The following is a 72089-nucleotide window of genomic DNA, read 5'->3' as shown; positions in this document are numbered from 1 at the left end:
ACAAACAAATGGAAGAACATTCCATGCTCATGGGTAGGAAGAATCAATATCATGAAAATGGCCATACTGCCCAAGGTAATTTATAGATTCAATGCCATCCCCATCAAGCTACCAATGACTTTCTTCACAGAATTGGAAAAAACTAATTTAAGGTTCATATGGAACCAAAAAAGAGCCCACATTGCCAAGTTGATCCTAAGCCAAAAGAACAAAGCTGGAGGCATCACACTACCTGACTTCAAACTATACTACAAGGCTACAGTAACCAAAACAGCATGGTACTGGTACCACAACAGAGACTAGATCAATGGAACAGAACAGAGCCCTCAGAAATAATGCTGCATATCTACAACCATCTGATCTTTGACAAACCTGACAAAAACAGGCAATGGGAAAAGGATTCCCTATTTAATAAATGGTGCTGGGAAAACTGGCTAGCCATATGTAGAAAGCTGAAACTGAATCCCTTCCTTACACCTTATACAAAAATTAATTCAAGATGGATTGAAGACTTAAATGTTAGACCTAAAACCATAAAAACCCTAGAAGAAAACCTAGGCAATGCCATTCAGGACATAGGCATGGGCAAGGACTTCATGTCTAAAACACCAAAAGCAATGGCAACAAAAGCCAAAATTGACAAATGGGATCTAATTAAACTAAAGAGCTTCTGCACAGAAAAAGAAAGTACCATCAGAGTGAGCAGGCAACCTACAGAATGGGAGAAGATTTTTGCAACCTACCCATCTGACAAAGGGCTAATATCCAGAATCTACAATGAACTCAAACAAATTTACAAGAAAAAAACAAACAACCCCATCAAAAAGTGGGCAAAGGACATGAACAGACACTTCTCAAAAGAAGACATTTATGCAGCCAAAAAACACATGAAAAAATGCTCATCGTCACTGGCCATCAGAGAATTGCAAATCAAAACCACAATGAAATACCATCTCACACCAGTTAGAATGGCCATCATTAAAAAGTCAGGAAACAACAGGTGCTGGAGAGGATGTGGAGAAATAGGAACACTTTTACACTGTTGGTGGTACTGTAAACTAGTTCAACCATTGTGGAAGTCAGTGTGGCGATTCCTCAGGGATCTTGCACTAGAAATACCATTTGACCCAGCCATCCCATTACTGGGTATTTACCCAAAGGACTATAAATCATGCTGCTATAAAGACACATGCACATGTATGTTTATTACGGCACTATTCACAATAAGAAAGACTTGGAACCAACCCAAATGTCCATCAATGATAGACTGGATTAAGAAAATGTGGCACATATACACCATGGAATACTATGCAGCCATAACAAATGATGAGTTCATGTCCTTTGTAGGGACATGGATGAAACTGAAAACCATCATTCTCAGCAAACTATCACAGGGACAACAAACCAAACACTGCATGTTCTCACTCATAGGTGGGAATTGAACAATGAGAACACATGGACACAGGAAGGGGAACATCACACTCTGGGGACTGTTGTGTGGTGAGGGGAGGGTGGAGGGACAGCATTAGGAGATATACCTAATGCTAAATGACGAGTTAATGGGTGTAGCACACCAACATGGCACATGGATACATATGTAACAAACCTGCACATTGTGTACATGTACCCTAAAACTTAAAGTATAATAATAAAGAAAAATTTCTAAAATGGCATTGGAATCTGTGTTCCCTAGTTGATTCTAACCCTTATTATGCAAAATGCACTGAAAAATGTAATGCAGAACATAATGATTTGATTATGTAACAAAACTAGTTAAATGTTTTCATTAGCTGCACAATATTTTTGCACAATAAAGATAATTGAGTGTTGAAAATGTACTAATTCATTTAATCCCCTGAGGCAAAAAATAATAGTGATGGAAATAACAATATTTTGAGGGACTCTTATTAGTAAAAAATAAGGAAAAATTCAGCTAATAGGCATAGTGTAAATTTAAAGAACAATATGGAAAAAATTAATACTTTTACTCATTGGATTATTTAAAGTTAATAAAATGATTAGACTTTGCCTTCTTATGAAGTTCAGACAATTTCACCAACTGGTTGAGCAACAGGAAGCATTATTCTTTGCCCAATGGAGAAGTACTACATAAGTTATATGTGAGCACATATATAAAGGTTATGTCAGCCCTATATAAAGAAAAGGGATGGAATAGTGGATTGCCTGGGGTAAAAACTGCATGTAAACAACATAATTCAATAAACTACCACATGGCCTTTTGTCAAGATAGAGTTAGTATATTGTCCAACTTCATAAAAAAGAAAGAAAGATATTAAAAATCTTAAGAATATCACATAAAAATGTCTTTTTCATTTTGTTAGTAAGTATTAAAATGTAAACTTTTGGGCAACATTATCATATAATGGTACTTTTGTTGAATAAAATATTTACATATTCCTCATACTACTGCAAGAACCATATGTTTTATGCTGCTAGCTTTGTTAGTATTCCACCGTGTATTAGTCCATTTTCACGCTGCTGATGAAGACATACCTGAGACTGGGCAATTTACAAAAGAAAGAGGTTTAATTGGACTCACAGTTCCACATGGCTGGGGAGGCCTCACAATCATGGCAGAAGGCAAGAAGGAGCAAGTCACATCTTACATGGATGGTGGCAGGTAAAAAGAGCTTGTACAGAGAAACTCCCATTTTTAAAACCATCAGATCTCATAAGACTCAATCACTAACAGGAGAATAGTGCAGGAAAGACACCCCCTCACGATTCAATCACTTCCCACTGGGGCTGTCTCACAATACATAGGATTTCAAGATGAGATTTAGGTGGGGACACAGCCAAACCATGTCACACAGTATCATACAGTGTGGCAAAATCCTAGTGAAAAGGAAGATTTCTTATTTTTAATATTTTCTCCAGATATATCTGAATACTTATTTTCATCAAAATTCAAATTAAAAGGCCAAAGAGATATTTTAAGGGGAATTCACAAGATAATTCTGAAATTAATCTTGAGGAAGCAATGCCTGGACCATTACTAGGTCTGCTTTTATTGACTGATTTTGTTCTTCATGATGGGTAACATTTTCTTGCTTCATGTATCTCTTTATTTTGATTGCATGCTTAATGTTGTATGCAGAACAATAGTAACAAGTAAATTAATTTTTGTCCTGAAAAAGGCATACTCTTTCATCTGTAAGCTGCTAGCCATCAATTCATTCTAACCTGTAGCTTAGCTGGTTTTGATGTTCCTTTCGTTATATTCAGTTTATCATTGACTTTAAAGATTTGAATATGGGATCAACACCTTCCCTTGTCTTGGTATTAGAACACCAGAAAGACTCAGCAACTTTGTGATTGACATTGCAGCCACCAATTTCCAAACTGCTTATGATGTCATTCTTGATTTATATATGTCCTAGCTTTCCAGGTTTTTTGTTTGGTGTTTCAATTTGCTGGGGATTTCTCTTTGTTCTCCAGTCTTGTCCCTCGCTTTTGGTCCCATAGGAGCTATTTCTTATCTTGCTTTTTTTTGCAGACAGTCTTGCAAGACTTTTGCAGTGTGTACGTACAGTGAAGGTAGAGAGCAGTTATGGAGGGTTGATCTCAAGACCCCAGTCCTTCTCTTAATGGGTAATGGCAGCTGCTGCCTATTTCTTAGTTCTGTTCTATCTTCTGACTTTGTTCTATCAACTGACCTTGTATGATATACCTTTGGGGTCATCTCTCCCATCTCTTACTCCCTGCTCCAAATCCATCATGTGAACATTCAATGATGACCTATGAGAAAGCTAGTGGGCAGGTGCAGAATCTCTTTGTGATTGGGACTGCTCAGTTTTCTAAAGTATTTTACCAGTCAAGTCATGGCCAAAAAATTTGTTAAAAATTTAGCCACTCTCCTTTTACCTCTACCAATAGTTGTTTTCTCATCCTCTTGCTTATCTATCAGAAATAAAAACCACTGTAAGTCTCTTTTCTCCCAAGAGGACTTGTCATTTTCTATATTGTAATTTGTTTTAATTTCCTTTTGTTCTCAAATTTCTAATGGGTTTAAAACAAAAACAAAAATAAATTTTACTTTTATAAATTATCCGTCTTTCCTGTTGCCAAAGTAGTAATGACATTACTACTTTATACACCTCATTTCTGTTATTCATTAAGATGCTCCCTTGTGCAATGGTAATTATAAAATTTAACTAAAGTAACACATATGAAATTTACATTATAATTCAAAATGTTACACAAATACTGTACTACTACCTAAAATGTTACTTTCTTCATCTTTAGCAGAGCACGAAGCAGAAATTCTGTAATTATTTTGATAAAAGAAGATAACCAACAATACAGGATTACAGAAATTATGATGTCATACATTGTTCAGGCTCCTATAAAAAATTACCATAGACTGGGTGGCTTACAAATAATAGAAATTTATTTGTCACATTTCTGGAGACCAGGAAATCCTAGATCAAGGCACCCACAGATTTGGTGTCTGGTGACAGCCCATTTCCTGGTTCATAGGTGACCATCTTTTCACTTTAACCTCACATGGTGGAAAGGGGCAAGAGATCTTTCTGGGTTCTCATTCATACTAATCTCATTCTTGGGAGTTCCACCCTCACAATATAATCACCTCTCAAAAACACAATAATATTTTGGTTTAATTATGCTTCAACAGATGAATTTTAGAAGAATGCAAATGTCCAGCCTATAGCATATGATATTTCCATAGATTAGAGCATTATTTGAACATGAAAATAATAGATTATTTATTGCCATACAAGCTTTATATTATTTTTCTAATGACAAACGCAAATTATGAAATTTTAAAATAAATTTTAAAATTATGGGTATCTCTGGTGGGATATTCACTTCTTAGTTAGGGATCATTTAGTTGCATAGGATAGAATCTCTCTCTTTCTAGCCTAAGTAAAGGTATTTTTCTTTTACTGTCCCATTAGAGTATGCTAACAGAAATGAATAGCCAATGGCAGGAAATACAGTAGATTTCAGAGGTAACTGCTCTTTGTATTTCTCTTAGATTAAATAGTCTCTCATATTTGCTTCTCTCTGCATAGAAGTGGCCTATTGTAACTACGAGAATTCTCTGAGTCCCACTAGCAAACATTTAGGAGGGTTTATATGGAAGGTTCAACTTAACTTTCAACCAAGTGTAACAGCAGGACAAGTCATGATGTACTAACATAGAGGTTGGTAACCTTTATTTTAGAGTGTTATGGCTTTTGTTGCTATTTTAAACTTACTATTTTTCTCCCCATATTAGGATACAATTCTCTTGAGATCAGGAACCTAACTGGCTTACTCTGTTACATTCCCAATATAGAAGGAACTGTCCTACTCATGTTTTACGCATGTTTTATGTTTAATTAAACTTTTACTATAACAATCTCAAGCCTTTTGTCTGTCATGTAAATGTTATTTTTTATACACTTCATTTCTGTTATTCATTAAGATGCTAACTTGTGCAACGGTAATTATAAAATTTAACTAAAATAACACATGAAATTTACATTATAATTCAAAATGTTACACAAATACTGTACTACTACCTAAAATTATATTAAATATGCATAGTAGTTAGACCTGCTGAATTGCAACAATTAAAAGTGGAACTGGGATTTTTTAAATAATGTGACTGCGTAAAGATGAGAACAGATTTGAAATAAATGGTTACTAATTCACTGATAATGTATCAGAATAAATAATTAACACAGTGTAGAGTAAAAGTGAAAGAGTTTATGAAATTACTGGTGACGCAGATGTCTTCTGGAGTGAGTGTTTATTGTTGAATATGTTTCGCTAGGCAAACAATGGAAAGAGTAGAGAACAATTGAAATTTTTGTTAGAGAGTGTGTGATGGTTGTTTTTGTGTGTTAACTTGTCTGAGCCAACGGATCCCCAAATACCTGTTTAATCATTATTTCTGGGTGTGTCAGTGAGGTTGTTTCCAGAAGACGTTTAACCCAGTGAAGTACACGGTCCTCCCCAGTGTGGGTGGGCCATCCCATTCATTAAGGGCCTGAATAAAACAGAAAGGGTGAGGAAGGGAGAATTCTCTCTCTCTGCCTAAATGTTTTAGCTGGATAATCAGTCTTCTCCTGCCCTAAGATTAGGACTTTCACTTTTGGCCCTCCAGTTATGAGGCCTTTGGATTTAAGCTAGAATTCACATAATTGGCTCTCCTGGTTCTCAGGCCTCTGGATTCAGACTGAATATGTGCCACTGGCTTTCCTGAGTCTCCAGCTTACTGAAAGCAGATTGTGGGACTTCTCAGCCTCCGCAAGTGCATGAGCCAATTTCTTATAGTAAATCTTTTTATATAGAGAGTACATATATGTAAATGTATATGATATATGGCATATATCTCCTATGTATCCTATTGGTTCTATTTCTCTGGAGAACCCTGTGCCACTAGCAAGTTCTGCCTTCTCCTTTTCTTTCCTTATTTTATTTGTTCTTTCCTTCTATCCTTCCTTCCTTCATTCATTCATTCTTTTCCTTCACAAAATTATATTGGGTGCCTACTAAATACTGGGCTAGGCACACTTTTTCAGAGCTATGGAGACAGGAATGAATGAAACAAATCTCATTCCCTCATAAAGCTTGCGTTTTATAAGAGAGACAGACAATGAACAAATATGTGAGTATGCACATATATTTACATATGTTCTATATATATTTACATATAGGCATAGCTAGGTGGTGATAGGTGCAATGAAGAGTTAATGACAGGGAGTAACAGTAGCTGCTGTTTTAGAAACACTGTTCTCTGATCAAAGGCTACCTCGTACTTGAATGAAGAGAGAGAAAGAACCATACAGATGTGAGAAAATTGGACCAGGCAAAATATGCATCAGGTGCTTACACTTGGAGATGAGAGCTTATTCATCATCTTCATCTAAGTTCAAGGACTCAGAAAATCTAGAATGGAGTGAAGAGGGGAGTGCATGGTAAAAGATAAATTGGAAATGGTAACTGGGAGTCAGATTCTGTGCCACAGACCATAAAAAGGACTTGGAATTTTATTCTAATAAGGGAAGAGTTTATTGGAGAGTTTAGAGCAGGAAAAAAAAAAATGGTCCTACCATAAATCTTAAAAGGATTACTCTGGCTGCTGTGTGAAAAATAACTATGGAGGAACAATAGGGCGTGCTATTGTTCCGAAGGTTGTTCAGATTAAGGATAATTTTTAACATTGATTTTCGAGAGTGTTGGGGACTCATATTTCTGTTGTTGCTTTACATGTCATTAGAGTATTATACATAGAATGAGTTTTTAAGACTTCTACCATCAGTCAACAAAAATGCATTTCTTTTACTTATGACACTAAGATATCAGATAAAAAGATAGAAGAAAAATAAAAATATTGTGTTTTTTCAATTCTCTAGGTAGTTGAATGCATTATTAGACTGCACCATTTTCAATCTTATGAAAGCACATAACATTAATAATAAATAGTTTAATGTCAAATTATAATTTTAAAGCACAATTCAAAATATCAAAAATATAAAATATAATAAATATAAAATCATTTATATAATATATATATATAATTATGATTATATATTACGATTACATAAAATCATATAATCAAGTGGATATAAATGTACAAGAAAATATTAGTTTGCTATTTTTGGTTTTTAAAATAAAGAATTTGTCAGAAACTGTTACCAAAAGAGATCTACAAATACATCTATGAGATATCTTTTTTAAAGTATCCTTAATGATAACATAAAATGAAGAGAGTTCCAATGGCTAGACTGGAAAATATGGGGATGTATCTGATGCTGTTGATGAACTTAAGGGCAAGGAGTCTTTTCATTTCAAATCAAATGTGATATAATGATTACCATTTCTGGATTTTCTACTTTCTGCCAGCCACTGATCTAAACACATTGTATGCATAAATTCTTTTAATATTCTGCCAATTCACTGCTAAGGAGAATAAATTATGGGCAACCACTGCTGACAAATAAGGTCATTTGTTGCATATCTATTTTAGGTAAGTAGGCAATTCTTAATTGGAAAAGTGAAAATATGATTTCACCAGTTTAGTTTTGAGATCATGAGGAAATAATAGAATCTCATGTCTACCTATTATCCTGGAGAGAAAGACCTGGAAAATATTTAGCTACAATGGTAAAGAAGGAACTAATACACCACAGCTTTATATTTCATTGTTTATTTCCTGCAGCTGCCTTGCAGGAAATGTGTGTATCATCTAATTGGGAAGGTGTCCACCAGCAATTACATCAGATGGAATCCATGGGATCCAGCAATTATAGCAGATTGGATTAAGAGCAATTGGATGTTCAGTAAGTACTTCTTAATGATGATGATGATGATGACCATAGTAAGAATATTGGTGTGACATTTGTGGTGAATAAAAGATTATTTTCACTCTTTTTAAAATACATTTGTAATATGCCTACTTGAATTCCAATTTCGCAGTGAGAAAGCATCTTTTTCAAGGTCTCTTATATTACAATATGCCAGGTATTGATAAGTGAACTAAACAATTTATAGTAGCATGATTTAGTTAGATGTCATACAAAGGGCAGTTAACAGTAATCATAATTTTCTTCTATGTAATACATTTATACAACCTAAAATTAAATTATAAACATTAAAATCTTCACATCTGTCTTAGAATACTTTGTGCTATAACAGAATATCACAGACTGGGTAATTTATAAACAACAGAATTTTATTTGGCTTATAGTTCTGGAGGCTGGGAAGTGGGAAATCAAGAGGTCATGTTTGGTGAGGACTTTCTTCCTGTGTCTTCCCATGGTAGAAGGGAAAAAAGATTACCTAATCACTTCCAAAGCCCATATCTCCTAGTACCATGCTCTTGGGGGTGAGAATTTCAACAACATATAAATTTTAGGGGGGCATAAATACCAGGTACTCTCTGTGAAACTTCTTTTTGTGCAATTAATAACAATTTATTTATTTCCTAATTCTGCTTTCGAAATTATTATTGCTATATAAGATAACTTTGTAATTATAATATTATGGAGAGAAGGATTCTAGCACTGATGTCCATTTTTTAAGTTCATTTCTGTAATATCTCATAGGAGTTGCTGGCCCTGCATATGCATGTAGTCTTCCCTAACATTCCTACTGTAAACATAACCTTTACAGTTTATAACATTTATTTTGCTTTAATAACTGAAGTAAATCCTAGGGATAGAGGTCTCATACATTATCACTTTGATTAAATTTCTACTCCTGATTGTGGTAGCAGGGCATTTACTGCAGCCTGTCTTAGGGCATCTATATACAACTCCTTCCTTTTGTGCCATCATGACACCTAGTTAGTTTTGGCATGGATTTGAAGAGTGTAAAATTTTCAACAATAAATCCATACTCTGAACCAATCTTTTCTTCTTGTCTTTTGGGAAGTTGTGCATTTGCATAACTGATTTTTTTCATCCAATGAGAGAGAAACAAGTGAAAAAGTAAAACGAGTGAAGCAAGACTAGAGAATGTCTGTGTACTTTGAAAAGGCACATTCCAATTGTAAAATTTCCATGCATATAACATGATAACATAAGAAAATAATTGTTCCATAATACAATCTATAGAAAGTAAAGCTCAACTAAATCTTCTGGCTTGATAGGGATAAAAATTAAGAAAAATTCAACATTCTATGGTTTAGTATTTCTCAGAAGGGAGAACTACATCAGCATTTGGACCTTGGCCCCAGTTTTTGTTATTATCAACAAGATGTAATAGATTACAGATTACCGATGGAATTAGCCCTGGGCTGTGGCAGAGAAGATTGACTAATGCCTGGTATATGACTATTTTAAAAAGTCACTACATTTATTTATGCTTCCAATTTATAGATCATATACACTCATTTGGGAGCACCTCAGATAATGTCTTTCTCCCCTGATTTTACCACCTCTGAATACATTTCCCATCCAACTACTGCAAAGCATCTAGTTTTGGGAAATGCACTGCCTATCAAGGCAGCGCATTCTATATTTGAAATTGCTGCAACTCTTTTCTCTATGGAGCTAAATTTGCTTCCCTGCAACTCCTCCAACTAGTCCAAGATCTACCCTTTGAATCTGAACAAAATTATCTAATTCTTCTTTTCTGTGACAACCCTTGACATAGCTGAAAACAGCTATCATGTCTCCCTAATATTTTATTTTCCAGGCTATTTGCCCATCACCAAAACAAGATTAACTATCCCTGACCTGCCTCATCTCAGAATGGTGATGAGAATGAGGTGAGATAATAGATGTGAAAGTGTGTCAAGAATACAAACAAAAATACATGAAACTTATTGTTGTTATATTTTAAAACTAATAGATATGAAATTCTAATTTTTCAGTGAAAATATCTTTCACCATAGTATTTAAAAAATTCATTTGTTTACATTTCTGCATTCTTAAGATTGAACTAAATTAGTCATTGGTTAAAAGATTCAAGAGATTTTAGGAAATTAGAATATGTAGTAATTAGGGCAGCTGAACAATGTCCAGGCAATCTCCAGGAAGGATAGAATATGTGCTGAGGAGAAGTTTCAAACCTCTCAAACCTAAAGACTTCAAGAAACAGAGCTGAGGGGGCCTCACTGTTGTTGTTTTTGTTGTTGTTGTTGTTTGCTTTTGTTTGTTTGTTTGTTTTGAGCATAGTTTCATTCTTGTTGCCTAGGCTGGAGTGCAACGGCACGATCTCGGCTCATCGCAACCCCCACCTCCCTAGTTCAAGCTATTCTCCTGCCTCAGCCTCCCAAGTAGCTGGGAATACAGGCATGTGCCACCATGCCTGACTAATTTTGTATTTTTAGTAGATATGGGGTTTCTCCATGTTGGTCAGCCTGGTCTTGAACTCCCGACTTCAGTTGATCCACCTGCCTCAGCCTCCCAAAGTGTTGGGATTACAGGTGTGAGCCATCATGCCCAGCCGGCCTCACTGTTTAAGACAGCATTCCTCTCAATATGAAAACTCTAACCATTGATGCATTCACCCTGATACATATCCTACAGATCCCTCAGGTCCTATCACTGTTGGGCTTAAAGCTACCTCTGGTAGCTCTATAGTGATTCAGACCTTACAGCATCAGGTTATGGTAAGACTTCATAAATTAAAATACAGCAAAATGTATAGAACAGTCCCTATCTCATAGCTCAGTAAGTTACAGCTGTGATGATGATGATGAATTACTCAGAGCTGAGGCTAGAAGGAGTATCTTCAACTATATACTTTTATAAATTTGTACATAAAGTTATGAATTGTGGCTACATATATGAGCCAATGGGCACAAAGTTGGCTTTCCCATTTCTCCTCCTCTCCTCAGTGTCGTGGAGAGAGATCTGAAATATTATGTACTGTAATTGACTTAGTCATTGGAAAACGATGGTCAATAATGAACGTAAAGGACTGAGTTGTAAATAATATTGACCACGTTACCCTCTCATTACTCAATCTGAGAAGGCCCATTCTTCCTATACCTCCCCAGAAAGTAGGAAAATCACTGTTGAAATTGCTCCACTCAAAGCCAAATATCAAGAATCAGTCATGTCACAGTTGAAAGAACATTCCAGTTAGTGATGCCAATGAATTGAAAAAGAAGAGAAAAAATATCAGGATGCAACTATCAGATTATTATACTCACTAATGCTATTCAAAGTCTTAGGGAAAGACAAGTGTTCTATGTGTGCAAATTGTCTTAACTGCACAGGCTCAAGTTAGCACTTTGATTAGTAATTCATTTTGTTTCCTCTTGACTTCACCTTTTGCTGTCTAAATCCCTTCCAAACTTCTATCCAAAGTAGAAGCATACCAGGTCACCGGAAGCTGTCTCTCTAATTACTGTTGTTTTCCTGTGGCTTTCTCATTCCAGTACAATCAGAAGGAATAAGGGACCCTCTTTTTGGGCCACACTAGAGTGGCCCTAGCTCTTTCTGACAAAATGACTAGCTACTTAGCTCAGTTGCCCTGCATGATTGGCTCACATCTCCTTGATAGTCACCCACAGATGACCACATGAATTCCATTCCTTCATTTTCATTCTGTCTTGTTTTTCACAGGATCTTGCCAGCTGATAAAATTGCTTCTGAATTTTCAGTTTAAATCATTCTATTTTACCTATTTTTTTCACTGCTTTCCCGATTCCCTCACTGATCTCCTTTTTCTAATGAATACTAATCCACTCAAAGTATAATAGACTCTGAGAAGCGCATTCTTGAATTTTTATGGCTTAGTTTTATGTTCTCTTTTTCTAATATGAAACATCTCTTTTTCTCATGGTTCTAAATTTCTGGTTTCCATATGATGCAGAGTTCACTATGATGTTGCTTTATTATGTGACCCAGAATCCATCTGCACTCTATAATTAGGCTCACTGAGTTTGTTAGCTCAGAAACTCCAGAAGCTGGAAGTCTCCCTTCAGAGGCTTGGAGATAACAGAATCTTTTTGCCCCTTTATCCTAGAGGTCAGACCAAGGAGCTCTCACTGGGCCCCCACAGGCTACAGTCATCTTTTACCCTTAAAATTATCCTATTTTGTTTTTCCATGGTTGTGATCAAGATGTTGCCAAGGAATACCCATTTTTTTTCTGAATACTCCTTTTGTATCTCAAATATATAATCTATATTTAGTGGATTTCTGCATCCTCTCTTCATTGATGGTCTATGTGGGCAAGAAATGTCATCAGCAGATAAAATACCAATAAATGGTAAATAGATCCTCTATCAAACAGGAAAGCATGAATTTAATGAGTTATATTTTAAGGATATCAAATTACATATATATTCATATATAAATTATTATGCCTGGAAGATCTATTGACTTAAATCAGATATAGATTTGACATACCACTGTCAGGCTTTCAAAGATTATGTGAATTCAAATGAATAAGAATATACAGATTCCCATGAATATACCTAATAAAACTGGTATCTTACAAAAAGTTATTCTAAAAATCAAAACTGATAGGAAATTTTAAAACAAACCTCAAAATAATGTTAGGGCCAAAGAAGGAATCAAAATTGCATTTACAAGCTTTTTGTAATGTGATGAAAACAAGAAACTAGTATATAAAACCTATGGAATGCTTTAAGGAAAGCACTCAGGAAAATATTCTTAACGTGAAACATAGATTTCTAAGCACCAAGCCATTTTAAAAACTTAGAAAATAATAACAAATATAAGGTCATTATTAATAAGGGCATGAAAAAGGATTAATTGAAAAATAGAGAAATGGTAAAATTGATTAACAAAATCAAAAGCGGTTTGCTTGAAAACACAATAAAATAAATAATAGATTAATGAATTAAAAATTAAGATAAATTCATGAGTTAGCAAGCAGGTAAAATGGCAGTTAGAGAGAAAATGATTTTAAGAGGCTACTTTGTAAACCACTTTACAAATATATATGACATGTGGACAGCAGATTGATTTGTTCTGGAGGAATATTATATAATGCTTAAGAAGTCAACAAAGAGTTTTAATCTTGTGTCCATTACTCGCTAGCTGGGTAAGCTTGGGAAATGTATTTATTTTACCTGTACTTCAGTTACGTCATGTATAAAATGAGGGTGATATATTTTATATGGATTTACCTCATCACATTGTTCTAAGGACTTAATTAAATACACGTAGACTGAGGTAACTATGCAAATTCCTGGCACCTACCTTGTGATTAGTAAAAGTTAGTGTATTAGTCTGTTTCATGTTGCTAATAAAGACATACCTGATAATTTATAAAGGAAAGAGGTTTAATTGAGTCACAGTTCAGCATGGCTGGGGAGGCCTCAGCAAACTTACAATTGTGGTGGAAGGGGAAGAAAATACGTCTTTCATCAAATGGCAACAGCAAGAAGTGCAGAGCAAAGGGGTAAAAAGCTCCTTTGAAACCATCAGATCTTGTGAGAACTCACTATCATGAGAACAAGAAAGCATGGGAGTACCCACCCCCATGATTAAATTACTTCCCACTGGGTCCTTCCCACAACACTTAGGGATCATGGGAACTACAAGTCAAGATGAGATTTGGGTGAGGACACAGCCAAACCATATCAGTTAGGCATTAGCAGTAGTGGCAATAGTTGGGTTTTATAGATTTAATACTTTAGCAGCCACTGAATTGGATGTTCTTAATATATAACTTTATTTTTAGAATTGCTTTAATATTAACTCTTAGAATTCAGACCAGCAATTAGAGGACAAATTTATGAAGGTTTTTTAAGTAAATAAAACCCAAATCAATGATCAGTCAATTATGTTCAAGGTGCATAACTCGGCCGCCTTTTGAAGCCCTACAGGCTCCATTTCAAAGACTCATCATCAAGCTTTAGTTCGTCTTCCCACTTGGTTGGCTATCATATCATGGATATCATATCGTGGAGAATTTATATAAAGAGCTGGACACTGGTGGATGAGAGAACTCATCTACTTTCTTGAACTTATCTGTATCTAGACCCCATGATGTCACTCTCACCAACTGTTTTTACCTTGTCATTTATTTCCATGGCACATAAAATATTTACATCTCTGGCAGGTACACTTCTATTTTCTGTTTAACAATCTGGCATTGATGATTCCCCAAAGAGGTTATTCTGGCCATCCTGCTCACCTGAACATTTAGAGGTGCCATGCTCCCATTTCAACTTAGCTACAAACTTTTGAAAATCTAGACCACAGAACAGAACTACACCTTCATTTCCCAACTAATTCAAGGCAGAATTCAAGGGAACACACATTAACCCCTGCCAGCTCTCCCCCTTCAGATTCTACTAATTGAAAGACAATTTCTTAATACCCCTCCTTTTCCATTTCCTTCATTTGGTATCTTTATTTTCAGGCTAGAGAAGTTCCACTAATGTTGTGTGAGAGAGCACAGTGGTGGTGATGAATATGCAGATTTTGTTTTATTTCAAATCTATGAGCTGTCAATTCAAATTAAACTTTGATTATTTATCATTATTATATTTTTAGTTGATACATTAATTGTACCTATTTTGGGGGTACAAAGTGATATTTTCATTCATGTGTATGATGTGTAATGATGAAATCTAGGCAATTAGCATATAAGTCACCTCAAGTACTTTTTTTTCATGCTGGGAACATTCAAAATCCTCATTTATTGTACATTTTCAAATACGCAATAAATTATTAGCTATAGTCAACCTACAGTGCTATATAACAATAGAATATATTCTTCCTATCTAGCTGTAATTTTATTTTCATCTACCAACATTTTCCTATCCTGTTCCAATCCCCAGCCTCTAGTAAGCTTTGTTCTTCTCTTTACTTCTGGGAGATCACCTTTGTTGTCTTCCACATGACTGAGAACATGCAATATTTATCTTTCTGTTCCTTGAACATTTCATTTAACTTAAGGTCCTCTGGGCTCATCCACCTTGCCACGGATCAGAGGGTGGTGTTTCTTTATGTCTAGAGGAGAAAGAGGCTGTCCTGAAGGGACAGGAAGTTTAGTGTGAGTGGCAAGTAGTCCAGAGATGACAGAGTGAAAGTAATGAAATCAGAGAAGTGGGCAGGAGCCAGAATATTTAGTCTTAGATACCATAAAAAGTAATTTGGATTTTATTCTGATTGCAATAGTAAACAATAAAAAAGTCTTAAGCTTGGGGAAGGCACAGTCTGATTTATGCTGATAAAAAATGTGGACTCTAAAGGCAAGAGAAAAGAAAGAGATACCTCTTAGGAGAATGCTGAACAAATTCAGGTGAGAAATGGGATGATGGTTGAGTCTAATGTTATTATAGTAGAAGAGATGGTGAATTAGATGTGGAATGGAAAGAAAGTGGGAAGAATCAAGGATGAGTTCTATGTGATACACCTGAGAAACTAAGTAATTCGTAGAGTCATTTAATGAAGCGAGGCATTTATCCTGCTTCAGGCTTTGACATATATGGAGTAAGGGAGAAAACATCGTTTTCATTTGAGAATGATATTTTCAGGGAGGTGAAGGTAACCTTCAGATATGACAGTGAAGATTCAGGGAAGTTGCTTATCATAGAATATTCATTGCCTCTGGTGGGGGCAGGATTTGACTGAAGAAGGGCATGAGGGAAATTTCTATGGTAATGGAAATGTTCTACAACTTGGTACACACAGCTATATGCATTTGTCAAAACTCATGGAACTATAAACTTAAGATCTGTGCATTTCAGTGTGTGTAAATTATACCTCAAAACTAGAAACTTATGAGCTCGAAAAACAAAAGTGGTGTTGTTTGCATATAGAGAAGATGGTGAGAATAAAAAGCAATTCAACCAAGGCAGCTGTCCACTGAGATAAGAGTGAAAAGCAGCTTTAATTCTCTGAGTAAATGGTTTCTACTTAGCATGTTGTAGACAGAAATTTGACAACTTTGACTATAAAGAATCCATCACAACCACTTGAAAAGGCAAGTTATAAAGAACTCCCCTGTGACAATGATAACTTGGCAGTAAAATTTCCAACTTGTCAGTAAAATTTCCTCATATGATCAAGTATACAAAGGCTCATGACACTACCTGACCCTAAAGTTTCTCAGTGGGAGGGTAGGGATACAATTATTCATGGGTTTCTTGTGTTCCTGTTTGTCCAGGCCTTCTGAGTAATGGGCATGTTTGAATAGCAAACATATTTTTGGGAGCTACAGAAAGTGTGTCTCCCTAAAAAGAGACATTTCAGGATAGTGAAGTGTGATGGTTTAGTTTTATGTATCTACTGAAATCTCTTTCCCCTCCCCGGAAACATTTTTCTTACTTTCCAGGTTAATGAGTAATTTCTCTCTTTCTAGAGAGGAGGGTGAGCAGATTGCTAAAAGCCCATAAAAGCTTAAAGTTTCTTAATTTGGGGTTTCCTCTTCTGGAATACAACCCTGCTGCATGCCGAGGTAAACATCTTGTACTCATAATGTTGCCCTAAGGGGGACTGGGGTGTAGAAATAAGATGCTAAGATATTACTCTGACTACTGCTTTTGCTGTGAGTAACAAACCATCTGTGTCTCTGGCCTAGGGTTTTGTGTTCTTCTATCAGTACATGCATATTAAAAAAACAAAAAGCTAACTTGCTAGCTTGCAAGTGGAGTTTTGTCAGATCCTCCACAATCTCAGAACTAACATGGAGATTTTACTGTAATCATGTTAAAGTTTCCAATGGTGTATATTGGATTCCTATATCAAGACTTTAGTTCTAAGTCAGAGGGCCAACACGGTCCAAAAAAATTTGGACGATATTTCCAGTCAACATAAGTGGGACTTATTAAAATTTAGAGTTATCTACTCTGGGGAGAGAAATATACAACTCTGCAGCAGTCTTTACAATGTCCCCAAACTCCAAATATACCTGTTAGTAACCTGCATTCCTGTCTAAGCCTAGTTATTTTTCATCAGTCATCATTGTGACTTTGCTTTCAAAGATAGACACAGGTAGGATACAATATCTAATTGTGTTTTCCCATAGGAGAAAGAGTTTGAATTTAACTTTGTATTTAAACTGAGGGAGCTGATTTATACTCTAGTCTCTTAAAACCTTCTTTGGATTTTAAACACATACATTCTTGATGCTTTGACAGGGGCCAAGTTTTTACTTTTTCTGAAAGTGCAATATACAGATAATTTAACAATGGACTTTGACCCAGATGTACGGTACATCACTATCTTCTTTTAAGTAAAGCAAAAAAGAAAACATTGAGCATTTCTTCATAGCAATTTGTAGGAAGATCAGAAGATCTGAAGCCTGCTATCTTGCAATTCTCCTACTGATACTACGTCTTCCCAGGATTGTGAGGTCTCTTTTCACAGATTTTTTTCTTGCCTGGCAGTCTTGACTTCAAGGCCCAGCCCTCTTTGAGAAGAACTCCTTTACTAGGTGTACCACCCCTCCTATCATGTACCAAAAAGTTTTCAATTGGTCCCTCACTCTCATTCTTAGCCAGAGAAGCATATAATTCCAGTACATGGTACCATATTGTCCATTTCTGGAACTTAACTCCTCTAGTCTAGGATTCCACAGGCTAAATACAACATGTTAGTTTCATGAATCTGCCTGCAGCAAAAACTTCTCCATAATTTCAGGGGAATAGGTAGATCATAGAGAAATACTTGAAAAATTCTATGAATGTAAGTATATTTTGAAATGTAGGTAAAATTGACTGCAGTTCTGACAATAATGTAACCACATTTATGCTTATATTATTAACAATTGAATAGTGTCCATGGGGTAAACTATTCAATGCTTTATTTATGCCATTACTGTTTTTGTGTGATAGACAACTCTAACAATGTAACTGTTTTAATGCCAACCTGAGAGATAGCATCAGATAGTGTTTCTGCTACACCCTAGTGGGTTATTTTTTCTTAGGTACTAAACACATGCTAAGCAAGATATAGAACTTTGAATTAGATTTTGATCAATGACCTCATGCTAATTTTCGTTCTGTTTGTTTTGCTAGTGGGAAACTAATAAGTGAAGTTTCAGATCTCTTATGCATTTTGAGGGTGTTTAAAAAAATAATAAGATAATTGTTACAGAAAGAATAGCTTCATATCTTGTTTCTTAATGTCAATGCTCTATATGCCTAGGATTATTAGATATCTCCTAGAAAACTCTGATCTTTTGTGAAAGAAGAGCACAATTTATTTCTAAGAACAAAACCATCGAATATCTTTCTTTTCAGAAAAGTAAAATAATCTTGAATTGCCTTAAATTTTAGGCGATATTATCTGGACTAGAACACAAAGATAAAGAATGTCATCGTGTCCTTTATATCATTCATCAACACATAGTTTGAGATTAATTAAATAAAAGATTCATAATAAAGAATAAGATAATAAATATAAATATCATTTTATTTGTCTTAATTGTTATGTTTATACACGTGCCTTAAATGTCTAGAAACATTCAACCTGTCTTCACTAATAAAGGTCAATGAGATTCAATTACTTTTAAGCTATCAAGATTGCCTAATGAAATACGGGGATTATTTTGCTCTTTTTTTTTAACAACTCACTAGAGTGTCTGCAAGTTGGTAAATTGTTCCAAATTTACAGAAGTCGAATATTTTATCAGTACTGCAGAGAACCTAATTACCATGTTTATTAATATGCCTGTAAAAAAAATTAATTCATACTGTTCCAATCCCCCAAGGGAGCCAGGGCATAACTTTCCTTGTCAATAAGACTGTGGATTCCTTTCCTCTCAGTGGCAGGATAGCGGGAAAGGGCCCCTCCCTTCCAGTAACCGGCCTTGGTGTGACAGCCATGGTGTGGAAACAGACACCAGAGACATAGCGGAAAAAGTTAAGTGGGCTGAATATACTGACATGCTAACTCCTAAAAGATGCTTCTCTGTATGGCTGAATGCATGACATCCTTTTGAAGTTTCATTAGGACTCTAGGAACCAACCTTCATGCTTGAATGTTCTCTTGACCCATTTCTTCTGAAGAGTCACAAAGTTCAAGGCAGAATAGAACAGGTTCTTAGTATTTCTTTCATAGCCTCTTTTTTTTTTTTTAAGGAAGCATATAGTAGTTCTAGGATTTTTCTCTACTCACACACATATTTCCCTGATGCCTTCATTCTATAAAAAGGGTAGCACTTTGGGAAGATGTATGTGGTACAGGATTGTCTTCTGACATTTCTCTTCTTTCCTAAACCTCACTTGCTCCTATAACGTGTAGTCTGCAAACTCAGCAGTCTATGTGTGATGATGCAAAGCAAATGCCCTGCTGGTAGTTGCCTGAGGGTGCAGGTTCAGATGGGAAGATACCCTTCTCCTTCAAGTATTATAAAAATTAATTTTATAAAATGTTTCGATTAGCTTCTAAACTGAAACCAAACCAAACCAAATATCTATATATAAGTATAAAATATCTATATATATGTGGGCTAAATAAAGCCCACAGGGCCATCAACTTATGATCTCTGCTAGAGAAAGGGACAAAGGCACACAAAAGATGATACCGCCTGGTTTATGTTTATAACATAAATGAATCCAGAGTCATCTATTTTGTAATGTGTACTGAGAGGTATAAAGATTTCACATATGTTGGGGATATGTTTAGAATCATATTCCTTTATTTCTCTAAATGTAATTTGACTTCCTATTTCTCCATTAGTCAAACTCTTAGTTTATCCTCCCACTCTTAAGAGTTTGTTTACTTCTTTGCAAACTGATCAAGAAATCACAGAATTAATAATAATTTTTAAGGAACTTGACCTAATTTCCATTGCCAAGTGCAAAAAAAAAAAAAAAGTGGCATCTCCCCTCTGCCACTGCTATCAGTACTATTGATCCTCACTGCCATAAGATGCCTGCCAGTAGGATCCAGAACATCCACTCTGAGTTGACCCTTCTAAAACCTACTTTTGCCCCCACATCAGTGGTGCAACTTATGATCCCGTGTGCTGTTTTTTCTTCTGGCTTAGTTTCCACACTATTTGGGAGGAATCTTGGTTGATAAATTTGCTCTGCCCACCTGATTCATAGTAAATTCAATCAACATTGTCATATTAAGTGGAGAGATCTAATGCTGCTCCCTCCTCCTGCCTTCTTTCTTCAAGTTTTCATCCTTCTATTTGAAGTAGGGGGCAGATTAATTGGTCTATTGCTTAAGGAGACATTAAACCAGAAAGGGAAATGGACATTTCACTTTTTCCTGCCCCGTCAGTCTATAAGAATGATTCCCTCAAAAGACTCTTCAAATGGCTCTGCGTGAAAAGAAACATGCCTCTATCCTTCCTTATTCAGGGAGCAAAGGGAAAAGTTACAGCATTCTCAAACAGACTGACAGTTTCCAATTCTATAGATCCCTTCTTCCCAATTCCAATTGTTTGCTTATAGCTTATATAGTCTGGTTTAGAAGTAAATAAACTTCTTCAGTGATGTTTACAGGGGACAAGTTTTGTTTTTTTTTTTTCCCCAATCCTTAATCAACCCCAAAAGGAGTTTTCTAATTACTATTTGCTGTTATTCTCTACTTGCTGTCTTTTTTTTTTTTTTTTAAATAAGCTAAGTTTTGAACAGCAGTTCCTTCCAAGTTCTGGGATATTAGGAAAATTTTTCTCAAATTTGCACATTTGTATGAAGTAGGAAAAATCCCAAAGACAAGAAGGCTATGAGATTTTGGGGAAATTCCAGAAATAATCTGAACACAGAGGGCTCATGAAGTACCCTTATGCTAGCATGACATGCAAAAAACATGGACAGCACACCAAGGCAGGAAGAGTAAAAACAATTTTATCCTGTGTAAATGATTCTTGGAGGAGAGAAATAAAGAAGAACGAGGAGGAGCAGGAAAAAGGGGGAAGGAGAGAGAGAACAAAAAAGGAAGAGGAAGAAGAGGGAAAAAGTTCTTCTGACTTGTAGGATGGAACACAGGAGAAGACAGCCAGGTGTTCTGACATTAAGCAGCAGAGCAAGAGTTCAGGTTCCCAGATGAGAAATAAACTATCACCTCTGGTTGGGTGAGGACATGACTTCTCTGCTTTTTGGGGTAGGGCTCATAACCGCCTAGATTTCCTTAGGCATCAACAGACATCTGCTGATGAAAGCATGCTGTAGGAGAGACATGACTGTCAGCACGTTCTGCTACCTCACACCCTCTCTCTTCCCCTTTGCCATCGTCCTTGGGGCACAGTTTAAGAAAGAGGACAGCAGTGATCAGCCTTTGGAAACTCAGTAGCTCTTGAATGTGACAACTCTTCTCTGTTCTCATTTCTGAGACTGTCTAGGACCCTGCATAAGCAATCTGGAAGGCAACAGAAGTGCTGGCAGCAGCAGTGATGGTGGTGGTGAGGGGTCGGTGTGGGATGCTTAAAGGAGGGAGATTTGAAATGAATAGCATGTGAGAGCCTACTATTGAATTCTACTCACAAAATACACAAGATTTGTAAGGAAAAATTAGCTGAAACTATTTTACGAAGGGACTAGAGCACGTGGAAGCTCAAATAGTACGTTTCTGCAGCAGCGTCAATGTCTGGAGTAAATACCTGGGGTTCGTCGTCTTAGGCCAAGAAAATTTAGGACATTGGACACACACAGGGAGTTTAGGAGTGGAGGCTTAATAGGCAGAAGAAAAATAAAGGAGAATAGCTCTCTCTCTCTCTCTCTCTCTAGTGAGAGAGAGGGGCTTCCAAAAGCAAAAGACCAGCTGGCCGGGAGTTTGCTGGATTTTATAGGCAGGCTCGAGGAGGTGGTGTCTGATTTACGTAGGGCCCACTGATTGGTGCAATGAGCTGTGACTTACATAGCACGCACCAGAGAAGGCTGGCCACCCCAACCTAATCTTATTACGCAGATGGGCTTTCCACTTGACCTGCACCATCTTCTCTGCTCCTTACTCTACACGTGGCTGTCAAAGAGAAGGGAAGGTGGAGCCGTCATTTTGAACATGCCTAGTCCCAGGTAGCTCTGTTCTGCTGGCATTCACCCATGCAAGCTTTCAGCCTGCTTGTGTGTGTCTGCAGCTCGATTCTTCAGTCTGCTCCTTGTTAGAAAATGATTTGGGGGCTGCTTTTCATTAAAAAGAAAACCTTACCAAAGACTCCCGTACCCTCACTATCTGCTTAAGTATTTTCTTCTTAACTCCTATGTCATTTCTGCATCTGTTTGGGCCTCATACTTTAAAGTTCCGATTGTGCAAACACAGTTTCCGATCTGCGACTGTAGTTCATATCTCATGCAGTGAGAATCCTGTGAGAAAAATCTCTCTTCTTTTCTCTCTAGCATATTCACAGACATATTCCCTTCAACCTTGACCCAATCACAATGCCCCTGGATGGAGGAGTCCTGAATTTAAGTAGAGGCAAGTTTTTAGTTATTCCTCATCATAGAGCCATAAGAAAATAGGAAAGATCGTTCCTCTTTCTCCTCCTCCTCCTCTTCCTCCTCCTCCTTCTGCACTTTTCTTTCTTTCTTGTTTTGCATTCTGATTTGTTGCACATTTATCTTAGTTAAGTATTAAGATCCTGTTCAGTTTTCCAACTTCTTGTTCTTTTCACTAGCGCCAGATTTCTACCTTGAAAAGACATTGCAGAAATGGTGGAGCAGATCGGTTAGGAGCAAACCGACCACAGAAGGCCTGTGTGGCATAGGACATGGACAGGGTATACAGCACTGGTTTGAGGTGGAAAGGAGGACTCAGAGAAAGACTGAGGTGTCACTGGCTGTAAAGGCCACTGAGCCATACCTGAGTGATCTCTGAGGTTCAGTCGTAGGTAAAGTTGCACAGTTCAAAGTAAATATAGTGAATCATGGCTGAGGCAGTCATAGAGCAGCAATGATCCCAGCAGAGCAGGAAATATAACCATCCCAGGGGACTACAGCAAGGAGAACGTCAAAGGGTGCCAAGGCTGTGGGGAAGGCTGACTCAAAAGGTTTGCCCGTGTTGTTAACAGATGTGAACTTGTTGATAAAAGATCAGCAAATGCACAGGGAGAAGGGAATTTACTGATATTGTATAACAACCTCTGAATTAATGTTACTTTCTATTATAAAGAAAAAATGTTTTATTTGAAGTAAAAATTTCCTTTCAGGGGAGCCTTACAAAGGAACGTAGTTGAAGGCTATTTTATTTTAGCTGAGAACCTACATAGCTCTTGGATATGCAAAATAAGGCCTTGGAGCTGAGTTTGGGAATAGCAAACAGAAGGAGCTGAAGGCTCTGCTTAGTGGAGCGAGAGGAATTCGAGTTCCTGGAAGCAAAACCAGGGTGAAGAGGGGAGGAGGAACAAACAGTGACTAGCCTACAAGGCCTGAGTGCCTTGGGAGCAGAGAGGCAGACTCGGGGGACAAGAGATTGGGGATAGAAAAATGACCCACGTGGCTCAGCAAATTTAGCAGAAGCTGGAACCAGAGCCGTATACAAAAAAGCTTTGGATTTTCCCTGTGTTGTCTAACAACCTTAGCGTGACCTAACCTCCATCTTGTAGTCAGGAGGCTTCCAGATAACTAAGCATGTCAAAATAATTAAGTGACCAGAATGTCTTTCCCAGATTTCAGGTATTTTCAGGAATGCTGAGTGGCAGGAAGAAAATATATGATTATCTCAAAATAAGGTAGGAAACAAATTATATGAAAGCTTTAAGCAAGAACAAACTAATCAAGGTATTTATCTGGACGGTCATTTAAACTGTGAATCCTCTGAGAGATTGCATTTTATTCAGTTTCATTATTTCAGTGACTGTTATAGTGCACATAATAAATGTTCAATAAATGCTGGTTAAATAAAGAAAATAATAAAAGGAGGGAGAAAGAAAAGCAGCAAATGTAGCAAATCTCAGATTGTCATTGGTTAGGAGTAACCTAAGAACACAGCGAATATGCTTAATGAAACTCAGTGTCTTTGCCATGGCCCTTTCATCTGGAACGTGGTCTTTTCCAACATGGGCTCACACACACAGTCTCACAACCACACAGCCTGGTTCCCTTACCTGCTACAAGTTTATCTGCCATTAACACTTTATTTAAAAGTGTGACTCTCCCCTAAACTCAATTTGGCTTGTCCTGTATCATTTCCTATTTTATCTTGCTGCGTGGCCTGCATACCATCTAGTCCATTATGTATTTTATGCAGATTTATTTTCATCAGCACGCTTTGATATGTAAGCTCCAGGATGTCAGGAACTCCTATCTGTTTTGCCCAAGGATATACCCCCAGCAGTGAAAGAGGGCCTGGTCTGTAGTAGGTACTTTTGTAGGAATGTATATATGAATGAATGAATGAATGAATGAATGAAGGTTTATATAGGAATCATGAAACCTGCCATCTGAGGAACAGAAATAATTTCTTCCAGCTGGACTGAAAGAGGCATGCACACTGAAGAAGTTTTAAAAAAAGAAAAACCCATTACCAGATATGAATTAAAGCCTGTCTGCTTTTATGTATTCAAAACCCCAACCAACACAGAACAGTAGTCAGAAGCTGGACCTAATTTCAAGGAAGGAAATTAGAAACTTATTTTCTGTCTTTGCATTGCTTTTTAGTGTGTCTTCTGATACAAGCCAAATGCTGTCCGTCAGCCTGTTACAGCATGTGCTCTCATGTACTGCCATACTTTTCATTGCTGTCCCCCTGAGTTAAACTGCTCTGTTCTGCTGCCATCCTCTCTAGGGCTTGAGATAAAAATGTTCAGTTGCTGCTGCCATGCTGCCTGTCTCATGTGTTTAAATGTGTCCATATCACGGTGTTTGCATCTGACTACATCTTGGCAGCTTCCAAATAAGACTTAGAGAAACCAAGCCACTGCTGGGATGATGACTAATCATTTTGCAGAACAGCGTGAGTCAAACAAAGGTATAGCTCATATGGTTCTCAGTTTTCCTTCTGAGACATACCACCACAAAACAGAGAGAAGATTGATTACGAGCAAGTACCATCACGGACACAGCTGTAACTGGTCAACAGATGCAGCCTTATTATAATATGCATTCCACAAGCATATGGAATTGGGTGAAATTAAACTAAAAAATAAAGAGATTGAGTCCTTCTTCAAATAAGAGGTGTGTAGAAGCCAAAAAACCTCCCTGTTCTTTGTTTTCTACCTTTCCAAACTGTGGCAGATGTTGTCAATTCTATAAAATTAGAAAAAAATGCAAATGTCCACTAAATCCTGAGTGGGGATTAATGCAAAACTGCAGAAACATTGAAATTCAAAATACCCAGCAAGTTATGTTTATTAATATCATCCACATATGCCTTTTTTTGGTCTTTAGGGTGCTTTTTGATCTACAAAGTGGATCAAAGATCCAAGAGCCAAGTGGATCTACAAAGGATGTGGAGCAGTATGTGTGTTCCTTTTATTCATTGAAAAGGAAAGGGCAGCACGAGGTAAATGGTGGTTGCCATTAGCTTGTAAGCTTTATCCCAGGAAAAGTTTAGGGCAGCATGAATTATCATAGAATGTGCCCTTTTTTGGATTATCTATTGCTACCATTTATCTAAAAAACCCTCCAACCAGTATGGTTACCTTTTTCTTTGTAATATTTTAAAATTCAATTGCATTTAGAATATTTTCTCATCCTTTCTACCATATCTTTTTTTCTGTATGCCTTCCTAAAGCTTATAAAGTTAGAGGACAAAAATATAAAGTTGTCATTTTTCAATATTTGTTGTGAATGGAATTATCTATAATACATTTATAATTATTATTTATAATACAGAAACCATCGTATCTTAAAACATAAACATTAGGGCATGTATCTTGGCTAGAATATTTGAATAATGTTCTGTACTTGACAATGTTCAATAAATATTATCACTCAGAAAATAAAAGCAGCAAAAATTTGGTGGTACAGTTTTAATGTTTAAATTTAGAAGAAAATATCGAAGGCCAGAAATCATCTAATATCTGCTTCCCTATCAGTGAGAACCAATGTAAACTAAATATTGCAATCTTGTTATAAAAATTTGGTTTCCTTTACTGACTATTGAGGGAACACATTATGACAAGCAATCTTAATTTAAAAAGTCAAAATTTGAAAACAGCAGTAATGCCAATTTCACATTGCATTTGAAGGATAAATGTCAAACCCTGTCGATGAATTTGTGCTTAGAAAAAATATTTTTGCAGGTTTTCTTTTCTAAAAGATCTACCCTTATCATTTAAAAATAGGAGTGCAGTCTTATCTTTCAGTCCTGCCTTTCCAGTGCCCTCTGCTGGGCACTATAGTTGATAAATATATGTATCTACTCCTCCAGGTTCGCCTCTGATTTTATTTCTAAATCATAGAATAAAGGGGAGGGCTGAAAGAAATTTGAGAATTCCATCCCTGCTTTCTACTAGGGTCATAACCAAGCCACCTGAGAGATATGAAATCTCTTCTGTTTTTCAAGATTGTTAAAAAAGAAAAGTGACTCAAACCTATTTTGCTTGGTATTTTCACCCAACTGGCCTATACCTTAGCTGCCTTAGTGAGTGTTTAGGATGACTTAAATTACTGCACCTGCCACAAGTGCCTTCTGGGTGCTGTAATATATAACACTGCCTTTTATTCTTTAAACACAAAAGATGTGGCTTTCATTCTTGGCTGATGGAAGTGATCAGTGCAACATAAAAATTGCAAGTGAGTTTATCTCTGTTTCTTTGCTAGCCGTAGTAACGGGTGCATATGCACAATAGAGATGACATTATTTCTATCTATTTTAAATATTTTTTCTTAGTAAATGTCTATAAAAGAATACATTCACAAGCAAATAACCATGGAGGCCTTCTAATGAAATTTATTTTGCTGCATTTTAGTGAAAAGGACAAAATATCCTTCATTATTAGACTGGAATTCAGTATAAAATATCCATTAATAATTAGCATTTGTGCATAATACAGCCTTTGTTAGTTTTGGTGTCTGAAATTAATCTGCAAAATATTTTTAAGCAAGATTTAAAACAAAATAAGGCAAAAGCCCTGGATAAAGAGACTCTACTAGCTTTTCCTCTTATTTTTTCCCTCCTTTGGTTATCAATTTTCTAATTGAAAAATTATAGAGGATGACATTTAGTACATTTAAGAGGTATTTTGACTGAGTTTTTACTCCCTGAATGTTAAACACATTATGAATATTTACAATATATCAGAGCATAGCACACCTATTCTTTCCTTTCTGTTTTGGAAATTTGCTTAGGCTGTTCAGCTGTCCCTTCTCTATGGCCACATAATAGAAACATCATTACCTCCAGCAACCTTCCAGTGGGTTAGTAGCATAACATTCCTGATGGATAGAACATGTTTCTGTTTTTTGAAGTTACTTGAATATTTCTAACAGTTGCAGCTAATCAACTGCTGCATTGATTAATAAAAAAGTGCCCCAGAAGTCATTATAAAATATCAATATACAGTAGCTAAAATAGTCTTAAAGAGGCCATAAGGATTATTCCATATTTCTGTAGTCATATTTTGATTAAAAGTGTGTAGAATGTTTGTATATATTATAAATACTATTGTTCTGTGTATCTGTTTTTGACAAATATTCTATTGCAAAATGAAAATAACCCAAAGGAAAAGTACAAGGACTTTAATTTTAACTTAAAAAAAAATCAAACCTTCTTCAAAGCTAACAGAAGACCGACATGCTGATCATATCTTTCAGAATCTCTTGAAGTGTAAATTTAGTCAGAGTGCCAAACATAGAAAGTTGATCTCAACCAAATCTTCAAATGGACAAAACATTCTCTTGGACTCAGCCAGGACTGAGCCAGCTGCCTGTTGATATGTGGGCAGAGAGAAGTTGAGTGCCTGATTCTGGGGCCATTCAGCTTCTATGCTTCAAGGTAGCATAGTCTCAACATCAGATTCTGCATTAGAGCTTTGAATATATGTTAGGAGAAAACAAAACCTGTTCAATTTCCAAAATTATTCTAGCTTGCAATATTTTTGACCATCTAGTCATGTTCATACATTTTGTGATAATATATGGGAATATGTATTAAGCTAGAACCTTTGCCACCCAACTACTGGGTCCAGAATTGTAATTTTTAACATTTTTGTTGCATGAGGCTACCAACCACTGTTTACTAACTGCATGTGGAACTAAAAATTGCTGATGAAAGCTTTGTAATGTAATGGAAAAGGTGTTGGATTGGAAATCAAGAGAGCTATTTTTTTTTCTATTGCTTTCACTACATGTTACAGCGGCCTTGGAGCAAGGTGTCTTGTTTTACTTTTTAAATAACACTTTTTACAAATACTGACTTCTGCAGGGTGGAGTGGCTCATGCCTGTAATCCTAGCACTTTGGGAGGCTGGGGCGGGTGGATCACTTGATGCCTGGAGTTTGAGACCAGCCTGGCCAACATGGTGAAACCCTGTCTCTACTAAAGATACAAAAATTAGCTGGGTGTGGTGGGGGGCACCTGTAATCCCAGCTACTTGGGAGGCTGTGGCAGAAGAATTGCTTGAATCCGGGAGGTGAAGTTTGCAGTGAGCCCAGATCGCACCATTGCACTCCAGCCTAAGCGAAAAAACAAACAAACAAACAAAACAAAAAAACCTGACTTTTTAAAAATCTATCATAAGTATTGGTTTAACTAAGAAGATTAGGTCTTCTGCAGCTATAAATTTTCATAAGCCAGACTTGTATACCAAAACACTTTATCAACATCTCTGCCTAGAAATCCTAACAGATTTCAATGATAACATGCTAACATATTCAAAAACAAAGTTCTGATTTTCCTCTACACTCTTCTCAGTCTTCTTAATTTCAGAAAATAGTAATTATTTAGGTTCCAAATCCTGAAGTCTTTTTAAGTTCCCTCTATTCTTTATACCCTACACCCAATTTATCAGCAAAATCTGTTGGCTCAACCTTCAAAATGATGCCAATAGTGGCCACTTCTCTTTGTCTCCAGTATTTATGCTCTGGTCCATCCATCATCTTTAGACTTTACTATTTCCATAGTATACCGGTATGGTTGAATTGCATTCTTCCAAAAAGATATATAGAAGCCTCAATCCCTAGTGTCTCAGAATGTGATCTTTTTTAGAAATTTTGTCTTTGCAGCCAAATTAGGATGAGGTCATTTGGGTAGGCTCTAATCCAGTATGACTGGTGTCCTTATAAAAATGGAAAATTTGGACGCAGAGACAGATGAGCACACAGAGAGAATGCCATGAGAAGATGAATATAGAAATCAGAGTGATGCATCTATGCCTAAGATTGTCTGCAAACCACCAGAAAGCTAGGAGAGAGGCATAGAACAGAGTCTCCCTCAGAGCCGTCAGAAGGAACCAACTCTGCCAACACCTTGGTCTCAGACATCTAGCCTCCAGGAGTTTGCAACAACAAATTTCCCTTGTTAAAGCCACTCAGACTGTGGTAAGTTGAAGAAAACTAGTGCATACGTTAAGTGGGCTTTCTGCTTTCCACTCCTCCACTATGGCCTGTTCCCCACACAGCAGTTAGAAACATATATATACATAAAATAAAGGCCTGCATTCTCTCCTCTTTATTCTCCCAGTGGGAAAGAAGAACTGTCATTAATGGCAAGTGGCAGTTGAAACAACACCAAGAACTGGCCTCACATTTAGGAAAGAATGCTGTGCCTTCTTGTCCTTGTCGTGGTTTCTGGTGCTCTGCACATTCAGAGAAACTTCTCTTGTAACAAACTATAAAATGATTCCTGAAAGTATAGCCTTTAGAAACAAGTATTTTTTAAAGTACCAGTAAAATTGTATTGCCTCTTTATTAAAAATCCTCCCATTGTTCCCCATGTGCACCTGATCTACAAATTCTATTCTTTCCACCATTTCTTCTATGACCTGTCCCCTAAAATCAGTCTGCTCCAACCAGAGTTCCTGGCATATAATAAGTGCCTAATTAGTATTTGTGAACTGATAGAATAATTAAATTTTAAATCAGCAAAACTATTGTTGAAGTTTTTTTAAAAAGATTAATAATGGAGAGAATAAGACCAAGTGCATAAGTGTTGATTGAACCAGAATGACCTTGCAAAATTTCATTCATTCATTCAACACACCTCCTTAATACATGCTGTTAGCCAAGTGCTGTTCTAGGCACTTGACTTTCAAATGTGGAGAGGCCGTAGCTCCTGTACATCTGGCATAGGTGAAGGAGCAACTACAATACATGAAGGTAAATCTTACCATAGAGGTGAGAACAAAGTTCTATGGTACCACAAATGAGGGAGCAATTACTTCTGTCCAAAGCAATTATGGGAGGTTTCATAAAAAGGGAGACAGTTAAGCCAGGCAATCTTAGAAGTTTGGTGGTGGTGGTAGGAGTGTTAATGGATAGGTGACATATAGGAAGGTGAACATTTCAAGGTGCTGACATAGCATGTGCAAACACATGGCAGAATCATGCATCTAGAAAAGGTGCCATTTGTTAGGCAAAGCTGTGTGTCCCTGGCTCACTACTTCACTGCTCGGCAGCCAACCAGCTGCAGAATCCTATAGAAACACTGGAATCTCCGATCTTAAAAATAGGAAATCATAGGCCCCTTCTGCATTTAAGAAAATCCCAGACTCTCTTTATTTAAATGTTCCACAAGCCAATAAAACAAGAAGCCAACAAAGTGGGACTGGCCTCTAACTCTGTCTTCAGTTTAGCAGCAGAGCTGTATATCCAGCTGGATCCTGCTGCTAGATGATTCTATGTGACTGAATCCTAGCCCCCGTCCCAGCAGGAGACAACCAGGAATGGAGTCTGGCCTCATCATGAGAGATCTATTTTCATATTTCAGTGTTTTTTCTTCTATTTGTGTAACCCTAAATGTTTTACAACATTAATATTTTGTTGCCCCAATTCTTATGCTGCAAGCACATGAGGCAGAAATGCAAAGAGAACCCATGTCTTTTGATGGTCTGATTACTACCCATTGTGAGGTTTGGGGTTTTAAAATATCAATTTCTTGCCGATATTTCATGTAATGTTAACTGTCACAACTGCTCTGTCTAGCCCAGCATATTTGGCTTTCATATGCTAAAGAAATTAGGGAATTGTATTGCTTCTGGGTTCTAATCCTAGCTCTATAATTAATCATCGTATGTCATAAAGCAAGGCATTTAACCTTTCTCTTAGTACCCACATCTATCTGACAAGCAGCTTGGACTGTAACAGTTGCTAAGATTCATTATTCCCTGATCCTAGGAAGAAAAAAGAAAAGTGAATTGGAAACAGCTTACAATCACCATCAGTAGTTACTTGAAAGACATTGAGATTTATTTTTTGTTTGTTTTGTTAGTTTGTTTTCAATATTGACTTTTCAGATGTGTGAATCCTCATGCTTCCTTGATCCATGTGTCTATAACTTAGCAACCGACCAGTGATGGTTTGAATGCTGAATTTAAAGAATTTATTGTTTTTCATATAGAGTTAATGGTGTGTGTGTGTGTGTGTGTGTGTGTGTGTTGTATTTATCCACCTAATCTTCTCAGGCAGGGGTTATTTAAATTCCTAGAGGCTGCTTTACAAAAACTCAGAGCAGGTTTGCTCTTTCATCATAACTACTACGAGCTATGTGGTGTGAGCGTGACTTAAATGGGTAGTTGGTTTTCATTTCACATCATTGCTACATTTATTTGCTTTTATAGATCTTAGAAAGTATTAATAAAAAATCCGTTGTGGATGAAATGCCATTTTTTTTTCTGTGCCTGAAATGATACGTAATATTGACTAAACAACCTCACTTTTATTTCCTTGATGGAGTCTTGTGCCTGTGGATCCCATTTTGATCCCAAAAATTCTTACATCATAAATGCTGGAGCAAATGTTAGTTCCCTCATAATATACTACTTCTTCACTTCCCTGTGATACATATAGCTACACTCAAGTTTTAGCATAACTTAGGAAATATTTCTATGGGAAGTATGCGCAACAGATCTTCCTAGCAAAATAGAAGCTATTTTAAAAAAGAGATATTAAACAGATCAGGAAAAAGTGAGGTAAAAGAATATGTGTAGAAAGTCAATTTTTAAAAAAATAAAGACTTTTATTTTTATTAATTTTTTTGGTGTTACCATCTGTCATAATGTATATAGTAGTGATATGCAATTTATATTTTAGAATATAAGAAGTAATTTCTTTAAAAAATCAGTGAGTAAAGATTTTAAATGATACTTTTAAAAATCTTGCCTAATTACTAAGCTCACGGTGATATCAAAGAAAAGTATTTGTTCAGTATGTTAAGAAATTAAACTTTAAATAAGCTAATTTGATGATATTTCTGTGTATGTTGTATTTACCTTCACATGATCTGGTAGTTTACATTAAAGCCAGTTTTCATGATTTTAGGCCATTTGTCTGCCTTGTTTCCTTTTAAAAATATCTATACAACTCCATCCTATCCCTCATAATATTAATTTCCCTGGTTTCTGTTCATGTTTCAAACATATTTCCAAAAGAATATGATTCAGATAAGTATTTAAAGGAAATACATCATCACATTGAGCCAGGTATTATAGCTATATGTGAAGGGATTAAGCAGCTTAAAATACGTTGTCACAGATCCTGGATTCTCCCCTCCTTCTTGACAACCAAGGTCATGTTTTCCTGGCTGCAACTATGGGGAATGTTTTTAAGCAGTTTTGCAGACCCAGTCCTGCACACCTCAATTAATGTATCCTTGTGGGGTGGGGGAAGAGGACCACTTTTGTAATGATGTGTATCTTACAACACACTAAATTTTTATAAATCATGCAAAACAGAGCTGCATTTATATGCAGCTGCTGATGACAAAAATACCTCTGAGAGCAAGTTATTTTTATTTCCACTTCGTTGAAAATAAACAGAAACAAATCTTCGCACAATTAGGATGACAGGACACGTTCTGCTCTTCATCTCAAGTTCCTCTTCTGCTGCCACACCCACCTGATGGCTATGCTCTGCCATCTCCTGCTTCAGGGATCTGTGCCTTCTTGTTTCCTATTCCTATTTCACAAAGCGCTGACATCCATTGGGGCACTTTGGCATTAATTGACTTATTGCCTTTTATATGAAAGAATTTCAAGAATTCTTCTAGGCCAGCCTTAGCATCTTCAGCCTTCCATTCCTAATTATGAAATAAATGTTATAAATTCATGAGCAGGTGGCTCACTGAGTTGTTCAAATACCTGAAATCACAAAATACAGTCAGTTCTGCTACAATGCTTGCTTTGGGAACGTGAATTTGTTTCAGTGTAATTGAGATATTGGGGAACAATTGAAGCATAATGCAAATTTCACATTTGCTTCTGTGGGAATTCCTCTGCCAGAAACACTAGGAGAACTCAAAAAACTGCACCCAGCTGAACCCATCTGCATAAGAATATGCAAAATTCAGACGTCACCCATTTCAAACATCCACCAGCTACCTCAGTTCACTATGTGCACTGTGAGCCACCTATGTCCACATCTGGCGTTACAAATTTCATCTGATTTCTGAGAATCCACCTTCTACCATCTCACAAGTTGCTATTCTTATATTGCTTAATTTTGAAATAAGAAAACTTCAAGTCTTTCTTAAATTTGTATTTTATTGTAGAATTTATGCATTAATAAACCATTTAATATATATAAAACTGTGCTACCATATTTATTAAGTTCTTATCTTTTTAATGTATGACTGATGAAGTTTTTGTGTTGCGGGTCTGGTTTTTGCTGCACAGTTTTGCATAGCATGATAACTTTCAGGAGTGTATATGCAGCATTACAGCAAAACTGACAGTATGAAACTGCCCCCACTGCCAAGATTGCTGTAGCGGGGATATCTAAAAATACCTTCTTTGGGCCTATTTTGAGAACTTCTTATCCTTGACTCTTCTTCACGTCAACTCTCAGTCACCACTCAAAGACTAGTTTTCTTTTATACACCTGAGAACAGTTATGAAATATCTGAGCATTGCATCATTCTAGAGGGTTTGGCTTTTATTAGAAAGGCAAGAGGTACTCTTGAAGAATTTTAAGCTGGAGAATGGCTGAGATAATAACAGGAATCAAACCCATGCTGGAGAGGACTTTGCATAAAAGTTTCTATCAGGACCCTCTGATTGTGACTCAAAAGCCTGTGAGCTCCTAGAGGATAGAAATTGTCCAATCATCTCAGAAGCCTCTATGCTGGGCATCCTGCCTGACCTGGAATGGCTCAAACTGTTTACTGAACTGAATTCCAACAGTACAAATGAGGATTAGTCTTCAAAATGGTTACCAAGAGGCACTGAAAAGTCTTAATAATGATGCAGATAATCAAGTTCTCCACTTAGACAAGGAATTCTTCCCTTAGATTTTAGAAAACAATTGTTTAATAGTGAGAATTAAAACAAAAATGATTTTTCATGTACCTTAACTAAATCTTATGCTTTTTGAGCTCCTGCTTTTTGCTTAATAATATTTGGGCACAGTGCCTTTCCCATAAGGATATGATTGATACTCACTCAATTCATCAAAAAACCAGTTAATCAGAACATTTGCTTCCCCATAAGTATTGTATTTAAGTGTCTGTTGTGTATAATTTAATGTTTCACACGGTTTGGCTACTTTAATTTCTTAAAAGACTTTTGGAATTTTTACAGGATCCTCTAGAGATGAAAATATGAAAAATCTTTCATTCTTTTGCAATGCTATTGCATTCTTATGAAATAATAATGCAATATCATTGCCTTCTCATGTCATACTTACACAGTTAAAGCTGAAAAAGATAATGAACATCAGAAGTAAAACAATAGTGACTATGAAACCATGAGTATGGCTTACCCTAAATTTGATCTCTGCTGAGTGACTCTGACTTCCTTTCAATTAAGTGCATATTACAACTCCCCAGGTGGGTAGCCATCTGCTCCTCATGGAAGGTAATGCCACCCAAGCTCTTGGCTCTCTTCCCTGCCAATTAGTCCCCTATATGCATTTTATATGAATGTTGCAGAGCCTTAGATAGGTGTGAAACTTTGAAGCTTCTATACTTTTGAAGAAATCTGATTTAAGCATACACTGTCAAAGGAATGAAAAGAATAAATATCAGTATGGCAATGGAATTTCTATAAACACTACATAATTTTGTTCCTCAAGTGGTTATCTGAATTTAAAATGATATTCTTCCAGGCTTAAAATAGATAAGTCACTTAATAATAGATTTGTTTTTAGTAATAATGTCACTCCCTACTTCTCATTGGAATTCAAATATGACAGTTTTTCCTTACATGATTTAAATACACGTAACTGGCCACAATCCTGTTGTGCACATTGACCTCTCTGTATGTTCTACATGTTTTCCACTTATTTTAAGTGTATTGTTTTTGACCCCAAGCAATTTTTATTGCCTTATAGCACTATTCTGTGTGGAAAAAAATAAAATCAAGCTGGAGTTATTTAGGCCAAATGATACAGTGGGTTTCTAGGAAGCCTGAGGCAGATTGTCCGTTTTGCATTTAGAAGAAGCCACTGGAGAGTGACAGTTCAAAAAAAAACACAAACACACGAAAACCGCTGTTGTGAAATATTTGGCTTGGGAAAGAGAATTTGAGAAAGCTCAGACTAACGCATTAACATACTATTATGCACCCCTGAATAGAGATCCTAGGAATAGGCTGCCACCTACTATATTAACTCTAGTTCCTACCTGAAAGTTCAGTTGTTTCATTGAATAGATAATATAAATTAAAGGTGCAATCCTATTAAATAATCATCTACCCCTTAGTAAATGAGGACTGAAGTGGTAAGCTGTATTTATACTGTGAAAGTTAGGCAAAGTCCCTTATTAGTAACTATTTTTATTTTAATTTCTCATAACAGTTATTTTGGGTTACATTTATAAGTATAGACTAAGCTGGTGTCACAGAGACCCGAAATAGTAGTGGTTCAAGTAAAACAATAAAATGTTATATCTCTTGCATGTGAAAATCCACAGGTAGGCAAGAGGTCCAGGACAAATAAGCAGTTCTACTCCATGAAGTCACCCAAGCATCGGATTCATTTCCCTCCACCATTCCAGAGTAGGTTTTCCTTGTCTGTATGGTTGAAATTGGCCATTATTACAAAATCTCTGTGTTTCTATCATTAAGGAGAAAGTGAGAAGATGGAGCACAATTTCCTTTTTAAGCTATGTGATCCAGGAATCACACCCACAATTTCCCATACCTACTTGCAAGAAAGTTTGAGAAATATAATCTCTAGCTGGACAGATGTTTGTTCAACTAAACTCAAGCATTCTATTATTCAAAGGAAGAAAGGGAGAATGGATATCAATGAAATCTTGCTCCACCTACTAACTAGCTGTTTACTTATTTATTTTTATACTAATTTAATAATAAAATTCTTTCCAGAGGTGTAATAAGGAAGCTTTTTGAATAAATTGTACCAGGTTTCTTCTGCTTCAAATCATTCCATGGTGCACTGTATTGCATCAGTACAAACTCCTAACATCACTTACAAGGCCCTGTAGGCTCTGGCTCTTGACTCTGACCCCAACAACAATTTAAACATGCTTCTCCTGGCTTCCTATTTTCCAACTACACTGATCTACTTTCCGTTTTGTGGACATCCCAGCTATTGACATCTCTCCATTTTTGCTCTTGTTATTTCTTTTATAAATGTTCTTCCCAGAATTCTATGTATAATTAACTGGTTCCTTGTTTCCCTTCAGTGCAGTTCACGTATCATTTCTTAAGATGTCCTTTCACTATACTATCTGGCTTCCCTAAATTTCTTTGCCATTTTTTAATTTATTTCAGAGAATTTATGCTTTCAATTATTTTGTTAATTTATTTTTAATTCATTTACTGCCTGATTTCCCCCCTGGAATATAAGCTCTGGGAAGGCAAAGACCTCATTTGTTTTGTTATCTCAGATAAACTGATTCCTGGAATGTAGTTACTAGAACATAGTAGTTGCTCAAGGAATATTTGGGGAATGAGAAAATGAACATATAATTATTAATATGTAATGTGCATATATATAGTGTTTGCAGTATCTTTCAGAAAACTGTATTGTCAAATTAGTGTTTGCCATTGTCTTAACACTGTATAAAGGATTGAAAAGGTAATGTAAAGAGTTGATGTACAGTTCCTCACTTTCTTCATCTGAGATATAGGCAGCCTCCTGACCATAGTATTATGGATAAGTAGAGTATGACATTCTATCGTCTGTTAAGCTTGTGTTATCAATGTATTTTCATTTGCTTTATATCATAGCCATAGAACTATATTTACTAAATTCTGAAAAAGCATTGTGAAATAGAACTAAATATTTGTTGACCTGCAAACAAAAGACAAATATTATATTGATCAGAATTAAATAGTTACTCTGCACTCGTACTAAATAACATTCACATGATAAAAGCAACAAAACAGTTTAGAAGAGAAATGTAACAACAAAAGGTCTCAAAATCATAGAAGTAAAATAAGTAAAATGTTTTCAATATATATTTACATATATAGTTGTAGTTTATAATACAATTTTATAAAAGGGACTATATTACATTTTGTTCCTCTTCTCCTAAATAGCCATGTGAAACGATGCAATATAGTGAAACTGAACATTTATTTCCTCTGTTGCTTCTCTTTTAAAATAATATAATTGATTTGAGTTCTTTGTACATTTCACCTTGAAGAAAGAGATAATCATATGGTGACACAAATGGTCCCTAGGACTTCTCAGAACCAGTAGACTAAACCACAGAAAAAGTAGCAGACATTTTTCTAACATGTATACAGTTTATCCATTTGATTTGAAAAGTGATAAGCTTCAGAAGATTTCCTTTGATTATTTTCTCAGTTGGCCAAATCATGGTAGAATTGCAGAATCAACATTAAATAGAGCTTTCTGGAACCATCTCCAATGCAGTATATTTTGTATTAAATAGGTTTACAAGTAAAAGCCCTGGGATAAATAAAGAAAGGAATCTCTGTGAATCCTGCAATAATCACAGTGATTCCCCTGAGGCGCAATGGTGATTATATTAAAAACAAGAATTACACATTGTCATTATGTTAATATTAAGCCAATTTCGTAAAAATAACAAAATATTCTTTCTTATATGCTAACAGAAATGGGCAAAAAAGTCTTACTTTATAACTGTCTCAAAGTAGATTCAAATAAGAAAATGCTTTCAACAATTAACTATTACTTTCCTCTATTATAATATGCACCTGAATTCATATGAAGTATTAAAAAATTGTTATACCTATCATTGTCATTAGAGAAACCTCTTTACATATCAAGTGAGTAAATATTGGCCATGTGGAAGAGTCTATTGACTCAGAGTGCCTACCATATCCACAGCCATTTTCTGACAAAAGCAACCACGAGCTATTCTTTGAGCATAAATTAATGTGCTTTTTGTTCTGTCTCCTGAGAAAGAAAAGAAACTTTTTATCTGAGGAATGCAGCCCCTTTAAATTATCAGGCCCAGAGAGGCATAAAAATGAGGTAGGAGTCATATCCCACTAACCCCCTTGAGCTGAGTAATCATCCTCTTGAAACCACCTGCTACATGGACTTTAGACTGAATATTGCCACAATCCTCATAAATTAACCTAATGATGTCACATGCTGGGCACCATAACTTACACGCTGTGGTTCAACAATGTCTAGCCAATTATTATTCAGTGCTATAGATCTTTAAACCAATGAGAATTCCTGAAAAACAACTTTTGTAATCCCCCCCTCCTGATTTGTCCTTTTTTCCTTAAAAGCTCAAGCCTCTCTTTCGTTCTCCAGAGCACTTCTCAAGGTAACTTGGAAGTGTTCTCCAAGCAGCTGTCCTAACGTTACTTGGCTTAAGTAAACTCTTTAAAATCATATTTTGTGCCTCAGCTGCTTCTTTCAGATTTTTACCCCTAAAATCTTGGCTGTAGCTGATTGGCTGTGATCATATATTTTTCCTCACGGAGAGCTTTAGTTGTGAAAACACAAAACCACACAACGGGAAGTTAATATAAAAAAAGTTGTAGCAGACAAATAGAAGCTGAGGAATGGAGGAAGAGTGAGATTCAGTGTGAAAAAAATGAGGCGGAGAATCAAGATGGTGGATTATTACAGAAGCAGCTAGTGTGGGTGGCTGTCACGGAGAGGAAATGAAATAGTAAACATTGACCCTGCCAGCCGACCATCTAAGAAACCATTTCATTTCGAGACCCATCAAGGGAGTGAGGGGACACAGACAACAGGGAAATGCAAGGTTGGGCTGCAGCCCATCCGGGATTGGCCAGCCCCACATAGGGAAATGCTAAGTGAGAGCCCCCAGGGGATCCACACTTCCCAAACGGACCTGTGCATGCCTGGGAACAGGAGAATCTCCCCAGCCCCGGGCCTCTAGATTGACGTAGAGAGCAGTCGGAGTTTTTGCGGAGGCAACACTCAAGACCGCAGGGACCTGCACGGGCCTTGTACACTGTGCAGCCAGGCACCAGCTGCCATAGCCCCAATAGAGGCCACAGTCATGATGTTCAGGAGCAGTAAGATTGCTCCAGTCTGCCTCACCAGCTTTAGCCAGCTTCCAGCACAATGGTCTCACTTCTGCCAGTGCCGGTCCTTGTTCCCCCAGGAAGCACCCGAATGGCAGAGCCAGGCGACTCCACCCATCCTCCGCCGCACATGACCCAGCAGATTACACCTGCTGGGGCTTTCAGCACAGCGGACCTGATTCCGTCGGAACTTTGTGGCAGGAGTGTCTCTAGATTAGGCGACTCCATCCACCTCTGCTGCTCCCAGCCTGTTACAACACACTGGCTTGGGTGGCGCCCAAGCAAGGGGGGAGCCCTCACTCTCAGAACACTGAGAGGGGTGAGGTACCCACGTTCATGGGCCTGCAAGGGAGCGAAGCATTCTTCCCTTTGCAGGGCCAGGCCAGAAGGGTATAAATGTCTGCCAACTGTGGCCCCTGACTGAGGGAGCCCTGCAGACCAGAACAACCAACAAAAGAAACATGGATGTAGAGCCAATGATCAGAGGGAGTTCTTCCAATGCTCAGGAGTGGACCAAGTGAAGGGGTTATTTCTTTCTCCCCACGCCACAGAACACGACTGTGAACTTGCCAAAATACAACAGAGCCATGCAACTAACAGCCTATCTGCAGGCCAATAATCTCAAGCGCCACCAACTGGATCGCAGTGCAAAATACAACACCAAAATATTTTACCAGTATACAGCACCTGTGAAAACTAAGGCAAAATTCCACCCACAAATAAAGATTCCGCAGAGTGCTGGCCCACTGAAAACACCCAGAAAAGAATCCAATTGACTGTATTCAACTTACATCACAGTTAAAGGAATACCAGCCCTCATGTATGGGAAAGAATCAGTGCAAGAACTCTGGCAATTCAAAAAGCCAGTGTGTCTCCGTATCTCCAAACAACACACTAATTCCCCAGAAATAGTTCTTAACCAAATTGAGATGATTGAAATAATAGACATAGACTTCAGAGTCTATAGGGTAAAGAAGCTCATTGAGATCCAGGAGAAAGTTGAAACGCAAACCAAGAAATGCAAAACAGACAAACAAACAAACAAACAAAAAACAGTAAAATGATCCAGGACATGAAAGATGAAATAGCTATTTTGAGAAAGAACCAAACTGAATTTCTGGAACTGAAGAATTTACTTCAAGAATTTCATAGTGCAATTAAAAGCATTAACAGCAGGATAGATCAAGCTAAGGCAAAAAATCTCAAACCTCGAATACCAGTTCTTTAAACCAGCTCAGTAAGATAAAAATAAAAAATTATTTTTTTAAATAAGCAAAACCTTCCAGAAATGTGGGATTGTGTAAAGAGATGAAATATGCAAATTATTGGCATTCCTGAAAGAAAGAGAGAGAACAAGCAACTTGGAAAATATAGTTGAGGATATAGTCCATGAAACTTTCCCCAATTTTGTTAGAGAGGAGGACATACAAAATCAAGAGATACAGAGAACCCCTGTGAGATACTACATAATGTGTCCATCCCCAAGGCACATAGTCGTCATATTTGCCAAGGTCAACATAGAGGAAAAAATCTTAAAAGCAGCTAGAAAAAAAGGTAAGATTACCTACAAATGAAACCCCATCAGGCTAGCAGCAGACCTTTCAGCAGTAACCTTGAGAGTCAGAAGAGATTGGGGATCTATTTCCAGCACTTTTTTTTTTTGAGACGGAGTCTTTCTCTGTCGCCCAGGTTGGAGTGCAGTGGTGCGATCTCTGCTCGCTGGAACCTCTGTCTCCCAGGTTGAAGCGATTCTCCTGCCTTAGCCTCTCGAGTAGCTTCGACTACAGGCACGTGCCACCTCACTTGGCTAATTTTTTGTACTTTTAGTAGAGACGGGGTTTCACCGTGGTAGCCAGGATGGTCTCGGTCTCCTGACCTCGTGATCCGCCCGCCTCTGCCTGCCAAAGTGCTGGGATTACAGGTGTGAGCCACTGCGCCCGGCCTATTTTCAGCATTTTTAAAGAAAAGAAATTCCAACCAAGAATCTCATATCCCACCAAACTAAGCTTCATAAGCAAGCGAGAAGTAAAATATTTCTCTGATAAGCAAGCACTAAAGGAATTCATTGACACCAGATCAGCCTTACAAGAGCTCCTTACGGGAGTGCTAAACATGGAAACGAAAGATCGAAACCTGCAACAACAGAAACACACTCAAACATATAGTCTTCAGGCAATATAAAGCAATTACACAATTAAGTTTAAAAAACAAACAGCCAACAACACAAAGGGGATCAAAATCTCATATATCAATACTAACCCTGAATGTAACTGGTCTAACCACTTCCCTTAAAAGGCATAAAGTGGTAAGCCAGAAAAAAACAAACAAACAAAACAAAACAAAACAAAAAACACATCTCTCTGTTGACTTCAAAAGGCATATCTCACATGTAAATATCTCACATGTAAAGACACCCTCAGGCTCAAAGTAAAGAAATGAAGAATAATCTGTCATATGAATGGGAAACGGAGAATAGAAGGAATCATTATTATTATATCAGGTAAAACAGACTTTAAACTAACAACAATCGGGAAGGACAAAGAAGTGCATTATATAATGATAAGGGTTGAATTCAACAAGAAGATTTAACTATCCTAAATATATACACACCCAACACTAGAACACCCAGATTTATAAAGCAAGTTCTTCTTGACTATACAAAGACTTAGACAGACACACGTTAATAGTGGTGGATGTCAACACCCCAATGACAGTATTAGATTATTGAGGCAGAAACTTAACAAAGAAATTCTGGACTTAAACTCAAAACTTGATTAATTTGACCTCATAGACATCTACAGAATCCTCCACCCAACAACCACAGACTATATTAGGTTGATGCAAAAGCAATTGTGGTTTTTCCCATTACTTTCAGTGACAGAATCCGCAATTACCTTTGCACCAACCTAATACAGTCTTCTCATCTGCACATGAAATGTGTTCTTTTTTTTTAAATTTTATTATTATTATACTTTAAGTTTAAGGGTCCATGTGCACAATGTGCAGGTTTCTTACATATGTATACATGTGCCATGTTGGTGTGCTGCACCCATTAACTCATCATTTAGCATTAGGTATATCTCCTAATGCTATCCCTCCCCCCACCCCACCCCACAACAGTCCCCTGAGTGTGATGTTCCCCTTCCTGTGTCCAGGTGTTCTCATTGTTCAATTCCCACCTATGAGTGAGAACATGGGGTGTTTGGTTTTTTGTCCTTGCGATGGTTTGCTGAGAATGATGGTTTCCAGTTTCATCTATGTCCCTACAAAGGACATGAACTCATCATTTTTTATGGCTGCATAGTATTCCATGGTGTATATGTGCCACATTTTCTTAATCCAGTCTATCATTGTTGGACGTTTGGGTTGGTTCCAAAGATTTGCTATTGTGAATAGTGCAGCAATAAACATACCTGTACATATGTCTTTATAGCAGCATGATTTATAATCCTTTGGGTATATAACCAGTAATGGGATGGCTGGGTCAAATGGTATTTCTAGTTCTAGATCCCTGAAGAATCACCACACTGACTTCCACAATGGTTGAACTAGTTTACAGTCCCACCAGCAGTGTAAAAGTGTTCCTATTTCTCCACATCCTCTCCAGCACCTGTTGTTTCCTGAATTTTTAATGATCACCATTCTAACTGGTGTGAGATGGTATCTCATTGTGGTTTTGGTTTGCATTTCTCTCATGGCCAGTGATGATGAGCATTTCTGTATGTGTCTTTTGGCTGCATAAATGTCTTCTTTTGAGAAGTGTCTGTTCATATCCTTCACCCACTTTTTGATGGGGTTGTTTGTTTTTTTCTTGTAAATTTGTTTGTTTGTAGATTCTGGATATTAGCCCTTTGTCAGATGAGTAGGTTGTGAAAATTTTCTCCCATTTTACAGGTTGCCTGTTCATTCTGATGGTAGTTTCTTTTGCTGTGCAGAAGCTCTTTAGTTTAATTAGATCCCATTTGTCAATTTTGGCTTTTGTTGCCATTGCTTTTGGTGTTTTAGACATGAAGTTCTTGCCCATGCCTATGTCCTGAATGGTATTGCCTAGGTTTTCTTCTAGAGTTTTTATGGTTTTAGGTCTAACATGTAAGTCTTTAATCCATCTTGAATTAATTTTTGTATAAGGTGTAAGGAAGGGATCCAGTTCCAGCTTTCTACATATGGCTAGCCAGTTTTCCCAGCACCATTTATTAAATAGTAAATCCTTTCTCCATTGCTTGTTTTTGTTAGATTTGTCAAAGATCAGATGGTTGTAGATATGTGACATTATTTCTGAGGGCTCTATTATGTTCCATTGTTCTATATCTCTGTTTTGGTAACAGTATCATGCTGTTTTGGTTACTATAGCCTTGTAGTATAGTTTGAAGTCAGGTAGTGTGATCTCTCGTTCTTTTGGCTTAGGATTGACTTGGCGATGTGGGCTCTTTTTTGGTTCCATATGAACTTTAAAGTAGTTTTTTCCAATTCTGTGAAGAAAGTCATTGGTAGCTTGATGGGGATGGCATTGAATCTATAAATTACCTTGGGCAATACGGCCATCTTCACGATATTGATTCTTCCACCCATGAGCATGGAATGTTCTTCCATTTGTTTGTGTCCTCTTTTATTTCACTGAGAAGTGGTTTGTAGTTGTCCTTGAAGAGGTCCTTCACATCCCTTGTAAGTTGGATTCCTAGGTACTTTATTTTTGTTGAAGCAATTGAGAATGGGAGTTCACTCATGATTTGGCTCTCTGTTTGTCTGTTATTGGTGTATAAGAATGCTTGTGATTTTTGTGCATTGATTTTGTATCCTGAGACTTTGCTGAAGTTGCTAATCAGCTTAAGGAGATTTTGGGCTGAGACGATGGGGTTTCCTAGATATACAACCATGTCACCTGCAAACAGGGACAATTTGACTTCCTCTTTTCCTAATTGAATACCCTTTATTTCCTTCTCTTGCCTGATTGCCCTGGCCAGAACTTCCAACACTATGTTGAATAGGAGCGGTGAGAGAGGGCATCTCTGTCTTGTGCCAGTTTTCAAAGGGAATGCTTCCAGTTTTTGTACATTCAGTATGATATTGGCTGTGGGTTTGTCGTAGATAGCTCTTACTATTTTGAGATATGTCCCAACAATACCTAATATATTGAGAGTTTTTAGCATGAAGGATTGTTGAATTTTATCAAAAGCCTTTTCTGCATCTATTGAGATAATCATGTTGTTTTTGTCTTTGGTTCTGTTTATATGCTGGATTACGTTTATCGATTTGCGTATATTGAATCAGCCTTGAATCCCAGGGATGAAGCCACTTGATCATGGTGGATAAGCTTTTTGATGTGCCACTGGATTCGGTTTGCTAGTATTTTATTGAGGATTTTTGCATCAATGTTCATCAAGGATATTGGTCTAAAATTCTCTTTTTTGGTGGTGTCTCTGCCAGGCTTTGGTATCAGGATGATGCTGGCCTCATAAAATGAGTTAGGGAGTATTCCCTCTTTCTCTGTTGATTGGAATAGTTTCAGAAGGAATGGTACCAGCTCCTCCTTGTACCTCTGGTAGAATTCGGCTGTTAATCCATCTGGTCCTGGACTTTATTTGGTTGGTAAGCTATTGATTATTGCCACAATTTCAGAGCCTGTTCTTGGTCTATTCAGAGATTCAACTTCTTCCTGGTTTAGTCTTGGGAGGGTGTATGTGTCAAGGAATTTATCCATTTCTTCTAGATTTTCCAGTTTATTTGCATAGAGGTGTTTGTAGTATTCTCTGATGGTAGTTTGTATTTCTGTGGGATCGGTGGTAATATCCCCTTTATCATTTTTTATTGAGTCTATTTGATTCTTCTCTCCTTTCTTCTTTATTAGTCTTGCTAGTGGTCTATCAATTTTGTTGATCTTTTCAAAAAACCAGCTCCTGGATTCATTAATTTTTTGAAGGGTTTTTTGTGTCTCTATTTCCTTCAGTTCTGCTCTGATTTTAGTTATTTCTTGCCTTCTGCTAGCTTTTGAATGTGTTTGCTCTTGCTTTTCTAGTTCTTTTAATTGTGATGTTAGGGTGTCCATTTTGGATCTTTCCTGCTTTCTCTTTTGGGCATTTAGTGCTATAAATTTCCCTCTACTCACTGCTTTGAATATGTCCCAGAGATTCTGGTATGTTGTGTCTTTGTTCTCATTGGTTTCAAAGAACATCTTTATTTCTGCCTTCATTTCATTATGTACCCAGTAGTCTCTCAGGAGCAGGTTGTTCAGTTTCCATGTAGTTGAGCAGTTCTGAGTGAGTTTCTTAGTCCTGAGTTCTAATTTGATTACACTGTGGTCTGAGAGACTGTTTGTTATACTTTCTGTTCTTTTACATTTGCTAAGGGGTGCTTTACTTCCAACTACGTGGTCAATTTTGGAATAGGTGCGGTGTGGTGCTGAAAAAAATGTATATTCTGTTGATTTGGGGTGGAGAGTTCTGTAGATGTCTATTAGGTCCACTTGATGCAGAGCTGAGTTCAATTCCTGGGTATCCTTGTTAACTTTCTGTCTCACTGATCTGTCTAATGTTGATGGTGGTGTGTTAAAGTCTCACATTATTATTGTGTGGGAGTCTAAGTCTCTTTGTAGGTCACTCAGGACTTGCTTTATGAATCTGGGTGCTCCTGTATTGGGTTCATATATATTTAGGATGGTTACCTCTTCTTGTTGAATTGATCCGTTTACCGTTATGTACTGGCTTTCTTTGTCTCTTTTGATCTTTGTTGGTTTAAAGTCTGTTTTATCAGAGACTAGGATTGCAACCCCTGCCTTTTTTTGTTTTCCATTTCCTTGCTAGATCTTCCTCCATCCCTTTATTTTGAGCCTGTGTATCTCTGCACATGAGATGGGTTTCCTGAATACAGCACACTGATGGGTCTTGACTCTTTATCCAATTTGCCAGTCTGTGTCTTTTAATTGGAACATTTAGCCAATTTACATTTAAAGGTAGTATTGTTATGTGTGAATTTTGTCCTGTCATTATGATGTTAGCTGGTTATTTTGCTCGTTAGTTGATGCAGTTTCTTCCTAGCCTTGATGGTCTTTACATTTTGGCATGTTTTTGCAGTGGCTGGTACTGGTTGTTCCTTTCCATGTTTAGTGCTTCCTTCAGGAGCTCTTCTAGGGCAGGCCTGGTGGTGACAAAATCTCTCAGCATTTGCTTGTCTGTAAAGTATTTTATTTCTCCTTCACATATGAAGCTAATTTGGCTGGATATGAAAATCCAGGTTGAAAATTCTTTTCTTTGAGAACGTTGAATATTGGCCCCCACTCTCTTCTGGCTTGTAGAGTTTCTGCCGAGAGATCAGCTGTTAGTGTGATGGGCTTCCCTTTGTGGGTAACCTGACCTTTCTCTCTGGCTGCCCATAACATTTTTTTCCTTCATTTCAACTTTGGTGAATCTGACAATTATGTGTCTTGGAGTTGCTCTTCTCAAGGAGTATCTTTGTGGCATTCTCTGTATTTCCTGAATCTGAATGTTGGCCTGCCTTGCTTGATTGGGGAAGTCCTTCTGCATAATATCCTGCAGAATGTTTTCCAGTTTGGTTCAATTCTCCCTGTCACTTTCAGGTACAGCAATCAGATGCAGATTTGGTCTTTCCACATAGTCCCATATTTCTTGGAGGCTTTGTTCATTTCTTTTTATTCTTTTTTTCTCTTAACTTCCCTTCTCATTTCACTTCATTCATGTCATCTTCCATCACTGATACCCTTTCTTCCAGTTGATCACATTGGCTCCTGAGGCTTCTGAATTCTTCACGTAGTTCTCGAGCCTTGGCTTTCAGCTCCATCAGCTCCTTTAAGGACTTCTCTGCATTGGTTGTTCTAGTTATCCATTCACCTAATTTTTTTTCAAATTTTTTAACTTCTTTGCCATTGGTTTGAATTTCCTCCTGTAGCTCGGAGTAGTTTGATCGTCTGAAGCCTTCTCTCAACTCATCAAAGTCATTCTCCATCCAGCTTTGTTCCATTGCTGGTGAGGAGCTGCGTTCCTTTGGAGGAGGAGAGGTGGTCTGCTTTTTAGAGTTTCCAGTTTTTCTGCTCTGTTTTTTCCTCATCTTTGTGGTTGTATCTACTTTTGGTCTTTGATGATGGTGACATACAGGTGGGTTTTTGGTGTGGATGTCCTTTCTGTTTGTTAGTTTTCCTTCTAATAGACAGGACCCTCAGCTGCAGGTCTGTTGGAGTTCGCTAGAGGTCCACTCCAGACGCTGTTTGCCTGGGTGTCAGCAGCAGTGACTGCAGAACAGCAGTGGCTGTAGAACAGCAGATATTGGTGACCCGCAAATGCTGCTGCCTGATTATTCCTCTGGAAGTTTTGTCTCAGAGGAGTACCTGGCCATATGAGGTGTCAGTCTGCCCCTACTGGGGGGTGCCTCCCAGTTAGGCTGCTCAGGGATCAGGGACCCACTTGAGGAGGCAGTCTGCCCATTCTCAGATCTCCAACTGCATGCTGGGAGAACCACTACTCTCTTCAAAGCTGTCAGACAGGGACATTTAAGTCTGCAGAGGTTACTGATGTGTTTTTGTTTGTGTGTGCCCTGCCCCCAGAAGTGGAGCCTACAGAGGCAGGCAGGCCTCCTTGAGCTGTGGTGGGCTCCTCCCAGTTCGAGCTTCCTGGCTGCTTTGTTTACCTTATCACGCCTGGACAATGGCAGGCGCCCCTCCCCCAGGCTCGCTGCCACCTTGCAGTTTGATCTCAGACTGCTGTGCTAGCAATCAGTGAGACTCCATGGGTGTAGGACCCTCCGAGCCAGGTGTGGGATATAATCTCCTGGTGTGCCGTTTTTTAGCCCGTTGGAAAAGTGCAGTATTAGGGTGGGAGTGACCCAATTTTCCAGGTGCCATCTGTCACCCCTTTCTTTGACTAGGAAAGGGCTCCCTGACCCCTTGCACTTCCTGAGTGAGGCAATGCCTGCCTGGCTCTGCTTTGGCTCACGCACAGTGCACCGCCCCCACTCTCCTGCACCCACTGTCTGACACTCCCTAGTGAAATGAACCTGGTACCTCAGATGGAAATGCAGAAATCACCCGTCTTCTGCATCGCTCACTCTGGGAGCTGTAGACCAGAGCTCTGAAATGTATTCTAAGATCAATCACATGCTTGGCCATAAAACAAGTCTCAATGAATTCATAATAAGAGAAAAAGCAAAACATTATTTGAAAATAGCAACACAAATTGACAAAATCTTTGAGATACAATTAAAACTGTGTTAAGTGGAAAGTTTATAAGAAGTAAATGCCTTCATCAAGAGGTTAGAAAGATCTCAAATTAATGATCTAACATTGCATCTAGAGGAACTAGAAAAAAAAAAAGAGCAGTCCAACCCCAAAACTGTAGAAGGAAAGAAATAACTAAAATCAAAGAACTGAACAAAATCAAGACCCAACAGTTCATACAATGAAACCAAGATTTTGTTCTTCAATAAATTAACAACATTGATAGATCACTAGCTAGATTAACAAAGAAAAATATAAGATTCAAATAAGCGCAATCAGAAATAACAAACATGACATCACAACCATTCCCACAGAAATACAAAAGAAACTCAGAGACTGGTATTAACACCTGTACTTACACAAATTAGAAACTCTAGAAGAAATCGGTGTATTCCTGGAAACAAAGGACTTCTTAAGACTGAACCAGGAGAAAAGTGAAAACCTGAACAGACCAATAACAAGTTCAGAAATTAAATCAGTATTTAAAAAAAAAAAAACAACACTACCAACCAAAGGCAACCCTGGTTCATGTGAATTCACAGCTGAATTTCACCACATGTACAAAGAAAAACTAGTATCAATCCTATTGAAACTAGTCCAAATAATAAGAGAGTAGGGGCTCCTCCCTAAATTACTCTATGAAGCCAACATCACCCTGGTACCAAAATCTGGCAAATATACAATGAAAAAAGGAAACATTAAACCAATATCCCTGATAAACATAGATACAAAAATCCTTAACAAAATATTAGCAAACTAAATTCAGCAGCACATCAAAAAGTTAATTCACCACAATCAAGCAGGCTTTAATCCTGGGGTTAAAGACCATGTGGTCATCACAATAGATGTAGAAAAAAACACCTTTGATATAATCCAATATGCTTTTATGATAAAAACTCTCAACAGACTAGCTGTCAAAGAAGCATACTTCAAAATAACAAGAGCCATCTATGGAAAATCTATAGATGAATGAGCAAAAGCTGGAACATTCCCCTTGAGAACTGGAACAAGATAAGGATGCCCACTTTCACCACTCATATTCAGCACAGTGCTGGAAGTGCCAGCCAGAGAAAGCAGGCAAGAGAATGAAATAAAAGACATTCAAATATAAAAAGAAGTTAAGCTCACTGATGATATGATTCTACACCTAGAAAATCTGAAAAGACTCTGCCAAAAGGCTGGTGGAATTGATAAACTATTTCATTAAAGTTTCGAGATACAAAATCAATATACAAAAATCAGTAGCATTTTTATACACCAATAGTGTTCGAGCTTAGAGCCGAATCAAGAATGCAATCCCATTTACAATAGCCACAAAAATAACAAAATACCTAGGAATATATCTAACCAAGGAGGGGAAATATCTCTACATGGAGAACTACAAAACACTCCTCAAAGAAATCATAAATGACACAAACAAATGGAAAAGCATTCCATGCTTACAGATGGAAAAAATCCATATTGTTAAAATGGCCATACTGCCTAAAGCAATCTACAGATTCAACTCTATTCCTATCAAACTGCCAGCATCATTTTTCACAGAACTAGAGAAAACTATCCTTAAATTTATATGGAACCAGAAAACAGCCTGAATAGCCAAAGCAATCCCAAGCAAAAAGAACAAAGCAGGAGGCATTGCATCACCTAACTTCAAACTATACTGTAAGGCTACAGTAATCAAAAGAGCATGGTACTAGTACAAAAATAAACACATAGACCAATGGAATAGAATAGAGAGCCCAGAAATAAACTCACATACCTACAGCCATCTGATCTTCAACAAAATCAATGACAATAAGCATTGGCAAAAGGACCCCCTATTCAATAAATGGTGATGTGACAGCTGGCTAGCCATATGTAGGAGAATGAAACTGAAGCCTTGCTTTTCACCATACGTGGAAATTAACTCAAGATGAATTAAAGGTAAAATGTAAGACCTCAAACAGTAAAATTTTTAGAAGAAAACCTAGGAAACAACCCTCTTTACATCAGCTCTGGCAAATAATTTATTGCTAAGTCCCCAGAAGCAACTGCAACAAAAACAAATATTGATAAGTGGGACCTAATTAAACTAAAGAGCTTCTGTATAGCATAAGAAATTGCCAACAGAGTAAACAGACAGCCTAGAAAATGGAGGAGAATATTTGCAAACTATGCATCTGACAGAGGTCTAATATTTAAAATCCACAAGGAGCTTTTATTTGTCCATTTTCACACTGCTATAAAGAAATACCTGAAACTGGGTAATTTATAAAGGAAAGAGATTTAATTGATTCACAGTTCCCCATAGCTACAGAAGCCTCAGGAAACTTACAATAATGGCAGTAGCGGAAGCAGGCACTTTCTTCACAAGATGGCAGGAGAGAAATTGTGTGAAGGAGGAACTGTCAAACACTTATACAACCATCAGATCTCATGAGAACTCACTATCAAAAGAAAAGCATGGGGGAAACCACTCCCCTGATCCAATCACCTTCCTCCCTTGACACATGGGGAGTAAAATTCGAGATGAGATTTGGGCGGGGACACAGAGCCAAACCATATCAGAGCTTAAATCAACAAGCAAAAGCAAACAATCCAATTAAAAAATAGGCAAAGTACATAAACAAACACTTCTCAAAAGAAGATGGATACGTGGCCAACAAACATATGAAAACATGCTCAACATTTCTGGTCATTAGAGAAATCACACGAGCCAGAATGGTGATTATTAAAAGGTCAGAAAATAACAGATGCTGGCAAGGCTGGGGAGAAAATGGAATGCTTATATACTGTTGGCGTGTACAAGCACACGACTAGTTCGCAACTCGAATGCGAACTAGCCACTATTGAAAGCAGTTTGGAAATTTACTAAAGAACTTAAAACAGAACTACCATTCAACCAAGCAATTCCATTACTGGCTATATAGCCAAAAGAAAATAAGTCATTCTACCAAAAAGACACAGGCACTCGTATATTCATTGATGTACTATTCACAGTGGAAAAGACGTGGAATTAATCTATGTGACCATCAATGGAGGAATGGATAAAGAAACTGTAGTATATATACACCATGAAATACTATGCAGTCATGAAAATAAATGCAACCATGTCCTTTACAGCAACATTGATGGAGCTGGAGGCCATTATCCTTAGCAAATAAATGTAGGAACAGAAAACCAAATACCACATGTTTTCACTTACAAGTGGAATATACATGGACATAAAGATGGGAACAATACACACTGGGTACTACTAGATGGAGAAGGGGCAAGAGGGGCATGGGCTGAGAAACCACCTATTGGGGACTGTGCTTACTATCTGGGTGACAGGATCAATTGTACCTCAAACCTCAGCTGTACACAATATACTCATGTAACAAACCTGCACATATACCCTTTAATCTGTAATAAAAGTGGAAATTATTTTAAAATAATGTTGAAGATAAAAGGTTTAAAATATGATAAGGAGAACGAGAGCCATGATGAAGTTACTAGGGTAGTGGTTATCAAACTTTACAGTACCTTAGACTCACTTAGGGGAATTTTAAAAATCTCAATGCCCAGGATGAATCCTAGATCCATTATATCAGAATGTCTGGGGTGCGACTGAGCCATTTGTATTTTTAAATCTCTCCAGGGGATTCCAATGTAAGGCCAATACTGAGAATCGCATGATAGAGCAATAGGTGAACAATACTGAGAAGGTGTAAAAGTGGCCAGACTATCACTAAGAGAACAATTGTATTTTGAATATATTTGAGATATTGTTGTTTTCTCTGTGAAGCCTGAAAATGCAACTCTTGAGCTGGTTTCTTGTGCTTCCTCAGTCAGTCAGGGATCCTTATAATAATAAAGTAACAATAAATTCTGAGGGAACTTGAGCTTGCATAAAATCTTCCCAAACTGCAAGGATTTAAATAATTCCTTGTCATCCATATTCAATTACCATATCATTAAATTAAAAAATTAAAGGCCAAATAAGAGAAACAGGGGTCCTTTACCACTATGGAATCCATTGCAACTTTTCCAAAAGTAAAACGATGGCAGAAAAGATTGAGAAGATACTGTTCTTAAAAGTGTTAATAGGTGCTTGCATAGAAATGAAATAAGATTTAAGTGCTAAATAAAACCATGCAAGGTATACTTCCCAGTAAAAAAAACTCACATGTGCATTTCCAAAATAAAGTAAGAAGCATATGTGACACAGGAGTCTTATGACTCAGAACTTAAACAATGATGTGAGAAACTGAAAATATTAAAAATTATTCTAAACCTTAATAAATACACTACTATACTGAGTTTACATTGAGGAATTACATGATGCCTAGTGTGGTTAAAAAAAGAATCTCCCTTCTAGTATTTGAATACCAGATGTAAATTTGTGTGCACCTAAATCCATTCATTCTGCTACATGCAGATGGAAGTCATACTTTTGTATTATAATTAAATATAGAGTGTGTAACTATTCTTTGTGTGCTCAACATTAATGGAAAGAGTATGACTTAAGTGCATATTTATTTTTGTAATAAATGTAGACCTTAGGACTGGAGTTATATGTTGACATCATAAATGAAAATTTTTCAAGTTTTATTAATGTTTTTTCAACCTGTTTCTTATTTTCCTGAGATATTATGCTGCCACTTGAATAAACCAGTCAAATTTTCAACTTACTTAAGGGGTAATATATTAAGGGCATATCGACATTGAGAAAAAAATTATATTTATTGCTCAAAATATACCAATAGTGACTGCTGAAATTCAAAGCAGAAATCTTAACACAAGTGCATTTATTTCAGTTTTGCTTTTAACCGCATGATAGCTTTGTACCATTTTTAAATTTGTTTTCTTCTTCACTCTTAATATTGTGAGAAAAGGATGAAGTATTCCAGATATGTTTAAAATGTTAGTGACACACATTATGTTCTCCTACTGATTTTGGTCTTAGTTTTTAGATTAGCTATAAAACAGCATAAATAAAAGTGCTTAAAAAAACAAAGCTGTGTAGTGGTAGTGTGATCACCAACAATGTTGGCAGTGCTAGTATTTTTAACTTTATTGCATCTTATTGCAAATCCACATGCCATATAACTTTTTTTCTGGAATGCTTTTCAGAGTATATTTGATATGTGGCTAAAATTTTATTCTACTTCTTTAAAATAAAACATTTTTAAGTAGCAAGAACTCCAGCTCTTTGGACCATAATAATATTTCACATACCTAACCCCCCAAAAACAGTAAGTAAATAATTAAAAGCAGCCAGGACGTAGAGAAAACCCAACGTAGAATAAAAACACTAACAAATAAATCAAACTGAATTAAGAAAATGAATAACATAACTACAATGAAGGGGCTGGATGAAGACTAGAAATAACCTAAGTAACTGGAAAACAGTATCCTGACTGGATGTTGTAAGGCTGGGGAATAAAAGAACTCTACATACGTGATGCACTATGGTTGGTGAATGTGCTTTGTGTGGGGCTATTGGTTAGGAACTTTGAAACTACTTTTCATGTATACTAGCACTGAAGCCACTAAATATATTGTAGATAACAAATAAGCAATTAAATATGTAGTAGATAATAAAAGCCAGGTTTCCCATTGTTAGTGAAATAACTTAAAAATAAGTAGGAAGACTAAAATTGACCCAGAATGAACTTTGTTGTGCTGGATTCAGTATAAACTATGGCAGAAATACAGATATATATATTTCTATATACATATGCTTAGGTTTAATTTACATATACATATTTCCTAGCCCTGTCCACTGAAAGACAAGGTAAAGCAATGATGCCCTAATAGCAATGAGAATGCCTAGAGTATAAATTTAAGGTCATTCTTCAATAAAAGAAACAGGGCTTTTTAGAGAAATGGTTGATTTCATGGTTGGGGCAGGGAAAATCCAACATTGTCCTGGAATATCTTGTGGGATCAGAAATTATGAACATGCTTGGTTTAAGAAAAGATGGGAGCCTGTTGAAAGAAGACATGAGCCAACAGGAAAGAGCTCTTATTGGCCAAAGATGAAACTATTTGAGCAAGAAATAATGGTAATATTGGATTGTAACTTCAAAAATACATGTCCACAAGCCAATAATGTTGTAAATAACAACAACAAAAGGATATATAGTATATTTACAGTGGAGACATCCAGCAAATACCACCTTAACTATGTTCTGAAAGTCACTGTCATCAACAATAAGATATACTGGTACCATTAACAATATCAAATAATGTATTAATAAAAAAAGTCACAGGCCAGGCGCGGTGGCTCACCCCTGTAATCCCAGCACTTTGGGAGGCCAAGGCGGATGGATCACGAGGTCAGGAGATTGAGACCATCCTGGCTAACAAGGTGAAACCCGGTCTCTACTAAAACTACAAAAATTAGCCGAGCGTGGGGGCGGGCATCTGTAGTCCCAGCTACTCGAGAGGCTGAGGCAGGAGAATGGCTTAAACCCGGGAGGCAGAGCTTGCAGTGAGCCGAGATTGCACCACTGCACTCCAGCCTGAGCAACAGAGCTAGACTCCGTCTAAAAAAAAAAAAAAAGCACAGCATAGTTTCTATGGTGATCTTTACATAACCTCAAATCATTCATAATAGAATATCAAACGAACCCAAATTAGGAGAAATTCATCAAAATGGCTGATCTAAGCCCTTTAAAAGTGTCAGACTCTCAGACTCACAAAAAAAAAAAGAGAGATAGACTGAGAGTCAGTTATAAATTTCAAAAGACTAAAGAGAAATAACAATTCAATACAAGGTGGGATCCCAAGACAGGATCATGAAACAAAGAGGACATTAATGGGTAAAAGGGAATTGGAATTAAGCTTTCTGTTTAGTTTAATAGAGTTTAGCAAATGTTATTTAAGATCTTAACATTTGCAAAAATTAAGTGAGATTATACGGACACTTTCTCTACTAATTTGCAACTTTTCTATAAGTCTAAAATTACTTCAAATTTAAAAGTTAAATAAAGAGACTAAAGGCCAAGATATTCCCTTATAAAATAATGTGTTTTACATTTCCAGTATATTTAATGGTGAATTTAATATGTATTATTATTGAATTTTTATAATTAAAATACTTCAATTAAAATTAAAAAAAAAAAAGATATTTATAAAATAATGTTTTTTTTTTTTTTTTTTATTATTATAGAATAATTTTAATTTAATGAATTATTTTAATAAAAGTGAAAATAATAAGCTATTAGAAAACAATAAATGTAAATTATTCCTTATGAAATAGCTAAGTAAATTCCAGATGGATTAAATAGTTTAATGCTAATAAAAATTATATTAAACATTTATTTAAAAAATCAGCTGTCAAGAGAACCACTTTCTAAGTGTGAAGGTAGGAATAAAAAAAAAAATGAGATCAAAGCTCTCCAGGGCATATTTGTTTACATAATTAAAAAGCAACTGTTGAACTATGTATAGTATTATCTCATTTTGTTTTCTTAAAAAAGTTGTTTAAGGCATTTAAGAAAAAGTACTGAAAAGTTCTCATGAGACAAGTAGCAATGTGTCAATAAGGCCTGCCTCAGTTTCTATTTGCTGGATGTTTTAACCAGGAAAATATATGCATAGAAGTGAAAAAGAGTAGCATCAATAGATTTAATAGTACAAATAATTTAAATGTTGAAAATACATGTATAGAAGTGAAGAAGAGTAGTATCAATAGATTTAATACGACAAATATTTTAAATGTTAAACTCAAGTCCAGCAAGTTGGTTACTTAAATTTTAGTGCTGATTTACCACTGACGCAGTCATAAGACTACAAGCTCTGTTTTTATCTGAAATTTGGTATCATATAAATTACTTTCCTGAAAGATTTAAAACCACCTTTTGAATGTTGTTTTGCTCATAGCACACCTTGACTCTTTAGCATTTTGAAGATATGCCTTAAGCAAAACCTGCTCTTGATTCTTTGATAAATTGATTCAGGCCAGGGTGGGCGCGGTGACTCACGCCTGTAATCCCAGCACTTTGGGAGGCCAAGGCGGTTGGATCACAAGGTCAGAAGATTAAGACTATCCTGGCTAACAAAGTGAAACCCCATCTCTACTAAAAATACAAAAAATTAGTTGGGCATGCTGGCACATACCTGTAATCCCAGCTACTCAGGAGGCTGAGGCGGGAGAATTGCTTGAAGCCGGGAGGCAGAGGTTGCAGTGAACCCAGATCACACCACTCCATTCTAGCCTGAGCAGCAGAGCAAGACACTGTCTCAAAAAAAATATATATATATATATATATATATATATATATATATATGTATATAAATTTAATTTAAAAAGATAAATTGATTTATCAGGTTAAATCTTCTTTTAAAATTGAAAAGTGTTGTCTTGCTTGTTCTGTTTTCCATTAAACTAATCAATCTATCTATCAGCCCAGAAATCAATTTGGTTACATTATCTTGGTTTCCATTGACTCAGGGCTGAGTGAGCACACTGAGAGGTAAGTAGAATTATTCTTCTTACCGAAGAGGATTTTATTTTTGCTTTGAAAACTTGCCAGTGGAGACATGGTGATGTTTTCTACAAAATCCAAAGTAATAACCCAAGATAAATGTAAATTGAAAACTGTGAAAAAATATTGGCAAGAAATTTGAATTCAAAAGTTAAATATCTTTGAGGTTCAAAGCGTTCAACTAAATTTTTATGAAACCTCTCACAGCATCAATGGACAAAGACACCATGAGTATATACCCACAGTCTATAAGAAAGAAAATTTTAAAATTCAGGTTCACTTGAAATCAAAGGAATTTTAAATTAAAGGAATAAAATGGCCAAAATATGAATGATAAAGTTAAATAAAATACTCAATGCTGCTGTGAAGTATGTACTGGTACAGTCATGCATCACTAACATTGTAGTATGTTCTGAGAAATGCATTGTTAGGCAGTTTTGTCATTGTATGAACATTACAGAGTATACTTACACAAATTTAGATGGGCTAGCCTAGGCTCTACTGTATGGCATATTGCTCCTAAGCTACAAACTTGTACAGAATGTTACTGTACAAGTTTGTACAGTATATTGTAGGCAATTGAACATTGCAAGAATTGTATATTTTAGGAATATTGTAGGCAATTGTAATACAATAATATTTGTGCGTTTTTTAATATTGTACTTTAAGTTCTGAGGCACATGTGCAGAACGTGCAGTTCTGTTACATAGATATACAAGGGCCATGGTGGTTTGCTGCCCCCATCAACCCGTCACCTACACTAGGCATTTATCCTAATGCTTTCCATCCCCTAGCCCCCTACCCCCCGAAAGGCCCCAGTCTGTGATGTTCCCCTCCCTGTGTCCATGTGTCCTCATTGTTCAGCTCCCACTTATGAGTGAGAACATGCGGTGTTTGTTTTCCTGTTCTTGTGTTAGTTTGCTGAGAATGATGTTTTCCAGCTCATCCATGTCCCCACAAAGGGCATGAACTCATCCTTTTTTATGGCTGCATAGTTTTCCATTGTGTATATGTGCCACAATTTAGTTATGCAGTCTATCATTGATGGGCATTTGGGTTGGTTCCAAGTCTTTGCTATTGTGAATAGTGCTGCAATAAACATACATGTGCATGTGATTTTATAGTAGAATGATTTATAATGCTTGGGGTATATACCCAGTATATTACTGGGTAATGGAATTGCTGGGTCAAATGGTATTTCTAGTTTTAGATCCTTGAGGAATTGCCACACCGTCTTCCACAAAGTTGAACTAATTTACACTCCCACCAACAGTGTTTGTGTATTTTAACATATTAAACTATATTTCTAAACACATAAAATGTACCATAGAAAATACAATATAAAAGACTAAAAATGGTACATCCATATAGGGTACTTACCATAAATGGAGTCTGCAGGACTGGAAGATGCTTTGCATAAGTCAATTAATCCAATATCATGCTGCTAATAAGGGTAATTTATAAAAGAAAGAGGTTTAATTGACTCACAATTCAGCATGCATGGGGAGGCTTCAGGAAACTAACAATCATGGCAGAAGGGGAGGCAAACACATCCTTCTTCACGTGGGGGCAGCAAGGAGAAATGCTGAGCAAAGGGAGGAAAAGCCCCCTATAAAACCATCGGGTCTCATGAGAACTCACTATCATGAGAACAGCATGAGGGTAATCACCTCCATGATTAAATAACCTCCCACTGTGACCCTCCCACAACATGTGGGGATTATGGGAACTACAATTTAAAATGAGATTGGGTAGAGACACAGCCAAATCATATCAGTCAGTGAGTGAATGTAAAGGCCTGGGAAAGTACTGTTCACTACTGTCGACTGCATAAACACTGCGCACTTATGCTATACTAAATTTAATTTTAAAACATTTTATCTTCAATAATAAATTAAACTTAGCTTAATGTAACTTTTTTACTTTATAAACTTTTAATATTTTAAAAAGCATTTTTGGCTCCTTTGTAGTAGCACTTAGCTTAAAACATAAAATCACATTGTACAGCTATACAAAATTCCCTTCTTTACATCATTATTTCTATTTTTAATTACTTTTAAATTTTCTTTTTCTTTGAAAACTTTTTTGTTAAAACCAAGACACAAACACACACATTAGCCTAGGCCTATACAGGGTCAGGATCATCCATATCACTGTCTTCCACCTCTACATCTTGTCCCACTGGAAGGTCTTCAGGGGCAATGACATGCATAGAACTGTCATCTCCTTTAATAATGATGCCTTCTTATGGAATACCCATGAAGGACCTGTCTGTGGATGTTTTAGAGTTAACCTTTTATTTTAATAAGTAGAATAAAAACGGTATAAAATAAAGAGGAAAAGTCAAAGTGGTTGGTTTACACTGGCATCATCCCAAACACATAAGTAATAAGTAATGTGTTTGTGTGCACTATGCCATTACAATGCCATGATGTCACTAGGCCATAGGAATTTTTCAGCTAATTATAATCTTATGGAATCACCATTGTATATGTGATGGGTTGTTAATTGAAATGCCACTATGCAGTGCATGACTGTACATTTTTATAGTATTGTGAATTTTTGTAACATTTCTGGAAAAAAATCAGACCATTAAGTATTATGCATTAGCAGTTTCAAAAATACAAATTTTCTTTTATCTAGGATCTCATTTCTATAAATGTATTTAAATAGTCACACTTATTACATATTTTAAATAAAAATAATCATTATAGTAATGTTAAGCATGATGAAAAATTTGAAAACAACTTGAGAGTTAAGTATATTATATTTTAACCTCATAATAGAATATTTTGAAATTATTGAAATTTGTTCTTATGAATATTTTAAATAAATGAAAAATATTTACACCATTGACTCAAATTTCATCTGAAAAATTGAATAATTTTAGCACAACTATTTTAAAGCATTTGTCCTGAAAATAATTGGAAGACAATGTACTAAAATGTTATTACTAAGTTTTTTGGAGATAATATAATATATTCCTCTTTTCCACAAAATTCTTCAAAGTACATTTGTTACAGTTATTTCAGAGAAAATAAAATAAACTTTTAAAATATTTTAATATAAATTAAAAATCCTCATAAGCATGTTCTCAAGACTTAGTTAACAATTTGTGGATTCAACCCAATGACCTTTCCAAAAAAAGAGCCATCAAAGGTATCATTTAATTATATACTATTAAGTATTGTTTTATGTACAGTCCTTAACATTTATATTCATAATCACATCAAAATGGAATAGAGAAGACCAACATAAATGTGAGTTTGGAAAATCACCCTGTAGTGTATCTATATCAAGGTCTAAAAAGAACACTACCTAATTATGCAGGAAAAACAGAACTATTTACAGATGAAATAAAAATATTTATGCAAAATTTATTATCATAGTTGCAATCTTTATTTATTTATTTATTTATTTATTAACAGAGTCTCATTCTGTCACCCAGGCTGTAGTGCAGTGGCATGATCTCGGCTCACTGCAACCTCCACCTCCTGGGTTTGAGCGATTCTCCTGTCTCAGCCTCCTGAGAAGCTGGGATTATAGGCACATATCACCATGCCTGGCTAATTTTTGTATGTTTTTTCAGTAGAGACAGGGTTTTGCCATGTTGGTCAGGCTGCCCTCAAAATCCTGACCTCAGTTGATCCACCCACCTTGGCCTCCCAAAGTGCTGGGATTACAGGCGTGAGCCACTAATCTTAATCTTAATCTGAAGATTAATCTGCAATCTTAATCTGAAGATTAATCTGCAATCTTAATCTGATGTTTCTGCTCCCCTGTACAGACAGAAGTTTTAATTGTTGAACTTTAATATCTTCATAAAAAGAAAAACAATGTATTTACATATTTATATTAACTGTGAAAAACAATATGACTATGATCTTCATTGTATAATAGGGATTATCACTATTCAAAAAGCCTATTTTTAAAGTCAAAATATATTGCCTGGAGTTTTAATAATTCCTGAGAAAAGTCCTTTTGCCACCATTTAATAAATAAACTAGTTATGAGGCAGTCTTTATGGCCTTTTCTAGTTATGCAAAAAAATGAATTTTCATGAAAATGACTAGATCCAACTCCAGGATTGTAAATCTTACATTAAGAAAGAAGAAAGACTAGATATCCTTCAACATGTTCTTATTTTTCACCCTGATGAAGTAGCTAAAGATCATTACTTTAGAGGATAAAAATTAATCTTTACCTTTTGCCTGGAAAGAACCTCTAAGATTACTAAAGGCAGGGTTGTCTATATGGCTTGACAGAAGTGCCTTTTATGAGCTCATGGAAAAGTGTATTAACTGGAAGTCTCCTTCCTAGTTAGTTTCTAGCTATTTTAGTAAAAAACTTGAACTCTCCTCAAGAGAGGCATTCAGCTTACTCTAAAAAAAGGACACCAAGTAATCAGGCACTTCTTAATATTGGACTAGGACAGATTAATGAGTAAGAAGTTTTTGTCTTTGAAGTTCCAGTTGAAAGTTTTATTTTCTTCATTACAGCACGAACTTCTGAATCTTGTAGGCTGTGTGTTTCCAGGCATTCTGCCATTTATCATTTCCTTCCTGACAGGATCCTGATATCTAACAATGTAATTATGTTAGGATAGCATCTTCCCTCTAACACTAATTAGGAAATTTCTCTTCCTTTAAGTACCAGAAATGATAAATAATTTTAGACTGAACTATGTTCAGTTCTCTCTTTGGAAACTTGTTCCTAAAATGCCTTATAAATTAGTTGTTATGAGAGAGATAAAAAAATAATAAAGCACAGTCAAACAATTCCCATATGTAAATAGCATGTTATATACTTTCAAATTCTACTTAACTTAATGTGCTAAGATAAATAATACATTACTCTCCCATAAACATTCACTGGGTGTTTTATTCTAATTTACTGAGGGAGAAAAAATTATAGCTTTGCATTTTACTGACTGTCACCTTTTTGGAAAATTTTATTTCTAGGAAACATTTTCATTTGTGACTTTAAAATTAGTGTGTGTTGATGAAGTCACCAAGTCATAGTTCAATTACTGTGGGATAGTTTCAGTCATTCATTCAAACTGGGAAACTTTCAGATCTTGGCAAGGTTAGCTCAGTTTAGGTTACTCCAGAGACTAGCTTGGATTTCCCAACTGGGTCAAGAATGATTAAGATATTATCATATTTTGTGAATTCTTAATATGTGTTGAAATAATTCATTGGGTGCTTGGCATGAATTAAGCAATATATATGTGTTAAATTTAGATTTATGGTATAACGGGCTATGGGAACAAAAACACAAACATTTGCAATGCACAGAGGCGAATACACCACAAATACACAAACACAAAAACACATGAACATAGCCATAATCAGTAGTATTTGAGTCTTTATATGAACAAGAATTAAATAAAAATTAAAAGTCTCAGGAAGGTGTGTTGGTCTGCTCAGGTCACTGTATAAAGCACCAGAGATTGCATGGCTTAAACAACAGAAATTTATTTTCTCACAGTACTAGAGGCTAGAAGTCCAGGATCTAGGAATCAGCAGGTATGATTTCTCTCGAGGCTTTTCTGCTTGGCTTGCAGATGACTGCGGTCTTGCTGGATCTGCACTTGCCCTTTCCTCCGTGCGCTTACACCTCGTGTCTCCTTATGTGTCCAATGTCCTCTTCTTATGAGACTATCATTCAGATTGGTTTAAGGCTGACCTCCACCAATGGCCTATTTTAGCCTAGTCACTTTTTTTTTTTTTTTAGACAGCGTCTTACTCTGTCACCAGGCTGGAGGAAAGTGACACAGTCTCAGCTCACTGCAACCTCCGCTTCCGGCTTCATTCTCTTGCCTCAGCCTCTGGAGTAGCTGGGAGTACAGGCACCTGCCACAATGGTGAGCTAATTTTTGTATTTTTAGTAGAGACGGGGTTTCACCATATTGCCCAGGATGGTCTCGATCTCTTGCCCTTGTGATCTGCCCACCTGGGCCTCCCAAAGTGCTGGGCTTACAGGTGTGAGCCACTGCTCTCATCTGCGTAGTCACCTCTTTAAGGTTCTATCTTCAAATAGTCACATTCTGAGGTACAGAGGGTTAGGGCTTCAGTATATGAATTGCTATTTATTTTACGTTTCTCTCAATTTAAGATACTGTATTGCTAAACTACAATTTTCTTAAAAATGTTTAAAACATAAAATAAAAATTAGACTTGTCTTTTTAAAAGTTTCATGGAGTCACACTTTTCAGTTGATGTCATAGTTTCTGTAAGCTTCCACAATGTAAAATAAAATATTCCTTCCATATCTGATAGGATTAGCACAAATGCATTCCAGCATTTTTTTAATTACTGACTAAATGTACAACTAAATCCAAAAGTGGCCTTTTCTGTGTTTTAGTAGTTTACTTCAGTCGGAACTGTTCAGAAGGATGAAAAATAATTAAATCATTAATATTTTATTGTATATATTACTAAGATTTTGATTTTCTTAACAATTTAATAATTCCTTCCAATAAAAATTTATACTTTATTCATAGAAAAGCACATGTAGCTAATGATGTAAGTTGGATTTATTTTGTGTCTTTTGTTACTTCTTTAATAATTAACCATTCTTTTAAGTTAAAGATTTGAGATTACTATGTTTTAAATTATGATGTCACTAGTATTCATGCAGGCCAATATATAAGAGAGTATTTAGACAATATCAGAGAATTTGTTATCCTCATATGGGTGAGGAAAGTATAATCTGTGTGAAAGGAAGAAAACATTTTCCACCCACTTGTCCCTCTTCCCATCCTCCATTGGACAACCATTGCATGTGGTATTTGTTGGGCAATTCCAGCATGCAATCTATTAAGTCAGTGAGTGGAGGTGTATGGAGTCAGGTCATGTGGTAAGAGGAGCAAACACATAGAGATAAGGGTAAATTGGAAAAGAAGGAAGCATATTAGATATATCAGCCCGATGGGGCATCCTTAACTATTCAGAGGACAAAAGATCATTGTATGCCAGTGGGTCAAAAGGAGGAAGACTGTACAGTTAGGAAAGGAGGTAAAAAGCGTACTAGAATACTTCAGATATGATGTCATGCAGATCAATCAGCATGACAAACTTGCATGTGTTGCTGGCTACATCTCCAAAAATCAATCCTGGGGAAACTACAGAAGAAGAAAACATACTGGGATAAATCATATAGAACCTTGAGAAAACTGCCAAGATCAAAAGCTGTCTTGGACTAAGATGATGGGTGGCAGTCTGGGGCAGGGGTGGCCAGAAAGAAGTGGCAGAATAGGTTGAGGAGAGGTTATAAATTCCACTTTCTCCTCTTCACAACATCACCTGGGCAAAATTGTTTCCTCTTCCTTACCCATATAAATCAACAGCAACAATTGAGACCACTGTGGGCAGGAAGTGGTTGTAATAATTTCAGGACCATATGAAAGCCAGACTGGGTTGAGAAACAAATGAGAGTGGTGGTTTATTCATGTCTCCCCATCCAAACCTCCAGGGCTGGTGAATTACATCTTGCTTTAGTGTTTCTTTCTCAAAATATTATAGGAAAATCCTGAACATAGTATTTGCTTGGTGCCAGCAAATGGGCATGTCTAAAATTTTGGTGCCTGATTTTCTGCTCTAGGGCTGATGCCTCCTCCTCTTAAACTCCTGACAAGTAACAGAGAAGAAAATTTCACCAGTCTCCAGTGCCCATCACTACACAAGATAGCCGTTACCCCAGGGAAATTGAAAGCACTGGACAATTAATTACACACACAAGTACATCCAACGCAAACGAAAAAACAGAATAACATATATCAAAGACAAAAGGAGAATCCTATTGGACTCAATAACAACAGCAACAACTCAAAGCTAAAATTCAATAATATGTTGCCTATAGGAGACACACTCCTTTCTTAAAAAAGACAAAGAAAGTGAAAATAAGTAGATGGAAAAACATATACTAGGGGAAGGAAAGCTGCGGTATAAATTTAATGCCTGAAAGAAAGTACTCAAGAAAAAAGTAGATGAGACAAAGATAAGTGTTCTATACCAGTATGATTAAGTAAGTCAAAGTAACTATCACAAAACCCATATATTGAAAACTTTAGTCTCTAAATTTATAAAGTTGTAACTGACACTGTGATGGATTGACTCACTATATAAAGAGAAGTAAAAGCAGTTTTGTTCCCAAAACCATATGGTGAGTTGGACATCTAAATGGAAAAGATAAAACTATAAACTTGATAGAAAATTAAGGGATTCTTTTTAACAAACTCTCAGAACAAATTATAAGGCATTAAATTTATGTAATCAACAACATCAAAATTAGGAATTTCTGTTCAGTGAATTACACCAGAGCCAAAGTGATCAGATGACAATGTCCTGTATAAATCTATTTACAATGCCTAAAATTGACAACCAATTAACATCTACTAAATACATCTACCATCAAAGAACCAAGAAGAAGACACGTAGCTTGGACAACATAGTGAGACCTTGTCTCTAAAAATAAAATTAGCTGGCCATGGTGGTAAAAGCCTGTCATCCCAGCTAGTTGGGAGGCTGAGGCTGGAGATCTCTTGAACCCAAGGAGTTCAAGGCTGTGGAGAGCTATGATTGTGCCATTGAATTGCAGCCAAGGCAAACGAGTAAGGCTGTGTCTCCAAAATAATACACGGTATGCACCCATCAGAAAAATAGCATTTTTAAGAGCAATTAAAAGAAAATAAAGCTCAGATATTAAACAAACATACAAAGAGAAATTTAAACTCATTACTAATCAGGAAACTGCAAGTAAAATGAGATGTTACTGTAAATCTATCAAATTGACAAAAGTTAGAACACTGCGTAATATCAAGTGTTGCTAGAATGAGGAGATATGGGTGCACTCATGCATTGTAAGAGGGTCTGTAAATTAATGACGCCATTTTGGAAAGCAATCTGGCAGTACTTAATCAAACAGTATATGCATACCTTATGACTCATAAATTTCACTCCTGCAAATAACTCCTAGAGAAATAATCACAAAATTCTATAAGAAAGCACATGAAAGAATTTTATCAGTGATTTTGTTGTGATGGATGAAGTTTGGGTAATCTAGGTGTTCATAATCTAGGGTGATTGTATATACACATGGCAATATGATAGAGTTTTGATAAAGACATTGTGCTAAGCAAAACAAGGTAAGAATCAGGAAAAGATGTATAATATGATACAATTTACGTAAATTAGAAATTCATGTAGGAAAATTCCAGTAAAAACTTTGCAAGAATGTATACTTAGGCAACACACTAGAATTGAGGCAGGATGAAGATGAAGAGTAGCAGTAATCTAAGTACGAAGGCAGTTCTAGATGGAAGTATAAAACAGAGATGCAGTTTGTCAGATTAATAATACAAAAAAAGAGGCATCAGGAAAAAAGGGCATTTGATTAAAATGAATGATTACCTTCACTGTCATCTGCAACTGAGATTAAAACAAATAAACAAATAGAAATTTAAAGCATGTTAAGAAAAAAACAAGAAGAGAATGTAAAATTGAAATATGCAGAGACATTTTGACTCTTAAACTTGCAGTATCTGCTTCAGTAAAAAATATCTTATTCACACAATTGAAAACAATAACAACAATGTATGTTATGATAATAAAGACATTCTAGGCATTGTTTTATTCCTCTTCAAATACAGTTTCTCATCATTATGTAAATATGATTACTGAATGTTTTTTCATTTTTATTATTTTAATAATTATTATTATTTAAAATGAACTTTGGGTTTTTTTCTAATTCAAGTTTACTTTATATTGATATATTTATAAAGCAAATTTAAGGACAGTTTCCAGAAATAACTAAAACTAGGAAAGTTAGCATCATTAAAATTTTCATCTCATCTCATTAGAATAATTTGACTTCAAGAGGTTTTCAATGAAGAGTTCAATTATATAAAGGCCTGTGACTTTTTTGTTTTTAATCTTTTTTAAAATCTATCTATCAGCAAATATAACATTGTAATTAATTCTAAGAACATTTTAATTTACAGACTCAATTCTATATCTTGCATCCCAATTTAAAAATCTAATATACCAATTTATATTAATGAAGATTCTTGGGACTAAAATATAACCTCATGCTTGTTATATATAAATGCATTGACATTTCAGTCTCTGTGTTCATCTGATTCTCAAAATGGGTTCCAAAAGACAAATTATTCAATTTCTGTTGTCATTAGACATGATTTTCTTGCTGCTTATTTTGAATAATCTTCTAGTCTTTTACCAGTTCTGTACCAAATAGATGCAGAAAAGAATGTTACATATTAATAAAATTCTTAAACATTTTTACAGGTAGTATTTGCTTCTAGAAAGGACTAACTGATGAAACAATGGCAATCCAACTATCCTTTCCTTCTACCTGGCTATGAATATTTCATTCAGAAAAAGGTCTATAGATTTAGTTTAAAGGGCATTTAATAACTTGAATGAGTGATTTTTTTTAGGTACTTAGAGTGTCAGTTGGCTGCCAATGAGATGACCATCTGAAATACTGACAGCATCGTAGAGGGTTGTGGACCTAGAGACGATAAATGTCTCTATTCCTTCTTAACTTCTTGACCACTTTCTCTTCTCTGCTGTCTGTTCTTCTCTTTACCTTTGTCAATTGTTCTGTGATCCCATCTATTTAAGTCTGATTGTTCCTAGGCTTTATGGGACTATTTATCAGTCTTTTCCTCATGGCTTTTTTTTTTTTTTACTTTCTTCCTTTTTTTCTCAATTTTCTTGATTTTATGATCATGCTGATTATTGTGTATATGTAAGTCAGATATGTAAACTTGTATGCACTGCCTTATTTCTTAAGCTTTTGAGTCACACTAAAATAATTTATGTCTTGATTAATGCATTTCAGGGGAAGAAAAGAAATTTACTTCTAATATACAGGCCACTGTAGACTGCACTAAATCATCCATTTTTACTGCTAACAAAACAGCTCCTTAAGCAGTTCCCTTCCTTCCAACCAAATTAGTTAGATATTTTAATCTAACACTGTCAGTCACACAAAAGATATAGAGAATTGCAGACTCGGGCAATGAGTTTCACTTTTTTTTCCACTGCATTCTTGAGAAAATATATTGAATCTATCTTTTCTTCAAAATTCATTCAACAAATTGGAATTCATTCAAAAAGCTTAGTGGCATTGCTAACAACTAAGTGTACAATTGTCTCCTATTGATTCAACTTGAAGATCCGAGAAAAGGCAGAATTAATAAAGTAAATACAATAATCAATATAATATTAAAATATTCTGGGGAAACAACAGATTTAGGACAGTATTCAACAAAAAAATATGATGGTTCCCTGAGGAAGTGATCTTGACCTGAGATTGGATATATGAACATAGAAGGGTCAGGTATATCTACTCATTCCTACCAAAATCTTCTCCATAGAGCAATAAGAGGAATATATTTAGGATTCACATGCTGTGTTCATTGACCCTAACTCCTCTAACTTAAAAATCTTTGGTGCTCAATCCATGGCTTTACCTGAAAAGCTCTTTGTTGACTACATAAATTCTCACTGCAAGATCTTTCCATATGTTCCTCACAGTGCCTGGAAACCTCTTCCCATATCTTTCTCCCTGAGCTGTTAAGTCATTTAGAACATCCTACATGGAAATGTAGGAGGCTGTATTAGTCTGTTTTCACACTGCTGATAAAGACATACTCGAGACTGGGCAATTTACAAAAGAAAGAGGTTTAATGTACTCACAGTACCATCTGGCTGGGGAGGACTCACAATCATGGTGGAAAGTGAAAGGCACATCTCACGTGGCAGCAAATAAGAGAAGAGGACTCGTGCAGAGAAACTCCCTTTTTAAAATTCAATGTATTTTACAACATCTTTTTCCCATAGTAGAGATTTATGGTAAAGGAAGATCTCACAATAAATCTGTCTCTCCCAAACTATCTGATCTCATGAGACTTATTCACTATCATGAGAATAGCATGGGAAATACCTGCTACCACAATTCAATTATCTCCCACCAGGTCCCTGCACAACCTGTGGGAATTATGGGAGATACAATTCAAGATGAGATTTGGGTGGGGACACAGCCAAACCATACCAGAGGAATACTGGTTTCTAACAAATGTTTTGAGTCTTTTTTGAAGGGAGAAAATACTTCCCAGTTAGATGCTTATTCCAAGTAATCCATGAAAAACAGTATGCCCTAAATTGTTTACATATGTAATTATTTACTTTACCAATATCTACAATTTCTTATGCTGGATATAAAATTATGTCTTCCTCAAAAGCACTTTCTTATCTCCTAGAGATGATCATAAGACTGGGTTTTCATAAAATTTATATCCATAAAACATGTTATGAGAGGAGAAATCACATTTCCTACCTGGTGGTGCTTGTTCTGCTCAGACATATAATATCAAAGTTCTCTAACCTGATTCTATGTAAACATATTCTATATTTGCTCGAAGTTAAGTATGAGGTAAAATGGTTTGTGTTAATTATTCTATTTGTGATTTTGTCCAACAACCTTTTGCCTGTTTCATTCGCCAAATGCCATACTGCTACACAGTCTTATGAAGAGAAACGAGTTCAACCATTAAAAAGTTCTAAAACCATAAAAAGAATATTTTAGTAGTATTTCTGTCCTCAATAAAGAATTGGTGTTATTCTTCTGAGACATAGAAGCAACAGTTGTGTTTTCTCAGTTTTGAGAAATTTACACAAGCAAGCCAAGCTTCCATGGCGTGAATGTGAATTATTTTTATTTATGTTATTTGCTTGCCAAAAGTGGGAATAGGCATTTATAAAAACAAAAAGCTGTCTTAAATTATTCTTATTTACTTTTCTGTTTGTAAATTCACCATGTTCTGTGCACTATGAAAAATTACATTTTTGCTGTCTTACATTTGATAAAATCTTCCAAGAATTTAGAAAATTAAGAAATGGTTCTATATGTAAATGGAACAAATGGCTTTCTTCCAAACATCTTCCCATAGGGCTAAATAGCAATTTAATTTTGAAAATATTTGAAAAAGTCCTTTCATTTAAGCCATGTTTGTTTTAGATATTACCTTCATTGAATGACTTTGAAGCACCACAGACAAAAAGAGACCTAGTGGATAATATGATTTCTCAAATGTGTGCATTGTGGGGCCTTATATGAGGTGAACAATATGCAAGAATGTGTGTATAAGTGTGTGTGTTTGTATACACACACATAATTTTTCATGAGACTGGTTTCTACTAGGTACCTTCTACATAAACTTTACCATTTTCAAACTGTTAAAATAATTAAGTTGATTTAAATAATCATGATTATCAATAGTATGATCAATAAATAATACAAACAATAGGAATATGAAGCTAACTCAGAAATTCCACTAGGTCTAAATATGGGCACTTAACATGCTTACCTACTCTTAGTCTTTTTTTTTATATACCTTAAGTTCAAGGGTACATGTGCACCACATGTAGGTTTGTTACATAGGTATACATGTGCCATGTTGGTTTGCTGCACCCATTAACTCATCATTTACATTAGGTTTTTCTCCTGATGCTATCCCTTCCCTTGACCCCAACCCCATGACAGGCCCCGGGGTGTGATATTCACTGCCCTGTGTCCAAGTGTTTGCATTGTTCAGTTCCCACCTATGAGTGAGAACATGCAGTGTTTGGTTTTCTGTCCTTGTGATAGTTTACTCAGAATGATGGTTTCCAGCTGCATCCATGTCCCTGCAAAGGACATGAACTCATCATTTTTCATGGCTGCATAGTATTCCATGGTGTATATGTGCCACATCTTCTTAATCCAGTCTAACATTGATGGACATTTGGGTTGGTTCCAAGTTTCTGCTATTGTGAATAGTGCCACAATTAACATACGTATGCATGTGTCTTTATAGTAGCATGATTTATAATCCTTTGAGTATATATTCAGTAATGGGATCACTGGGTGAAATGGTATTTCTAGTTCTAGATCCTTGAGGAATATCCACACAGTCTTCCACAACAGTTGAATTAGTTTAAACTTCCACCAACAGTGTAAAACCGTTCCTATTTTGCCACATCCTCTCCAGCATCTGTTGTTTCTGGACTTTTTAATGATTGCCATTCTAACTGGTGTGAGATGGTATCTCATTGTGGTTTTGATTTGCATTTCTCTGATGACCAGTGATGATGAGCATTTTTTCATGTGTCTGTTAGCTGCATAAATGTCTTCTTTTGAGAAGTGTCTGTTCATATCCTTTGCCCACTTTTTGATGCAGCTGTTTGTTTGTTTTCTTGTAAATTTGTGTAAGTTCTTTGTAGATTCTGCATACTAGCCCTTTGTCAGATGGGTAGATTGCAAAAATTTTCTCCCTTTCTGTAGGTTGCCTGTTCACTCTGATGATGGTTTCTTTGGCTGTACAGAAGCTCTTTAGTGTAAATAGATCCCATTTGTCTATTTTGGCTTTCGTTGCCATTGCTTTTGGTGTTTTAGTCATGAAGTTTTTGCCCATGCCTATGTCCTGACTGGTATTGCCTAGGTTTTCTTCTAGGGTTTTTATGGTTTTAAGTCTAAC

The 72089-nt window shown here is 36.3% G+C and overlaps 1 non-coding gene across 1 annotated transcript; it reads right to left on the bottom strand.

Annotated features, from left to right (window-relative positions):
- Window positions 1-29901: 29901 nt before the first annotated feature.
- LOC115834619 lies at window positions 29902-30109 on the bottom strand. Its single transcript, XR_004029543.1, has one exon. It is a non-coding gene; the product is annotated as a small nucleolar RNA U3 (small nucleolar RNA).
- Window positions 30110-72089: the final 41980 nt, after the last annotated feature.

The sequence above is a fragment of the Nomascus leucogenys genome, chromosome 3 (genome assembly GCF_006542625.1).
Source record: "Nomascus leucogenys isolate Asia chromosome 3, Asia_NLE_v1, whole genome shotgun sequence".
Taxonomy (NCBI): domain Eukaryota; kingdom Metazoa; phylum Chordata; class Mammalia; order Primates; family Hylobatidae; genus Nomascus; species Nomascus leucogenys.
This window is presented reverse-complemented; position numbering and strand designations above follow the sequence as displayed.